Raw genomic sequence first — 60,948 nt, forward strand, 5'->3', positions numbered from 1 at the left:
GGATGAATACTTCTGCAGAGGAAGAAGCAAAAACGAGAAGGAAGATGAAGAGAGAGCAGGGCGTGTTCAGGTGGACGTGACTTCCCTCACACAAACTTTGCATCCCCATCATTTCATTTCCTTTTCTCCAGTGCATGTCAACGTTGCCACGGCGATCCGATTAGTCAGCGATCTCTAAGCCAGGAACACAGAGAGGATTTACAAAGAGTCAGGGCACCGATATAAAAGGAAATAAGCTGCTGTGATAACTCCAGGGCCTGTTGGCGTCTCTCGCTGTTTTGATGGAGTGCTAGTTTTCAGTTCTGAATATATGGTGCATACATAAATAAATAAATTCACTGCTGCTCGAGCACCATCGCAGATTCTCCATCTGATCTAAAGTTGCAGACTGTAACGTTTATTCCTCATTTTTAATATCTGCATTACATAGGAGGATTTCCATATTTGCAAGTTCCTCCTGAATATTCTGAAAAAATTATTTAATAAATGCAAAACTGTCAGCAGATCTTATCATAAATAATGTTTATGAAGTCTCAATAAAACTCTGCTGAGCCTCGGTTTCATACTTATGTCCATCAGTGTTTTTTAGATCATAAATACAACAATCTATTGAAGATATTGAAGAGGCAGCTGTGACTGAGGAGTTAGAGCGGGTTGTCCAGTAATCAGAAGGTTGCAGGTTCGATCCCGGCTTCGGACAGACAGATCTACTGTTGTGTCCTTGGACAAGACACTTAGCCCACCTGGCAGATGAATTCCTCAACAGAAGAGGATCTTAGCTTGATTCCTTTAATTAAGGATTCCTTCATTGGAGCATTTAATTAAAAATCAGATTTGGTTCTTAGTCATTTATTCCTTTGACGTTCAGGTCAATAACCTGGCAGCACACACTGAGAATCTTATTCAAAATGCACTGAACTCTACTGAGAAACACCTGTATAAAAACTTCCCTTTCACATTTACACACCACATGGGTGTTTGCTCTTGTCACCCAAAAGCTTTGATCTTCTGCCAGAAGCCTGCCGTGCTTTAGGGTTCTAGTATTTTAGCTGTTCCCGAGCTCTTCTGTTAGAACCACGCTCTGTTTGGGATTCACAGAACTCTGATAACCTTGACTTTCCACCACTTCTCCATTTCAGTTCTTGGTTTTTCTCAAGCGTCTCATGGTCCTTCTTTCTGATGTTACTTGTACATCCTTCATTCCTTCACTGCTGTCTTGTTCTGTGGTTTGTCAATCACCACAGTGTCTAGTCTAATGAGCTTTGAAAGAAACGCATCTGGACTTCTTTGAGTTGCTTGAAGACGTTTCACCTCTCATCCGAGAGGCTTCTTCAGTTCTAAGGTCAAATGGTGGAGAGTCCCATATTTAAACCCAGTGGGAGTTTCCCCCCCGAAGAGGGAACAAAAGACCCCCTGATGATCTTCTACATAAACACATGAGCCAAGGTGTGAGGGTGGGTGTGGGTCCTATTCAGCCAGAGTTTTGGGTGAGCTCATTGTGAAGCCTGGCCCCACCCTATCATGTGAATTCCTGAGGTCAGGTGGCCCAGGATATGCGTGGGCGTTGAGGCATCTGGGAAGGGATCTCAAAACTGGATTATAGATGGCAGACAGTTGGTTCTGTGGCAGTGCTCTGTTCAAAGATGGTTGCTCACAGTGGACATAAATGGCTTCCTTTACTCCTCTTTCAAACCATCTGAAAATGGAAGTCCAGACGCTTTTCTTTCAAAGCTCATTAGACTACAGTGACCTGGATGACTGAGAACCTTCACAGACACACCACAGTGTCTAATTGACCAGCCAACAGATTGTCAGTCTGTATCTGGAAGCTTCACAATATCTTTGCTCAGCTCTCTACCACTTGTGGTGAAACCTCCTACTTTGGCTCTGGAGGCTCCAGTCAGGACACAGATGTCCCTGTACGCTCTTGGTTAGGGTGGTTCTGTGTATGCTTTGTCTGTCGGCCTCTGGGGCGTCTTCACACAGTCTTCGTCTTGGGTACAACCTGGTATGTTTGTATGTACGTGCGCATGCACACATGCACGCAAGTGCAATGAAGAATGATTTTTCTTGGTGTGGACATTCATCAAAGGTTGACCTGCTACAGTTCATCAAAAAGTCAGCATCACAGCACACTTCTATAGAACATTAAACATCAAGTGCGTGTTTTCAGAAATTTAAAAATCAAGAAAATGAGTAAAAGCTGAACAGTTTTAGGAACTCCCACATCATGTGACAATCTGTTTCACTTTATAATAAAGGAACCTAAAAACTGGTCACACACACAAGTCTCCACTGGCTCTCTAAAATTCTGCTATTTCAGCTGAAAATGAGCCGAATAAAGTCCTACATTTCTAAAAAATGTAACATTGCTAAAGGCAGAGTGCAGATTGGTGCTGCATCTGCAGTGATGCAGGCGTTGTACCAGTCTGTCGGCTCAGCTCTCAATTCAATGGTCGATCTATAGTCCTTCCCTCACCTCTGGCCATGAGCTTTGGGTAGTGACCGAAAGAACAAGATCGCAGATAGAAGCAGCCAAAATGAGTTTTTTCTGCAGGGTGGCTGGGCTCTCCCTAAGAGGTAAGAAGCTCTGTCATTTGGGAGGGGCTCGGAGTAGATTGACTGCTCCCCCACATCGAGAGGAGCCGTTTGAGGTGGCTCAGGCAACTGGTTAGGATGTCTCCTGGACACCTCATTGGTGAGGTTTTCTGGACACATCCAAACTGGAGGAGACCTAAAGAAAGACCCCGGATGCGCTGGAAGGACTATGCCTTTAGCTGACCGGGAAACAACTTGGGATTCCACCAGAAGAGCTGAGGGAGAGAGGGAAGTCTGGACCTCTCTGCTTGGGCTGTTGCCCCGCGACCCCAGCCCCAGATAAGTGGATGAAAATGGATGAACGAATGAACATGAACATTGCTATTAAAACATTCATGAATACTTCTTCTGATTTTAATCCACCAACAAAATGCAATTCTACCACACCATACAACAGAAAGGGTGAAGGACCTTTGCAGAGGATCACGTAAAAGAGCTTTTATTTCACTGGCAGCGTAATCGGGGATAACACACAGTCTATTTAATCTGCTCCACTCCATTCGAGGCCCGCTGAAAGACTTATCCTCCCCATTCAGAGCAAAATCTCTCCATCAATGGCTGCTGCACAAACGAGAGAGGGATGACTTTTCACCTCACTGTACCAATAATGCAGGTAATGCGTTCTATACAAAACAGATGTGTGGAGAAAAAAAGTCAAGCATGTGTTAGCAAAAACATAAGCTCAAGCTAAGCCATGATTTTAACTCACAAAAACTAAAAATAGCTGCTTCTGAGCAGCACTTTTCTTTGATCAAAGGGATTGTCCAGGCATGTGTAAAGGTTAGAAAAACTATCTGACCTGCAAGCTTCCATGAGAATCCCTCAAACTTCAGGACGGATGAGATTTACCCTTAGCTCAGCTAATACCAGGGTGAGTTTCCGTCCTAAAACAGCTTCAGTCTACAGAATGGCATCGCGTTTCATGTAAATCTTATTATATAAACCTTTAATCTGCCATATATCAGATGACACAGATAGATACACAATTTTTTATGATCATTTTCATTTATAAATAAAACCATTATTTGCAAAAGATAGCGTTTTATGAGAACCCATGGGTTAAGGTGTCACTTGACCAGTTAGTTCACCGGAAGTGCTCCATTTTGCTGCTGTTGCTGTTATTTACGCATGTAAACAACCAATGAGTTGTGTAGAAGTTTATTAGAGGTGTGGGACACTGAAAACCCATTTTTAAATGATTGTTTCTGATTAGAATTGGTTGCTCTTAGTTTTTCATGCAGGCTGACCAAAACATAGTCTCCTACACCTATCTCCTGCATTTGCTTCTGATAGAAAATGGACAGTGAAACTCTAGGATTTGAAACACCTGACAGATCTAATCACACTGTCACTGAGCATTCATGGACTCACCCATCTTGACTCATGATGAGGATGGCTGTTGTTGGTTTAGCGTCTAGGAAACAGCAGAGAACATCCTGACTAGTAGAAGCTAACCATTAGCATTAGCAATTACACCACATGGCAGAAGCTCCTTCAGACTTGTGTTGTTTGTGGAGATAAAACATCTACATTGCAGAGCAAACAGTGTCAGTGGTAGAGTCGGGTTGCTGTTAACCAATCAGCTGTGAGATATCCAAATATCAGGAAATAAGACTCCAAAATCTGCTGTCTGAAGCTCAGCTCTGATCTGGCTTTCTGCTAGTTCCTGAAACAAGCATATCTGAGTTTTTTTGCCCCGAGAACAACTTTCATTTGTGCCTACTGGAGATTACTGGAAATGTATTGATCAAATTCAATTCAATGCAAGTTTAATTATTTAGCACCATATCACGACAAGAGTCATCTCAAGGCACTTCACACAGTAACCATTCCAATACAGGTCAGTTCATTAAGCCAATCAGTAAAAAGTTTCCTATATAAGGAACCCAGCAAATTGCATTGAGTCACTGACTAGTGTCAATGACTTTACAGCAATCCTCATACTAAGCAATAAACAAGTGTCCCACACCTTTAAAATTTATATTTCAGTATGAACGGAAGTTTAGGTGGTTGGAACTGTTCTGAGACAGCATTGACACATTTTGGTCATGCAGCTCTTGGACTAGCCATTAGCTCATCAGTCCTGTTGGACGTAAGCGCTATTTCTCTGAACATAGGCCCTTCTGGAAGCTATCAGGTAAGACATAAATGATTTAGAATATTTCAAGAAAAAACACTTCTCGTTTTTGTTTCTGTTCATCTTAAACGATCATTTTGTAATGATGCTGTAAAATGAAACATGTTAAAACTTGAAATTTGTGTTTATTACATCATAAAAACACCTTTTTCCTCATTTACTGTACAAATTCAGGAATACCACAGTGACTGTGGCTTTAAATGAGTTTGAGCCAAAGAGGAACACGTGCATAAATGTGCTTCATCTCAGTGAACTTCCACTCACAAGGCCAACACAGTCTGTGTGACGTTGGTTTCCATTCGAGACATTGATCACACTGATGACCAGCAGCCATGAAAACATGAATGCATGTTTACTAACAGTGTTGGAACAGAGGTTCAAAAATACACTTGCATTGCCAAGAAAACTATTCATCATCACCAACTTCCTGTTCCATGTCGATTTAGCGATGAATGAGAAAATATTATTTACCCATAAATCACTAAACGTGATTGTGTCCTTTGATTTATTTGTGTTCAGGGCTACATTTGTTCTAGGATCACTTTAAAAGACTAAAATGTTAAGGTTTTAAATATGTAATATACATTTTTCCTCTATTTTTTAATTACCATAACATTTTCTGCAGTTGTACTAATTATGTAGCCTGACCAGCCAGCCCCATGCTTCCTTATGTAGAATCAAACAGAAGACGAGTCTGGCAGGCCAGGGGTCTCATTTATCAAACATTGTGTAGAATCCTTACTAAAACCGTACTTAAGCTCAGCAAAAAAATGTACTTACGCCAAGCAGGTTTGTGATCTATCAAACATGGAGTACACACAGCTGCACGCAATCTCCGCTTCATGAATCGGAGACTAACGAGAATGTGAGTGTGCGCGTGCATGTGTGTGTATGCACGTGTGTGTGTGTGTGTGCGTGTGGGGGTCTTGTTCTGTGTGAAAACGAAGCAGTACAAGTGATAATGCTGCAGGATTTCGTGATTTTATCCTTCTCAGCAGCAGCACTGCAGGTGCTCTCCATGTCCAAAGTGGGCATAAGCCAGGTCCTTAGTCAACTTAAAGTTGCGCATATTTTTCCGTTAAGTTTTCCTTCATAAATCCCAAAGTTTGCGTGGAAAGTTGCTTACGCAGTTCTCCGACCCCGTTTTGTGCGTAAGCAAGGTTGATAAATGAGGCTCCTGGCTACTAATTATGCTGTTTAAAAGCTTCATACTTTGCAGCATTTGCCTAGGGTACATTTTACAATTGTAAGTATAAATAATTAAAGTTTGGATGAATCTTAGGGTGCCCCTTTGCATTTTTCTTTAATGTAAAGAGATTTCTGTTTTTATAATTATCACATGCAAAAGGTAAAAATTTGTATGTGATTTAAATAAAACTGTAAGAATTCATTGGATAAAAATCACCAACTAAACTTATTTTTTTATTAGTTATTTGTATCAGACCTTTTAAATAATCACTATATGTGCATTCATGAGTAAATAAATACATGAAAACTGCATGAGGCTAGATTATTTTGAGCTCAAGTATGACAGGGGTTGGCTAATTGGTATGGCCTGGGTAAACAGAGACAAGCTCCTGAGTCATGAGAAAGCAGAGGACTAAAATAGTCAGACATGACGCCCTGTCTCTTGTTGATAATGAATCAGTAGCCAAACAAATGACCGACCCTAATATTTATGCTCATCTTGAAAATTAAAGCAAGCCACTGGTTTTAAAGCAAACTGATCTCCACTAACAACCTGGGACAGTCAGTGTCCAGCTTTAAGTAGCCTGACTGATGAGGGATAAAACACGACCCTTCGTCAGCACAGCATTAAATGACTATTTGAGGAGCCGCTGGCTTAGCTGAGTACGTTAACACCAAGGCCATGTACCATTCAGAGTTCTGACACAGCAGCTTCTTCCTCCCACAGAGACTACACACACATTTCTAAAAAAAGCAAGGTGCATACAAGTCAGACTGTAGTTGCCCGGGCAACTCATTGTTACAGCTGTGACTGATGCTCATTAGGATAACATTAGAGAGTGGAAGCAAAACTGCAAGTCATGGGGAAAATGTTCCGTGCTCACTAGTACGAGGCCCAGAAACAATATGTAAAGGCTGCATGCAAAGTAAGCTGGAAAGTTTGTGTGCCGGGAAAACTAGTCAGGACTTGTGTGTGTGTGTGTGTGTGTGTGTGTGTGTGTGTGTGTGTGTGTGTGTGTGTGTGTGTGTGTGTGTGTGTGTGTGTGTGTGTGTGTGTGTGTGTGTGTGTGTGTGTGTGTGTGTGTGTGTGTGTGTGTGTGCGTGTGAGACAGGGAGTTTTAGGGAGGAGCAGACTATAGTGAACCTGACAGCAGTCACATAGCCATCCTCTCTGCATGAGGACCAAGAATCAGCTGGCAGTGTTTGTGTGTGTGTGTGTGTGTGTGTGTGTGTGTGTGTGTGTGTGTGTGTGTGCGCGCGTGTGTGTGTGTGTGTGCGTGCGTGCGTGTGTGTGTGTGCGTGCGTGCAGGGGGGCTGCCAGAGATTTTGGGCCCCATGAAAAAATATCAAGTTGGGCCCCCTGGGGGCTCGTCCATAGCTGGAGCTGGGGTTCCACCCTCCCAGATTCGAAGGGAGAATAAAATATAATATATATACTTTATATTAGTGTTTCAGTTTTGCTTAATTATGTAGGTCTACATGCATTCTTACTTATTTACATATAATTTTCATCAGCTGTTAGCCTGGCAAGCCAGACTAAATAAATGTATTATTTAGTCTGGCCACGCTCCATTGACGGCTCTCGGTTGTGGGGCGGGTTCTACCGTTGTCTTTCAAATGATCTCCGCATGCTATTGGACAATGAATGTGACATACTCTTGTTTCACTCTGTTGCATCATCCCACCCACCAGGCATATAGAGTGCCCTGATTGGCCCACAAAGCGGATAAAGCTCTGTGATTTGTTCACTAAGCAGATAGAGCACTATGATTGGCCTACCATTATGGACCAATCACAGCTCTTTATGTGTTTGAAACCTCTCTAGAGAGCTGTGATTGGCTAGCCAGAGTCCTGGTAGGAGCTGCTGAGGTTCCAATGGAGCATGCCTAGACCATTCTTTGCAAAGCAAGAATTTGGTCTAGTTCACTAGGCTAATCAGCTGTCTCATTAAACAGTGAATTTCATTCAACAGAATTAGCAATATCACTGCTGGAAAAAAGCAGGAAATGCACATGCTGAAAGATGTTAATCTCTTTTTCCCTATTACTCCCTTAAAATGTGTTTATTTATTCTAAAATTTCATTTGATAAATTTCAAATTTGGATATCTAATTAAATTTCCATGTTGTGTCAAAGCTTTGCATAACTACATTTTCAGCTGTCTTTCCTCTTGAAATCAAGTATTTCTGTATGACTGACAAAAATTAAAGATTCACTGCTCACAAGGTGACATACCGGTATTTATTAAGTCTCCATGGCTTCATCACAGACACAAAATAAATAAGCACACAGTTCAAACCGGAGTCAGTTAGGGTTACATAAAATTTTAAAGTTGGATAACTTTGAATTAATACGTATATAGGTCTCTAGAAACCCATTTTTCTCAACAACAAAAAAACAGCTAAAAATATATTCAGCCTTGATTGTACACAGCAAGATTTATTATTTACAGTGATATAATTAATAATGCTCAATAACGATCAATACTAGATTTCATATTTTATTGTGTTCAAAGTTATATTAAGTTTATTTATTACAATTATTAACAGCTTTTGTTTCAGTTTTGCTCTCTGATGAATTATTTGGAAATTACTGATTTTTGGTTTGTGTTCTAAAAGCTACATAAACAAATTACATCTTGTAAAACCTCCCATAATTCAGTCAGATTTGAAACATTTCATTTCAAGGTATTTAGTAGATGAAGAGGTTTTTTTTTCTTGTATGGTGCCTTCAAAAAGGTGCTTCACAGTAATAATCTCACAGTAATTTATGTTACATTAACAGACTAAATAACAATGCTTCAACCTGTCCAGCATCCAAAACAATCTATTCATTTTTACTGATTGATATTTATAATTATCATTATGTGGAAAAACAATGTGTTTATCACCAAAAATAGCCTTTTTATATTCCTTTGTAATAGTACTGATAGAGAAGAGAGCCTTAAGTGATTCCCACAGACCCCCTTAAATGAGGCAGCTAGCTAACATGCTACATTGCTCACCTTCTTGAGGTTCATTGGGTTGTGAGGGGACACCTGCTGACATATCATCAGCTGCTGATTCTGGTAGGGACAAGGACAACAACCCATTTACCATAATTAGATGAAACATAGTTCCTCTCACTGTGGATATCAGAGCTAGCAAACAGGTTGAATTTAACCACTCACTAACTAAACCCACCTTTCTTTGAGAAAAACTGTGTGACAAATTGATGATGCCCTCTCTTCTGCCTGTCCTCTTTCTCCTTTCTTTCTTTCCTTTCCTGTGGCCCAGACTTTGTTTTTGCAGACATATTTTTACTGCAGCCTTGACACAATGACTGTCTGAGTGTCTGCTGCAACTGCAAGAGCTAGCCTCTCTTGCTACGCGCCCCCTGGCCAGGTGGACTGTACCATTTTGTGCCGTTGGGGGTGGGGGGTGTTCAAATTAATTAGTCAAAATAAAGTAGGAACCTCTGAATAAATATACATTTCATAAAGACTAAAAGATTGTTTGTTTAATGTCTTAAATGAGAAAAATACTGCAAAGTAAAGTACTTGTGATTTTTAAACTTAACTTTTTTTTAATTCAACATTGAAACATTTTTGGGCCCCTGACAGCTGTGGGCCCTTAGAATCTTCCTAATCTTTCACCGTTTTACGGCACCCCTGCGTGCGTGCGTGCGTGCGTGTGTGTGTGTGTGTGTGTGTGTGTGTGTGCAGCTATCAAAATGAGGACATTTGCCAAGTCCTCATTATTTTTATCACAGAAATGGTTGAGAAATCAGATTTTTTTAAAGATTAAAATTAGGATTAGAATATATCTCTTTTTTTATAGCCTAAATTGAAATCTTGGTCCAAAAATGTTAAAATGTTCAAAATTAGCTACATAAAAATAGCTATTCCAACCTTTCATTGGTTTTAGAAATGTATATATTTTCCTTTGAAATATTAAACAAATTAGTCAGAAAATCAAAGGTTTTTCACTTTTTTATAACAGAATGTTTTAATAATACACCCTAACTTTAGGATTTTTCAAATGTTTCCAAATCACTTTCAGTGAGAGAATTTCGAGCTGGCAGTCCTCAGCAACACAACCAAGATTACCCACCCTTGGAAACCAGGAAGTAATAAAACCATAAAGGTGTTTGTCCAAGCAAAGTGGTAAAAGCATCACCTAGACATGCTTAAAACCAAATGCTTAAAGACAACAATCTGGGAAGTTTTAACATTTAATTACAGATACATTAAATTAATTAACATTATTAAATTAAATCATTTAAAATTTAGGGTTTGCTGACTGACACTGAAACTTATTCATGTGGCACTGACAACTACAAGTTGTCCAAAAAGCATTTAATAAATAAGTTAAAAAGGAGATGCATTATATCTTTTTTTTCTTGTTACAATAGTTATTTGATCGAAACCAGGGGTGGGCGAGGGCCGCTATCCTACATGTTTTAGTGTTTTTCCTGTTTCAACACACCTGATTCCAATCAGCGGGTGATTAACCAGCTTCTGAAGAGCTTGAGCTGCTGAACAGGTGAATCAACTGTTGGAATCAGGAAACTACAAAAAAAATGCAGGCTACCGGCCCTCAAGGACTGAAGTTGCCCACCCCTAGTCTAAACAAAAGATGTTTACGATAGCCTGGCAAGCCAGACTAAATAAATGTATTATTCTTTGCAAAGCAAGAATTTGGTCTAGTTCACTAGGCTGTGTTTACGAAGTTCTTTGCAGTAAATCCCACTCACATAAAGCAATTTCAGCAGTTTTATTCTAAAAATAATCCATACTTTTGTGAATACATCATTTCAGGTCCCAGTCTCTTACGAAAACAAGCTGGCCACGCCCACTCATCCCCCACTCAGGCCACTAGAAGCTGAGAAGCTCCAAAAACCTTGGAGGGGCTCAGAGTAAAGCCCAGTATTTTTTATAAAGTAGCTTTCTCCAACACCTTTTTTTAGGAGCTTCATACCTTCATACATCATTCACTATTTCCATTTTCAATTTAAAAAAATTACAAAAGCCAAATAAAAAGTGAAAAAGTTTTCATCAGACAGAATAAAAATGGAAACCGTCTGCAGGACTAAACTTGATTTTAGTCTTTCTGTGTTTACATGGACAGCTGTCAATATTTTGATTTTCTTTTTTTTCCTTTGTCAGAAAGCAGAAATTAATAGTTACTACAATAAGGTAATGTAATACTGCTTTTGTTTAGTGAGACAGATTAACCACTGGTACTCTACCAAGACTGGATCTGCCAGTCAAAGGGTTAACAGTAATATCCCAGTTTACAAATCTGTTCAATTATCCAGCTATATCCAGCCAGCCAGCCATTTCTTGTATCAAGTTCAAACTCATCTTACTGATAGAAATTAGCAGACATTGTAAATTATATTTAAGTGGATTTATTGGTCCAGCAGATGCAGAAAAAAAAAACTACACACTCAGTTCTGGCATTATAAAGGTGTGTCCCTCCCTCCAGCCAGTCATTCAAAACTACATAAATAACTAAAAAGTAAAAAACAAGAAAGTTTTACAAAAAATAACTTCAAGTATACTGAGCAGACATGTTATTTTTCTGAGGCAAGCATCAGCTTTTTCCCCTCCCAGTTAGTACAAACATACTCCCCCTGAGTAATACTAACCCATAACCCCCCCAGTCCAGTTCACTGTATGTACACTAACATTTACAAAGATATTATTAACAGCACGCAGGGTACCAAAATATAGTTGCTTCATTCTGTGCATAGCAGTCAATGACCGCAAACAACAAACTCTAATTTTACCGGGTAACAAGAAACAGTTTGCACTGTGGCACTGATCCTAAAGAAAATCAAACAACAAAAAGATAAATATTAAAATGATATGAGTTATTAGAAATGTTGCGTTTCTCTTCTAGAAATTAAGTTCAGAGAAACCACAAGAGAAGCTGCGTCAGGCTTGCAAAACAAGCGCTACAGGCACTCTACGGCAAAGATCACTGCCATGGCAAAGATAACACAGAACAAAAACAACAATATCCATCACTGCTGTGCAAAATGTTGCCTGGTTTGTAGCTCGTCAACATCATTTATCAAATGACTAAGGTGAAATTATTTATAAGACTGAGAAAACAAATCTGGTATTGGGATCCAAATCTTTGGTCTTCAACATAAACCAAATGGAACACTGTCCAGGGGGCCGCTCGGTAAAGTAAAGAGCAAGAAAAATACCGTAAGTTACATCTAGAGAGAAAAGAGGGATTTTAAAAGTACAGTAAAAGTGTGTCCTTGACTGACAAAGAGAACATGTCTGATTCTTCATGTGAGGGATCTCCTCTTGAGCGGTTGGTCCGGTTCATTAGCAGGGCTGTAGGATGTCACAGCAGCTTCTCAGGTTCTGAAAATACAGATAGATTTCTTATTGATATTCCTCTAGAACTTCCCCATAGTCGTCTAAACACAAAACGCGTGTGTGTGTGTGCGTGCATGCGTGCGTGCGTGTGTGTGTGTGTGTGCGTGTGTGTGTGTGTGTGTTAACAGGCCTTAGAAAAGTAAGTAAGAAAGTACCATGAAACTGAAAGTAAACACACCCTGCAGGGCTCACTTTACTTAGGCGCCTACAAAAACTAGATCAAACCGGCCGTTTCCGTTCAAGCATTGATGCTCGATAGAGAATGGAAACTGGTTTGAAGCCTCCAGCTCACTTTCCAAAACAAAACCATTGAAACTTGCATTACAATTGAATTGCTAATGTGTTTGATTAGCTTAAAATGGAAGCTGAAGCATGTTCCATTCATCTGCAGACCTGTTTCTGCTCAACTTCTGGTTTTAAACCAAGGACTGCATAAAGTACTTGGGAAACTATTTTCATCTGGTTAGAAAATGCAGCTGCATGTAGAGCTATGGAGCTAATGCCAGGCTTCCAGAGTGTGTTTACCTTCGAGAAACTAGGAATGAGACCATCTTTAGATAGTGGAGGATGTTGCATTTTAAAGCAGCTCAACAGACCCAAAACAAAGGAGACAAACAGGACGGTCAGCAGCACAAGTATTGGGTCAAAAGGTAGTTTTAGTGATGGAAGAGGAGAAGAATTCCAGGAATGTGATCGTAAACAGGAGTCCCCTTATGAGCAAATAAGAAAACATCTTTTCCTGTCACTTCCAGGAAGCCAGTGCCACTTCCCATGAGTCAACCTGGAAAGTATGTTTTCTTTTTAACAGTGACACTGAAAGAGCAAAAGCAGCCAAACAGCAGCAAATACTTACAGGCAAACTTTGCCCAGCCAGTGCTGCAAGGAGGAGGGAGGTGCAGCAGACAAAAGACCAGAAACAAGGGAGTGAATAAATGTGCAGACCAATACGGAAACAGATGCAGGAAATGCTGCTCCGAGATTAAACTCTCCAGTCTTCATCAAACTCACCGGTCCAGACAGAGCAAGGGGAATGCGCTGCGAGCTGCAGAGGGCAAGCGAGGCAACAGAGTTGGGAAGCTCCTGGATCGGCACCTCGTCCAGCTCCTCGATGCGAGGCTTCTTGATTTGCGACTCTGGGCTGGTCAGAGGAGTCACGCTGTTCCTCCGGATTAGAATGCCAGGACCCCTCTTAACCTCCTACAGGGGTTCAAAACAACGATCAGGACTCCAGACTCTAACGGCTTGGGAGTCTACATTAGTGAGTGATGTCTCACGAACCTCTGGTCGGTCTCTGTGGGTGTTCACAGCCTCCACGTTGAGGGAGATGGACTCCACTTTGCAGCCGTAGGCGACTGGGGTGAGCTTCAGCACTGTGTGGAGGGGACACTTCAGGTAGGGCATCTCATCTGGATCAACAAACACCAGAGAAGAGATGAAATCAGAGATAAAAACATGGCCTGGACACTTTAAAACCCAGGTGTGTGGCAGTTGTAGAACATACCTGCACTCTTATCTAAGAAGTAAGCAAGCAGGCAGCGCATGACAGCCTGGTGACAGACGACCAGAACGTTCTCCTGCCTCTCCAGCTCCATGATGACCGGCTCCACCCGCTGGACCAGGTCCTGGTAGGACTGTGATCCCAAGAACAGAGTTATCAACATGACAGCTGGACGTCATTTGTTCAGTATCGATGGCTGAAGCTGCTCCTGTACCTCTCCAGCTGGGTAGCGGTAATAATATTTATCTTCGTCTCTCAGTGCAAACTCCTCAGGAAACTTCTCCTTCATTTCATCGTACGTCATCTCCTCACAAATCCCCTGGAAGGAGAACCAACTTAAGACAGGAAGCGACGTCACAGAGTGATGAGATATTGAAGTGGGTTTGTGCTCACGGCGTCAATCTCGTTAAGTGCCTTCCACTGCTCGTACGGGACTCCCAGGTGCTCGGCCGTCTGGATGCTGCGGCGCAGCTGGCTGGACCAGACCTTCAGGTCCTTCAGCTGCTGCTCCTCCACAAATCGAGTCAAGGCAGCAGAGAACTACAGCGAGAGGCAACAAACTATCATTTATGCTCCTTAAACAACAACCTTTGGTCCATTTGCAGTTTTGGCTGTGGCGTTACCTGGCGACCTCTCAGCGAGAGGCCCGAGTCACCACCCAGCCGACCCTCCAGGTTGTCCGTGCTCTCTCCATGTCGACACAGGTAAATCGTACGCGGCTGGATGTGAATGTTCATCAGGTAGTAAACTATTTTACTCTGGATGTGATCCTGGATCCGGTTGACAAGGAAACGGCGGCCCACGTCTATGACTTTGATGAAGGAGAGCTCTCGATCGTGCTCGTCCGGGTCCAGAGGCTGGTAGCTGGTTCTGTAACATTCAATCCTCTTCTGAAAATCCGTCATGGCGTCAGTCGTGTTGCAGTCCCGGTAATCTGGACAGGACACCTTCACTTCCTGCACAGGAGGAATAAAGGTTAGGCGGCAAATAAAGCGCCTGCTGCCAGACGCATTCACAACTCGGATGTTTGAAAACAAAGATGAGTTTGACTCACCATGATGTTCGACGCGATGACGCTGGGGTCGTCGCACACAGACTCGATGAAGAAGATCTGATCAAAACAAGAAGCTTGATTAGACGTCATGAAGGCGCCATGTTGTGACTTTCCTGTTGTTGGAACACCGACCTTGAAATCATTCTCTTTGCCAAAGGTGAGGATCAACTCCCGCCTGTCTCTTGTTGTGTTAGTGGCATCAAACACCTGGAAAGCACAACATCAGGATGGCTTAGTTTCATGACCGAGTTCTAGAACATCCAAGAAGGAGAAGAAAATATCATTTCTATAGCGCCTCTCAAGATTAAAATCACGAGGCGCTTCAAAGTCATAGGACTTCAAGTGATCACTAGTGTGATTCAAGTCATAAATGAGGAAACTCACAGCTGCTTGGCCTCCTTCGTCTTTCAGGTAAGACTTGACATCTCTCAGAGCTGCTAAGGCACACTGCCTAGAAACAAAAAAAATGTACAAATCTAAATTTAGTTAAGTCAAACACACTCCCAGCATCTGTTATTTGCATGCAAGGGCAGGACTTACTGCCTAATTTTAAAGGCAGACTCGTTGTTGGGCTTGAAGAAGTCGTAGGAGCTGTAATTCTTCACGGCCTCTCGGCGATACTCCCCAACATTGAAAACTGGATGGCAGAAACGAGAGCGACAAGTATGAACGCTATGTCCTGGAGTCAGAAACACGAGTTGTCGCTGCTCTGCTCGGGTCCTTCGTGTAACTGAGATGCAGCTGAGCTATCATATGACGGTCGCACCTTTGGTGGGTATGCCGATCCAGTTGAGGTAGCGGGTGAGTTTCTTCGACATGTAGGTCTTGCCCCGAGCCGGAAGACCCACCATCACAATGACAGTGGGGGGGTTGACAAAGTGGGGGGCACCAGTACCTGCAGAGATACGGTGTTCAACATCAGCATGACTTTCCACTAAAACCTTAAAGTCTCTGCAGGATGACACACTGACAGCCCACGCGTGGCTGCCTGCTGACACCTATCCCAACCCGTTACTTCCACCTCACCGCACACCTGACCCACTTTTGTGAAGTCCTGCACAAGCCCGGGTGTATAAATAGTTTTCCTCTGGATGCACACATAGGATAATCCTCCCAGAGGCCTGTGGAAACTTTTATTGTCATGAGCTTTTACACTTTGTTTCATTTATGACAACATTTTACAACAGAGCTGTGAAAAATATTTGCCAGATTTCTTCTGGAGGGGAGTGGGGTCATGGAATGAGATACCAATTTTAGTACCAGATAAAGAATCAGAGGAAACTTTAAAAATACTGTTTTCACATGGTGGTTTCATTTATTGAGAAAAAGCATCCATCTAAAAACAACTTGTTTCTGTAAAAAAAAAAAGGAAATAAAAGTAGTGAAGAGCAGCAAAGCAGCCCAAGACCATCACACTACCACCCCTGTACTTGACAGCTGATGCAATGTTTTATATTTTCCTGTAACGTAGAGTTAGTTTAGCTAGTTTTAGCTCCTCAGTCCATATATCCATGTCCTGGAAATCATGTGAGACAGGGCTTTGTAGCCTTGAACCCATACAATCCCCTCTTCATTCATGTTCTTGCTGAGATTTAATTTACTCTCCTCCTCTCAAGTCCAATCAGATTTCCACAACACAAAGTGCCACGATACTTAAGTGGATCACACCCCTTAAGTCTGTCTGTGATGGTTCTCAGTCCTTCAGGTGAACTTATCTCAACTTATCTTAACGGAGTCATGCCAACACTCGTTCCAAGTTGCTCCTTCAGTCTGAAAGGATTTGGTTTGGGCCAGACTTATCCTGGTTTGCTTCAGCCAGAACAAAGGAGGACCCCAGGTTTGTGCCCCCCCCCCCCCCCCCCCCCCCCGAGCTCCAGTCTCATCTACATTTGAGATTTTTTTGGTATTTCTACGCCTACCGCCTCCATCACACGTCTCATCATCAACCTTTTTTGTTTCCTAATTTATGAAACTACATCGGAATGACGTCGTTGCGTCAGCGCGTAAAACCAAATTGACCAATGGGATTTTTTTTACAGGCGTCACGTCCAAGAAACGAGAGAAAGAGATGGGGGGTTAGCGGTGGCCATGGAAACGGAGATTCGTCATGATCTAGTTGTGAGCAGGCGGAGACGTTGGTGTGAGCGTGACGCACCGCATGTGCTGATGCAAATCACCAATAAATTAATTGGAATTTAAAATACCGCAGCAGGTGCGCCGGAGTCTTTATTACAGTACGATGCGCTTTCGCTGTTTGCGATGCTAGCAGCATTACGGTAAAAGTAAAACGTTATTATCTTACCTCTCCTTTGCTTATCATCTTTGGTCGCAACCCAGATCTTTTGGATCCTGTTTTGGGTGAGCTCTCTTGGCATTCCTTGGTAGCTGAAAAAGCGCACAGAATAGCGGAACCGGTTATTTTAAGTTCTAGAACTTAAACCGTTCTTAAAAACCGAGCCGGTACGTCTGGTGGTCTGAGCTGGAGCTTCTGAGAGTCCTACGACCTCGTTGAGCTGAGCTAATCTGCCGGTCTGCAGCCAGAACACATCCGCTATTTAAACCACGCCTGGCTGGCCGGTGGCCCACGTGGGCTCGGTGACGAAACAGCACACGCGTGCCTACGCAAACCCATTCACACAAGCGGGAAACGCACGAGTACACGCACAAACGCGCGCGCATAAGAGAGTGTACTACAGAGCCTCCTTGTGGTAAAGTTTAATTTTCCAGCTCACTATTTTAAACGGAACTTATTATAATAGCTGAGTTTAATCATGATGATAATCCACATTTAAATGAACCACTACGTTCTTTTTGTTGTCTTTGTAAAGAAAACATAATTTTATTAACATCTCCTTTATCTGTTTAATTTTTCCTTTGCTTTATTAGTTTATTTAACATTTTTTAAATTATCTTACCAACCATAACCTTTTATTTCCTGTTATCGCATGGTATTAAGATTTAAAAATAATCGTGTCATTTCCGATTGTGTTGCATTTGATCCATTGAAGCAACACAGTTTTTGTGAAATCTGTGTTTATTATTTTATTATTAAATAAAACGTTAATTGTTTGGTTAATGCGTTTTTTTATTTGCTTTCCTACTTTAACCATTGTCGTTCTGGTCAATCGTCAAAGTTTGCAGGCTATAACGCTTGAAAAACACATATAATAAAATGTTGGAATATTTACGTTAATGCTGTTGCATTTTTACATTTAATGACTTACTGCCCTAAATGAAAATAAACAATACAAAATAAATATATGTGCATATATTTTCATTATTAATCTAGTTTTTGCTGCTGTGAACAATAAAGCGTTAACAAGGTTTCAGCGCATCCTTCTTTTTTTTAAGTCGCACTAATTGAGATAAAAATGCACTTTTTCACTTTGCAGCTTTTGGGTTTTAGGGACTTTTTATCCCACAAAGGAAATTCCTCTGCTTTTATTGTCGTTCTAAAAAGCGATCTCTGATGCAGACGTGCGGAGCCGCACGTCGGCGAAACCATCTCCCTCAGACTGGGCTGAACCACTGACTCACTCGGGGGTATAATTACACTTATAACGTTTTACTGTGACTTTTATGATGCTCCTCAATAAAACAGACTGACATATTAGTGACTATAACTACTTATTATAATAGAGAAAGGTGCATGGGCATTTAAAAAAAGCAAATGTCTGATAACCTGCTGTAGACATTTTAAGACCTCCGGCTTAATATAAAATCTTCACAAGTTCATAATATCTTAAAATAGTTTGTTACTTTAGTGTTGCATGCACCCCCTCTGAGCATCAGGGATGCAAAGTGACCTCCGTGTGTGGTCCGTCCGTGCATCTGCCCACATCACATTCCAGTCTCCAACCCTTAAAGCAATCATTTAGTTCCGTAATTACCACATTTGCACTAAAAACGTGACTCTGTGTGAGACCCAATGAGCTCATGCATCAGCCTGACAAACTTTCCCTCATCAACCGTCTGGATAAAAGGAAACTGTCTGACTCAGAGAACAGCACCAAGCTTCACCCAGGGCTGCAAGAAAAAACCTGCAGACTCACATTCCAGTTCTGTCATCTTGTTTATTTAATATAAGCAGCAACGAAAAAAGTTTGATAAGAGAATATCAAGACACTGACTCGTTACTGTGCACTGTTATATAAATTCTGGCTTAAGCACTGAGGTAACAAAAAACTTAAACATTTATTTGGTCATGTACATCGTATTTAATTTTGAAAAACTCTTGGAAGAGTGTGCTCTTGTCCAATGAAGAAAATTATACCTCAATATGATACTCAAAATGTATTTAATTTGTTCAACAGAATGAAAACTGCATTACAAAATGTCTTCACCTTCCTGACTGGAAGATGTAGACCTAGAATAAATAAAGTTGATGTTTACCCTAAAACAGTCTGATAATTCAGGTGTTTGGGTACTTATCCAAGGACTGGGTGCTCAGGCCTACAAGAACTGCATGGGTTCTGATACTTAGAAGAAGAAGAAGAAGAAAATGTCATTTCTATAGCGCCTCTCAAGATAAAAATAAAAATCGTGAGGCGCTTCACAAAAACAAAAAATGTAAAAAAGAATTTAGAAAATGGTTAAAATATATTTAAAATGAGCAAAAAATAGACAATTGTGATTTAAAAAATGTAAAGAATGAGAGAGAGAGTGAATAGGAAAGAGGGAAATCAGTGGATCCTGAGGAAGGTGGAATAGGTGGGGAGAGCAGAATAAAAAGAGAGTGGTGAAGAAGGTCATACAAAAGCCACTTTGAACAGTTCAGCTGCTTTTTAAAGGAGACCACTGAGTCCACTGATCTCAGGTTCAGGGGGAGAGAGTTCCAGAGTCTGGGGGCCACAGCAGCAAATGATCTGTCACCTTTGGTCTTTAGCCTGGTGTTCTGCACAACCAGTAGGCTTTGGTCACTGAACCTCAGGGACCTGCTGGGGGTGTAGGGACTGAGAAGATCACCAATGTAAGATGGTGCTTGTCCATGTAAGGCCCTATAGACCAGAACCAGGATCTGAGATGAACCCTGAAGTTGACTGGCAGCCAGTGAAGCTGGAGGAGAAGCGGGGTGATGCGAGAGTATTTGGAGGACTTGGTCAGAAGCTGAGCACAGGCATTCTAAACCACCTGTAGACGGTTCAGGGAGGTTCTGCTCAGATACGTGAAAAGAGAGTTACAGTAGTCTAAGCGTGAGGAGATGAAGGTGTGGATAACTGTCTCAAGTTCAGAGCGGGACAGAATGGGACTCAGCTTAGCAATGTTCCTGAGATGGAAGAAGGAAGAGCGAACAAGAGAACTGACATGAGAATCCAGGGTGAGAGCTGGGTCAAAGGTCACACCAAGATTCCCGACGGAAGGTTTGGTGTGAGAAGCAAGCTGACCAAGAGAGTCTCTGACTTTGGGAACCAGCTTGTCTGGGGCACAGATGAGGATCTCAGTCTTATCTTCATTCTGCTGTAGAAAGCTCCCAGCCATCCAGGTTTTGATAGAGTCTAAGCAGGTGTGTAACAGCTGCAGCTTAGACATCTCATGGGGCTTAAAGGAGATGTACAGTTGGATGTCATCTGCATAAAGATGGTAAGAGATTCCTTTGAAGGAGCTCAGGATGTGCTGAAGAGGAAGCCGATAGAGGAGGAAGAGCAGATGCCCCAGCACAGAACCTTGTGGGACGCCATGGGTAAGGGAGGTGGTGGAGGACCTAAACTTGGAGATGGCCACAGAAAAGGAGCACTCAGAAAGATAAGAGGAGAACCACTCCAGAGCAGATCCTGATAGGCCTACCCAGTCTCTGAGACTCTCCAGTAGCAGGTGATGGTCAACAGTGTCAAAGGCTGCAGTCTGGTCCAGCAGGACCAGAACAGAACAGTCCCCTGCATCACTGTGAGTCAGAAGGTCATTAGAGACCCTAACAAGAGCTGTTTCAGTAGAATGAGCTCTACGAAAACCTGAATGGAAGCAATCATAGATGTTATGTTCATCAAGAGCAGCTGTGAGTTGTTTAGCCACAACCTTTTCCAAGGTCTTGGAGATGAACGGAAGTTTAGAGATGGGTCTGAAGCTGCTATGGAGAGAGGGGTCGAGACTCGGTTTTTTAAGAAGCAGGTGGATTACAGCGTTTTTAGAGTAAGCAGGGGCCTGACCAGAAACCAGAGAAGCATTAATCATAGAGAGCACGCTGGGACCGATGGACTGAAAAGCACTTTTAAACAAAGATGAGGGTAAGATGTCGAGGGGACATGCAGAGGTCTTCATAGAGTTAACGAACGAACGAACGAACGAACGAACGAACGAACGAACTAACGAACTAACTAACTAACTAACTAACTAACACCCACCAGGCTGTACATTTCACCTTTCATATGTTCTAGAGTTAAACCTAGATCATTTTTGTGTTTAGTGATTCAGACGTGTTTTGAGTCAAGTTGCAAATTGGTTGCAAAACCAAACAATAAAGTAGCTTGAGAAAGATTTTAAAACATATTGAAGAGATAAAATTCATCTCCTTCCCCTATGCAGCGTTCATTTACTCAAACATGGATTTAGCAGCTTCAGCTTCATTTGCAGTTTTATTGAAACCAAAGCAGGCACGTATCACTGTTACTTCACAGAAGGTCACAGGTTTATATTGCGCGTTTTGTTTGTGTGTTCTCCCCGCCATGCAGCTTTTCACATTTCCTTAGGAGTGAGTATTTAAAGGGTATTATTCCCTGTTTGTCTCATTGACTGATGACCTGTCCAAGCCCAGGGTGTCCTCCACCTCTCACGTGATGACTGAGGAAAAAGCTGCTAGAAGATGAGAGCGAGAGTGAAACTAACACAAACATGCAGGAGGGTTTGCAAGGATGAGTTTCCACCAAATTAAATGTTAATTCATGAGGGACTGGAGGAAAATGACAGTAATTAAAGTGTTTTGTTCAAAAAATCCTTAATTAAGATCCCTTATAACAGATTTTGCTGTTGTCTCCTTCCTGGACATACAGTATTATACTATAAACATACCATTCTGTAGTAAAACAGTTGTTCAAACAGTGATTATAAATTGTAAGAACACATGTTTATCACGTGATCCTTTAATGTTTAGGGCTTTAATCCATATTATCATTTATAACAGTAAAACTATCAACAAACTACATGTGTTCCTTTATAGCAGGGGCGGGGAATCCTGGTCGTCCAGGGTTGCTTTCCTGCATGTTTTAGTGCTTTTCCTGCTCCAACACTCTTGATTCAGAGGTTGAATCACCTGTTCAGTAGTTCATTAAGCTCTGCAGAAGCTGCTCAATCAGGTTGATTTATAGTGTGCTTGGTTGTTTGTCCTGTGTGTCTGTGTTGCCTTGAGATGGATTGGCAACCTATCCAGGGTGTACCCTGCCTACCTGCCCAGAGATTGCTGGAGGTAGGCACCAGCACCCCATGACCCTGCATGGACAAGCGGGTATGGACAATGGATGGATGGATGGATTCCACAGTACCTATATGAGAACCTATATGAGCTAAAAGTGGAAGTAATTATCAGACATCACATTCAGGAATTTATATTCCATTCTTTCTGACAACATTTCCTCATTTAACTGAGGTTTTCAGCCACAGGTCTGGACTTTGAACTGTTGTAAATCTGCTGCTGCGTTTGGGATCATTGTCCTGTTTTCTGACCCACTTTGACCCAGTTTAGCTGTCAGACAGATGGACTCACGTCAGACTCTAGAATACTTTGGTCTACCAAAGAGTTCATGGTCAAGTTACCATAGGTGCCCAAATTGTCATACCTATCATCACTATCATGTGTTTGAGTTTCAGCTTCTGTCTGGTTCACCCAAAGGACATTGCCTCACAAGCCCTTTGGTTCATGCAAATGCAGCCAAGTTATTTTTAGACACAAGAGGTCATTTCCGGACCACCCAAACAAACAAGCCAGACTTGTTTATTGTCTTGCTGCTGAACTTTTTACCATCTCTTCTGCTCATCAAGGCTTGTTGTAAGAACTAATTCCTGGTTTCATCAGACAGGAAACTTACTTCTACAAAGAAAACAATGTTGACAACCAGTTTAGTGCATTTTAGTCTATTTTTGGTTGAACACATTCAGCTGAATTTATATTTATTCTAATTTCAATGATAAAGAAAAAGTAAAGATACTTTTTTTTGTCTTTTTTTTAAGTTACAGCGATGAAAGGGTTTGGTTGTTTGTTTGTTTGTTTGTTTACAAATGTCAATTTTTTAAACACTTTCTGGGCATCTCATACCCTTCACCTTGGCTCAAGTTTCCAACAGATGTCAAGAAATGTATACATCTCAGGAAAAGGTGTTTCAAATTAAGATCATTTTGAAGCTACTTTGGTCAAATCTTGATCTCACTGAATATTTTGTGTGATCTGTTAGCCTTTGAATTATGTGTTGTACTGTACTGTGGGTAAACATCAGATCTTCATGAAGAACAGACTCAACTTTGTTACAGTTATCAAACTAATCTGTTTAAATGAGTGTTAAGTCTAACTGCTAAGCATGGAGGTAGAAATGTAATGGTTTGGGGCTATACCTGATGATCCAGTAATCTTTAGTAGTTTCAAAGATAAAACAGAATTGTTCTCTTTTGTTTGTTTTAGAAGAACAATGGTGGTGGACAGGATGGGAATTGAATCCTATGATAAAGATGTTAGGGAATGAAGCAGTAGTACGAGACAATACCATGAAGCAGATTTCAGAGACAGATGAGCAAACTGATTCAACCTGAAGTAACGTATTGTTATCCTTCAAACTCATGTGAAGTCATGCTGGTATGCAGGTAGGTGTTTAAAAGGCTGTCAGTAAACTACTGACGTCACACTGTCCAGGTCAAGTTGCTGTTGAAAGACACTTCACCTTCCTTGCCTGCTGGTGCTGGTCGGCGGGACCGGTGGCAGTCTGTCAGTGTGCTCCAGGGCAGTTGTGGCTAACTGCCAGAGGTGTGACCAAGTCACAAGAAAGTCAATTCTCGAGTCAAGCCAAAGTCAAAGACAACCAAGTCCAAGTCGAGTCCAGAGTCAATGATCTGTAAGTCCAAGTCAAGTCCTAAACTTTTAATTTTCAAGTCATAATCAAGTCATCTGTCCAAATTCAATTTAATGACGATGATAATAAATAAATTCCAGAACTAAAGCTTCTTAAAGCTTTATTTATTTGCTCTAATTTCCCTCTGGGACAAATAAAGCTTTTCTGAAACAAGCAGAAAGTGCAACTGAAACACAAAGAGCTGCAGCATTCTAGCCTAATGAACTAGACCAAATTCTTGCTTTGCAAAGTTTGGTCTAGGCATGCTCCATTGGAACCTCAGCAGCTCCTACCAGGACTTTGGCTAGCCAATCACAGCTCTCTAGAGGGGTTTCAAACACATAAAGATCTGTGATTGGTCCATAATGGTGGGCCAATCATACTGCTCTATTTGCTTAGTGAACAAATCACAGAGCTTTATCCGCTTAGTGGGCCAATCAGGGCACTCTATATGCCTGGTGGGTGGGATGATGCAACAGAGTGAAACAAGAGTATGTCACATTCTTTGTCCAGTGGAATGCGGAGATCATTTGAAAGACAACGGTAGAACCCGCCCCACAACCGAGAGCAGCCAATGGAGCGTGGCCAGACTAAATAATACATTTATTTAGTCTGGCTTGCCAGGCTAGCAGCATTCAGCAGTACAAGATCAAACCCAGAACCAAGAATGATTCATGATTTTTGTCCATGTTGTACCACTTTTATGCTAAAATATCAAATATGCTCAAGTCATCATCAAGTCAACAGATGCAAGTCGATTCAAGTTGCAAATCATTAGCGTTCAAGTCCGAATCAAGTCATAAGTCTTTATGGATTGTATCAAGTCAAGCAAGAAGTCATTAAAATAATGACTCGAGTCTGACTCAAGTCCAAGTCATATGACTCAAGTCCACACCTCTGCTAACTGCCTGTGGTATCAGACACTTTGGAGTCCTCTGACTTAATTTTCTTTGATGTTTTTGTTTTTAAGTCTCTGCAGGGTTGTGCTCCTAGCTACCTCTCTGAGTTACTCACTTGATACATCCCATCATGTGCTCTAAGGTCATTACAGCAAGACTTACTAGTTGTTCCACGTGTGAAATGTTCAACAGCAGGAAGCAGGGATTTCTCAGTTCAAAGCTGTAGACTGACCTTCCACTGGAGGTCAGACAAGCATTCTCATTGACCGTTTCTAAGAGTCAGATAAAGACTCACTTCTGTACTGTAGTGTTCCCTCAGCATGTGAGTTAGCCACATTTTTTAGATATTATAGTTAAATTAGATCCTGTTTTAGTGTTATTTTATCAATTGTTTGCTTTTATCCTGTTTTTATTTGTCTTAATGTATATTTTGTGGGTCCTTGCTTGGGTCAGTGATGTTTTAAATTATTTTATGCTTTTATGTTCAGCGTTTTGGTTCACCTTCTTGCAGATGAAAAGCGCACTACAAATAGAGTTGATGATCAGCAAGCATTACTACCCTGAGCTGGTTGGTCCTCTGTTGTGTCTACACAATTTTTCAATTCAAAGTCACTTGCATTAGCAGACTTTTGGGTAGAGCTTCAATACAGCCTTGGGAAAATTTTTAGATTTACTTTCCCTTCAAATACAGACAAGTCACCCGATGATTTACCTTAATGTTTAGGATCATTAGTGCATCCAAGACCTCACAAAGGTATGCCGAGGTGCTATGTTCAACCATAGATTGAGCTTAAGTCCAAATTGTACCCTGCTTAGTAAATAAAGACTTATCTTTGATTGTGTGATACCAACGTTTATGAATGAGGATTGAAACCCTAAACACAAAATATGTGGTTAAGGTCTTGATTCCTCCAAAAAATGGTTAAAAAACTACATCCATTTGAAAGATAACCAGAATATTAGCAGTTTGTCCATTTTCCACGTTCAGGTTGTGGAGACTCTCAGCCACTGGGAACTCAGTGGCATTGCCAGGACTACAGAAACCTTCCTGTAAGTTTTAGGTGTGCCCCCTAAAAAAACTCCAATGCCCAGAAAAGATCTAATAGAGACCAGGAGGTATCCCATTGAACCACATCTGACAGAAATACTTATCTCTAAGGCTGCCACCCTACAGCGGACTCAGTTCGTTTCTCAGTCACAAATCTCATCACCATAGGTGAGTAATGGGATGTGAACCAATCACAAGGTCTTTTATATGGTTGAGAAAAAGCATCAACACATCTAACAAAACAAAGGATCCTCTTTAGGAGGTAGGCCATCTTATTGTTGAAAGACAACATAAAATACCTTCTTCGAGAGAACATGTTTGGTTTAGATATTCGCTGATTAAAGGGTCATTCAGCTCCGGAAAAAACAGAAATTTTAAAAGCTTATTATTTAATGAATCCTTCGAAAAACAAGAGACGTGTTCTATGTTAAGATCTGACATAACAATTCAATGCAAGTTTATTTATAAAGCGCCAAATCCCGACAAGAGTCGTCTCAAGGCACTTCACATAGTAAACATTCCAAAACAGGTCAGGTGATTAAGCCAATCAGTAAAACGTTTCTTTCGTAGGGAACCCAGCAGATTGGATCGAGTCACTGACAACAGCCTGGAGAGATAAACTGACTAGTCTGATTTAGCCAAACTTTTACGTTTTGGTTTTTCTGTCATGACTTTGATCTATTTCTTCACATTCCAGCTTCAACAATCAACCTGTTTCGATGATCTGAATTAAAGTGTTCCGGTGGGACGGCGCTGTTGAGGAGAACCCCCAGGGTCCCTTACATAAGGTTTGAATGAGGCTGAGGCTCACTGTCCTAGTCCCCTTCCTATATTCCAGCAGAGCTAAGTTGGGACTCACACCCTGGAGACATATTGAAACAATCACAGAAAGAGCATTATGTAACAAAATTCAAACAGGGAAACTGAGTTTCTTGGAAAGTGGGAGCTTCTGTCTTAGAGGATGTTTACATGACAAGTCTGGTTTTTGTTTCAGAATAAAACACTGATGAATAACACAGGCACAACACAAGGTACAACTTACACCTTTTATTTTCTCTCAACATGGAGGTATTTAACAAAAAAGACTCAACAGACACTAATGTTTGGAAAATATAGAAACAGACAATTTTGTACACATGAGAAGCTGAGGACAGCACAAGCCGATGTTCTTAGGGAAACATCAGACCTGCTCACCAAGATCCAAAACCCGAAACTTGTCTAGATTGTAGAAGCAGGCCTTGACGACTCGTCCTCCAAAATAACGTCCATTTAGATCCACAACAGCTGCAGAGGACACAGATGTAACATCAGACTACATGAGAGAAGCCACAATAATTTCAGATTTAAAAAAGAATAAAACATAGAGGAGTTTAAGTATCTCGGGTCTTGTTCACGAGTGAGGGTAGGAGGGATCGGGAGATCGACAGGCGGATTGGTTCGGCGTCTGCAGTCATGCGGACGCTGAGCCGATCTGTCGTGGGGAAGAGGGAGCTGAGCCAGAAAGCCAGGCTCTCGATTTACCGGTCGATCTACGTCCCAATCCTCACCTATGGTCATGAGCTTTGGGTAATGACCGAAAGAACGAGATCGCGGATACAAGCGGCCAAAATGAGTTTCCTCCGTAGGGTGGCCGGGCTCAGCCTTAGAGATAGGGTGAGGAGCTCGGACATTCGGGAGGGACTCGGAGTAGAACCGCTGCTCCTCCGGATCGAAAGGAGCCAGTTGAGGTGGTTTGGGCATCTGGTCAGGATGCCTCCTGGACGCCTCCCCGGGGAGGTGTTTCGGGCATGTCCTGCCGGCAGAAGGCCCCCGGGTCGACCCAGGACACGTTGGAGAGGTTACATCTCCAATCTGGTCCGGGAACGCCTTGGGGTCCTGCCGGAGGAGCTGGTGGACAAGGCCGGGGAGAGGACGGCCTGGAGCTCCCTAATTGGGATGCTGCCCCCGCGACCCGGACCCGGATAAGCGGAGGAAGATGAAGACGAAGACGATAAAACATAGCCATAAAGATCCAGGACCCAATTATTACTGGATTAAATCTACAAACACATGAAAAGTAGTTTAACAAAAGACTTGTCAACAATTACACTTCTCTGTTCTACTGACTAACATTAAGGCTAAATACGCCATCGGCAGTGATTTTAGGGTCATTCGATGTCAGATCATCTCGGTACCCATCCCCAATCCTGTGTTTCATGACCCCTAGTGGGGACCTGACCTCAGCTTTGATAACCGATGACAATAATACAAACTGAACTGTAAGCGTGGGTTAGACTAGACAGAAGGAATAAACCTGAGACTTAAGTGGGGAATGAAAACAAAAGAACCAAGTGGTAAAATAAGTTGAAGATTCTATTACCGCCATGATCCTAGCATGCATTAAGAGATTTCTCCACTTAGTAACCCTTTTTGTTGACAAAACCAATCTTGTAGCATGACAGGTTCTTTAACGGTGCGCCCTGCTTTCAGTAAGCTGTGATGTAAGACCGGTTCTGTTGGTGCCGTGGGGAGACGACTGGGTTGCTAGGCCACATATGACATAACACCACAGGGAACCGAGTCTCCCCTTGTTTCAGATCTGGGCCAACTCATTTAGAGAGGGACACACTTTCACCCACATTATTAGAGCAGCTACACAATCATGGGAAGAAAGTGAAGCAATTATGTAAAGTTGATCTCTTATATGTGACGGTGAACACTGACCTTTGATGGCCGACTCGACCCGCTCAAACTCCAGAAATATCCTGACGGCTTCATCATCTAGCACTTCTGCGATCTGAGGAGAAAAAACATCTTTCTCTGTCTCATCTGATCACTTTACCTCCATCTACTTGATCTTCATTCTTCTTACCTCAAAAATGACACATTTAACAACTTTGCCATATTTTTCACACTCTTCTTTTGTCTCTCCCTCCAAGTCTTCGTCCACTTCTCCCCGACCCACCATGTTCTACATAATAAACGGGGGAAAATAACTTTATTATCTAACTTCAAACTGCTTTGACTCTGGTTTTCTTTCAGCAGAGGTTAATTCCAACCATGCTTGAGAAATTAATGATGGTGTAACAAAGACATACCCTCAACAGAACCACTTTAGTTGGGTTTTTCAGGATCTCAGTGAGTGGATTGGCATCTGACTTCTTGGAAGGATCCACTGATCGGTAAAAACAAACATTAGTCACATTTTTTCATTCGCAAAACAATATTTACAGGCTGCAGGTATGCTGGAGAATGTGTGGAACAAAAGGTTAACCTAGAACATGCGATAAATGAAACCATTCAGTGTCTTGTGTACTTTTCCCATTTATTTTAGCCGTTAACGTCAGGATAAAGCGGTGGTTTTATTGTGTTAAGCACGACTGGCTCTAAATGGGTCATTCAGGAACAAAAATGCTGTTAATCTTCCAGGAAATCTGTTGGAAAATGGTACAAATGTCTTGTTCAAATATACAAATAAAAACCAAGAGTATGAAAGAATAATGTCAATAGTTTAGTAACAGCAACCATTCATGTGTTATCTCCATTTCCACTTTCTGTTAAAGGAGCCTTCTCTGTATTATATATATATATATATATATATATATATATATATATATATATATATATATATCCATCCATCCATCCATCCATCCATACGCTTATCCGGAGTTGGGTCACGAAGGCGAGAGGCCCAGACTTCCCTCTCCCCAGCCAATTGGGCCAGCACTTCCGGGAGAATCCCAAGGCGTTCCCTGGCCAGGTGAGAGACATAGTCCCTCCACCGTGTCCTGGGTCTACATTTAGGTCTCTTCCCGGTTGGACGTGCCCAGAAAACCTCACCAGGGAGGCGTCCAGGAGGCATCCTGACCAGATGCCCGAGCCACCCTTAACTGGCTCCTCTCGATGTGGAGGAACAGCGGGTCTACTCCGAGCCCCTCCCAGATGACCGAGCTTCTCACCCTATCTCTAAGGGAGAGCCCAGCCACTCTTCAGAGAAAACTCATTTCGGCCGCTTGTATCCGCGTTCTCGTTCTTTCGGTCACTACCCAAAACTCATGACCATAGGTGAGGGTAGGAATGTTGATCGACCGGTAAATCGAGAGCTTCGCCTTCCGACTCAGCTCTCTCTTCACCACGACAGACCGGTACAACGCCCGCATCACTGCAGATGCAGCACCAATCCGTCTATCGATCTCACGCTCCAGTTTTCCCTCACTCGTGAACAAGACCCTGAAATACTTAAACTCCTCCACTTGGGGCAGGACCTCATCCCTGACCCAGAGAAGGCATTCTACCCTTTTCGGAATCAAGACTATGGTCTCAGATTTAGAGGAGCTGATTCTCATCCCAGCTGCTTCACACTCGGCTGTGAACCGCTCCAGCGAAAGCTGAAGATCACGTTCTGATGAAGCCAACAGGACCACATCATCTGCAAAAAGCAGAGACCTGATCCTCAGGCCACCAAAATGGATGCCCCCCACACCTTGGCTGGGCATCAGCCTCCACTGTTGAGGCGGCCGACCGGAGCTGTGGTCGAAGGATCATCGGTGCCTGTCGTGGTGGCAACTCCCGAACCCGCTGGTGGACACCGGCAGTTAGGGATGCTGTCAAGCTGAAGAAAGAGTCCTATCAGGTATTTCTGGCCTGTGGGACTCCAGAGGCAGCTGACAGATACCGGCTAGGGCTGCAACAAACGATTATTTGGATAATCGATTAATCGGATGGGGTCTCGACACGATTAATCGGATTACATGGGGAAATTTTTAAAAACTGCTAGGGAAACGTTATTTCTCTCCTTCCTTCACTTTATTTAACACAACATTATTAGAAAACAGTTCAATAGCAGAAAAACAACATGCCATCACCTAAATTGTCTTATAAGGTGTATAGACAGAGACCCTAAGCTACATCTATCTGTGACCTAAAATGCTTGGTCCAAGTTAAACAGCTTAAGGGCAATTCTCATCTGTTTTGTTTGATCTCATCTGTTGACATTTATTTTAAATGTAATTAAACATAGGCTGTGAATTAATCAAAATTGATCACTATTTCCAAAAATGACTGAAAAAATACCAAATAAAACAAAAGTAAATGAATGCCATCCTCCTTGTGATGATGCCCTGGGCAACTGCCATAAAGTCACACCAAGAAATGCTGCTGATCATTCCAATGATCCCAAATAGACTCACATTAGGCCACATGAAAGCAACTGAACCCAAAAATATATTAACCAGTATATAACTGCACTCTCACACAACACGCCTGCAGCAACAGTTAGGACTCCTCCCTCCCTTTTAAAAGCGTTTTTGCTTCTGAGGACATTGTGGTTGTAAAACCACATGCTAGTAGTCTGGCCCCGGTGTGATCAACCAGTTTCTGCGGGAATGTGACGGCGGAACCAGGGCCAGATTAACACTTTGTTGTACCCTGGGCAACAATATTCAAGGGCTCCATCATCACGACCCAAGGAACACCATAATGTGGTCACATACAGAATATTTTACTGTAATATGCAGTAAATATACTCAATACTTGAATGCCTGACAACACGTAACCCGCCCAGAGTAACCTTTGACCCACCTCGTGTGGACTGACCAATGAGGAGAGGGTCTTAACTTGAGGCCCTCTCTTCATCGGTCAGTCTGCATGAGACTGACTCTCAACTGACGTTCAGTCGTAGGCAGCGAAGCGTCTCTGTGCAGTGCAAAAGCCCGGGTGGACAGTTTGTTTAATTAGGGTGACCATATTTCCATTTCCAAACAAGAGGACAGGGGATCTGTGCCTATAACGTCACACTATGGCAACGCCACACAAACCATGTTGGGACCCATTTTTTGTAAGAACTAAATTAATATCAGATTCTGCCAATTAAAGGGCTCTAAAACAATTCATATGTAAATATTTTGCGTATTTAATGCAAAATCTAATTTTTCTGCTTTAGTGCTGCAACAAGGTTTTATTAATAATAAATTATTATACCTTTTGTTTTACTACAGCATCGGTAAGCTTCCTGTGCACAGATTATTAAGGATGCTTGTTTCAGCTGTGAGATTAGACGATATGATCAATGAAAAAATAAGTTGTCACACACTCCATGGACACTTTCAGAGAATCCACAAATAGTGGCTTTCAAATGGTTTTGTTACTTTTTACAAGTTTATAAAAGAAGCAGAGGAGACAGCATGTCTGATAATTTAGTTTTTCATCTGATAATATTAGAACATGTCAGTAATGTCTGAGGGGCTTTTATAAACACCGTATAACTAACACTACTGGAGAGGGCATGAATTACACAGAGGCTTCTGGGGAGCCCAGTTATTGGGGGGGGGGGGGGGGGGGATTTTGCCTTGGCCCCCAAAATGTCTTGAAACGGCCCTGGGTGTGTGACTGAGTTTTGAAGGTGATCTGAATTGTATCAGATGTATAAATATGACATGTGTAGAACTTATTGCTTTTTACTGGTAAAAACGTGTAGTGGAGATAAATCTACCTACATTTTACTTTTCAACACTTTGTTTGTTTTCTTGTTTTTATTGAACTATTTTCCTGTCCTGTCTGTCTCTCATCTTCCTGCATCTCCTCTTAATTCTCCAGAAAATCTGTTGCCTGGATTCTTACCTTTTCACCTCATCAGTTACTTTTGAGCAGATCAAAGGGATCTCCTGACCGAAAAGCGCAGAGCGCGTTTTCGATGCTGCGTCAGTGAGGTGACATCACCACAGCACAGGTGATGAGCTCCGCAGTAGCGAGCTTCAGGCACAAATAAGACAGAAAATAGAGAACATGTGCGGACATGAACGATCGTGTGCTAATTATAGTTTTGTGGTTGCGCCACTTTGAGAATGGACCGTGCGCTGGAAGCAGCTGCCTGGATCGCTGTGCAACAATGCGGAACCGGTTCGCAGCAGCGCAAGTCTGCCGGCTCTCCCTCGCGCTGATCTGCCGGCTCTCCCTTGCGCTGATCTGCGGCTCTCCCTCGCGCTGATCTGCGGCTCTCCCTCGCGCTGATCTGCGGCTCTCCCTCGCGCTGATCTGCGGCTCTCCCTCGCGCTGATCTGACTTGCTCTGCTCTGCGCGCAACGGCGGGCGGGAAGGGGGGGCGCTTTTGGAAGAGTTGTGCGACACAACAAATCGATGACGCAATTCGTTGCCAACGCTTTTAGTAATCGATTTTCATCGAATTTATCGATTCTTTGTTGCAGCCCTAATACCGGCAGTCCAAGCGGAACTCGGCTCGGATGGTCGCCAAGGCAAAAATCCAGGCATGGGAAGAGCTCGGTGAGACCATGGAGCAAGACTTCCATACAGCTTTGAGGATATTCTGGTCCACTATCCGGCGCCTAAGGGGGGAAAGCAGTGTGCTACCAACACTATCTATAGGGGGGACGTGTGCTGCTGACCTCTACTCGGGACGTTGTGGATCAGTGGGCAGAATACTTCGAAGACCTCCTCAATCCCACCAACACGTCTTCCAGTGAGGAAGCAGAGTCTGGGGACTTTGGGTTGGCATCTCTAATCTCTGGTGCTGAGGTCATTGAGGTGGTTAAAAAGCTCCTCTGTGGCAAGGCTCCAGGGGTGGATGAGATCCACCCGGAGTTCCTTAAGGCTCTGGATGTTGTGGGGCTGTGTTGGCTGATGTGGCTTTGCAATATCGCGTGGACATTGGGGGCAGTCCCACTGGACTGGCAGACCGGGGTGGTGGTGCCCTTATTTAAAAAGGGGGACCGCAGGGTGTGTTCCAACTACAGGGGGTTCACACTCCTAAGCCTTCCTGGTAAGGTCTATTCAGGAGTTCTGGAGAGGAGGGTCCGTCGGATTGTTGAACCTCAGATTCAGGAGGAGCAATTTGCTGTGGTTTTATTTAATGTAACTGGTGTAAATACATCTGTAGCAAAAAGCATTAAGTGTTTGTTACGGGTTGTCTAAGCATTTTTTTAAATGCATTTGTTACTTTTAATTTATATTACCCCAGTTTATTTGTCAGATTGAAGGATGAGACACGGGTCCAAGCAGAGATGGTACATTTCCATGGTAACAAGAATTTAACGATAGATTTTTTTGATAGGTGTTGATGTTGACACTCTCTAGTGCAAACTTCAGTCATTTCAAATGATTAAACTATTTTTAGGTCACTGATGGACTTATTTTGATGAAAAAGGATTAAAATAAGAAGTAGCTCAAATGATTTTGTTTGGTCAAACATCACCTACTTCAGTAACTTCATGAGAACTGATTTGCTGAATAAATAAAAACATTAATGCAGTTTAAAGAGAAAAAATATATCATTTTCTTCAGAAATTGGTTGTAATAATTAAAATAATAAACCTAAAGGTTTTGATTCCCACTGCAACCTTAAAGGTTTATAAATGATTGGAGCTATTTTGACTCAGATACAATTCTTTATTTGGCATTTTCTCTTTAGACAGCCGTTGATTTGATGATCAAGTCCATAAACTTTTGATTTAACAAAACAAGACAGTGACTTTCACTGCTTTTCTACAGCAAGAATTTGTCATAATCTAATACAATAATTTTAAAATTCAAATCAGTCGACACCTAGTGGTATAAAGTTAAAACTACATCTGACAAAAGCTTTCCATTTTTCTGACCTTCAGACCAGAATGGATGCATGTTTAAGTTGCTGCATCAGATTATTGTTTCCTTACTGATGATAAAACATTAAAACTAAACCAGTACAGTAGTTTGAGAAAAAGACCCGTCACTTTCTGTGTTCAAACTAATTTTGATACGCTGAGTGTATCACTTACTAGTGATACACGCAGCTCTTTGGGTCCAGCCTGGACCATAAACCAGCTTAGATCCAGCCTGGTCATTCCACTCAGGCTAAAATCAATGTTTCGTGTTTAGTTTATTTCTTTGTTAGTGCTAATATTTACCTGATTATTATTGCACTCCGATTTCTAAAACAGCTGATCACAGTTATTAGAGTAATGCACAAAACACCAGCGTATCACTACACAGTGGTAAGTACTCGTTCTTGAATCCATTATTGATGTGTCTGAACTGTGATGCTGGTGTCCAGGAGAGGTCTTTGTTTCTGTCGCTGTAGTTTTTTTTATCACTATTTTTACTTGACTTTTATTTTGAAACAGTTTGTTATTAAACTACTTTTATAAGCTTTACGTGTGCTGAGGCATGTGTGTATGCTGGAGGTTGTTGGAGCTGAAAGACTGAAGGAAGTTCTTTAAGATCCGCTGTGGAAGCAGCCAAAAGACCGAACCTCATATTAAATAAAATACCTCACTTTTATAGCTTACTCCTGGGAGCTCTTTTCCTAATATAAAATTCCAGACCTTTCCAAAGCTTTTATTTGTATGTACTTTTATACGTGGTGCCTACTGCCTAATTGGTTGAAATTGAACCAGCTGTGTGTTGCCCGCTTATGCTAACAAGGTAAATCCTTTTGACAGCTGCAGATCTAAGATTTCCATTGATATTTAGTTCATCTCAGTAATGCTACATCATTTTCCCTCTGAGAGGGTGGACATTTGCACATAGTTAGAGAACAATAGTCGACAGCAAGAATGCACAAAAAATTCTACACTTTTGAATTTCTGGAAAGTGTTTTAAAATTCCACTTTTTAAGACTTTCCAAAGTTGCACAAGCATCTTGTTACTCAGTCAAACACACAATGGAACCCTTGTAATTAACAACAACAGGTATAGTTGGGTTCCAAAGCACAATTTTGCCTTTTTTCTTTGCATTTGTAATTTAAAGTGACGATGTGTAGTTTTTACCATTAATCTCTAGAAATATCCATTGAAATTTTGCTGTAAATGAATTGAAAGATGCCCAGTTGTTGAAACACATCGGTGGTTTCATAACATATAACCATAAAAATTGAGTCTAAAATACATGGGAGCGGGTCTAAGTCTCTGGGAGACGCCATATTGGATGCCATGTTTCCTTCTACGGGAGCCCGTGAGGACAAAATGCATTTACTTATTTGTAACAAATGGTTACTAAACTTTCAGCATTAATAAATGTTATTTTACACATTTACCTCTTCACTCATTGCAAGTGATGAAAGGGAATCTGATTTTCTTGTTATTTTGCTGGAGGTTGTACTCCCAAGGATTTTTGACCCTAAGGGCCATCTGTTGGTAAGGCCTTACTTGAACACAAAAATAATGCTTGCTTTTAATGATTTAGGTGTCTACTGCCCCCTGTTAACTGGGAAACTACACACTGTCACTTTAATATCAACATGGCCTTCTTGTTAGTTTCCATTTCTTCCCAGTGTCACTAACAGACCATCATAATTATCTCACGCTCTCTGCGATGCTATAGAACAGGGATTCCCTAAGTGTGGTGCTCACACCCCCTGCCGCTAGGGGGTGCGCGAAGTGAAAAGTGTAATGGCTGCGGAGCTCAGAGAAGTCTGTCATATATCACCATTAGCGTAGTCAGAAACTCATTTGTGGGTGGGCCAAAGAAAAAGTAAGTGGGCCCAATAAATGTAATTGAAAACAAGTATATTTTGCGAGCACGCGCGTGTGTCCTCCGCATGTGCCCTAGCTTCATAATAACAATGTGCCGAGCTTCAGCACTCTGGCCTGCGCACGCCGATATGTTCCTTATTTGATCATTTTTAACAATGATGGAGGAATCTGAAGGTGGTGAGTCATTCTGGCAGATTGTAATTAACACCTGTCTCATGCAGGTGTTCTGACATTGTAAACCTCACACACAGAACATTGTGGATGTAACTAAATAAATCAAGAAATGATTCCCATCTGAGCATTTTAGCATTATTATATTATTATATTAGCACACTGACTGTGGGACAGTATTCTAAATGTGTCAGGCTATTAACAGCTTGCTGAAGATCTGAAGCTCAGAGTGCGTCTGTCAGAGGTCAGACGCGTTCCAGCGGAACCACGGCTCACGGGTGCACAAGTGAGCACATCTGGGCTGGGCAGAAGTTATTTTACAACATTGGTTTAAATAGCGCCAATAACGAGACGCGGTGACTGGTGCAGCTCATGGAGCTGTGCCACACACACACGTCACACACACACGCACGCACGCACGCACACACGCACGCACACACACACACACACACACACACACACACACACACACACACACAGAGTCAATAAGCGCGGACGCTGTGCAAACTCCGGCGCACCGTCAGACTGAAGGCAGAAATGAGCGCTGCCTCCTCCGTGATAAAAAAAAACAGAAACTTTTAAGAGGTTTTATAACATTTTTCATTCCAGGTCAAATTAAGATATTAGCTTCTATTTTGGGATGACGTATGAAAGTCGGGTCCGCTCCAGCCAGTGACTCCTCATGAACCTGACCACATCTCATGTTACTGCAGCATTTGTTGTTCCAGTCCGCGTGGCAGCGGATCGCAGATTCAGCCACCATAAAACAGCAATAAGTCGGTCTGAGGCAAAAGTGAACCTCATGGCTTTTCCATCTTTTCCCCTATAGACATTTGATTACGCACAAGTAGGTGACCAGTTCAGGTTTACGCAGAGCAGAAGGAAGGAGAGAGCTCTGGCCGCACAGGTTAAACGTTCCTACTTTAAGAAAGCGTTAAATTGCATTGTTGATGTGCTACCTGGGCACTCTAAATATTTATTTAAAATTAAATCAAAGGAAATTGTAATGGTATTGAATGTTTATTACCGTAAATTAGTGATGTGTCAGTTGTGAACGAACCGGCTCTAAGAGCCGGCTCTTTGAAGTGAACGACGGGAGCCGGCTCATCATTGAGAGCCGTCCCCTCCCCTCCCCTCCCCTCTTGCTTTGGTGAAAGCTACAGGCGATTGGTCAACATGTGTAACTGTGTGTCCAGACTGTCCACACACAGAGCAGCAGGGGCGGGAAGAGGGAGGATCAGACTCAGACACACAGCAGAGCACATGCGGGTGGAGGGAGACGAGAGGGAACGAGGAGGAGGAAAAAGGTGAGCGAGAGGGAGGAGAGTGCGACGAAGCCGGTGAGAAAATGAGCGCCAGCAGTCGGAAAGTGGAGATTTCTTAAAGTGTTCAGTTATTAAATCCATAGAAATGATAAATATGTGATATATTGCATTTTTTTACATTAGTAAATCATTTTACATACAGTTTTGCATTATTTTGGTTATAAATGTACTCTACGCAAGAGAAAATCTGAGGAGCCACTTGGGAGCCGAAAAAGCCGGCTCTTTTTGGTGAGCTGAGCCAAAAGAACCGGCTCTCTAAAAAGAGCCGGAATTCCCACCACTACCGTAAATCCTCCAATACAGGCCGGTATTCAATTAAAGGCAGGGTCTCCAAGTTTGGCCGGTGTCGGAGTCAGCGGAGGTAAATAATGGCCGGTCTCTTATTGTGGCCGGGTGGAATGTGGTAACAAGCAAGTATGAGCGTCCCAGGGTTATAGTCCCCAAATCAACCAGCAGGAGGCAGTAGAGGTTCACGCAGACCTTTATTAGGCTTTTTCTTCAATGCTTTGTAACGCTACAGACACGATCCTCTATCATGCTCCTACCACACAGAGTCACGGTGTCAGTTAACCATGCTAATTCAACCCGCTCCACAGAACACACATCACCTTCCCTGTGGCTTACATAACACTCACACAACACGCAAATCAGCACATAGGAACTAGCAGAACGATAGGAAACACATATAACACAATACCCAGAATGCACCTGGCTTACAACCCCAGCCAGGTCATTACACTATCAAGTTCAAAGAGAACGTGCTGATTATGCTGCAGAACACTCTGGAGAGCAGCAGTAGGGGGTGTATGAACTAGTCAACTTCACTATAGTGACTTTTTATGCCTGTCGTCGACTAGTTGCTGTCACGTGATAATGACCGGCAAGATGCAGCCCTTGGAAAAGACAGCAGCCTGCTGTCAGCAGGTGACAAGCTTCTGCGCTCAGGGGGTGGGGGGCAACGCGCTGTGCCAGACCGTAGGTACTGACACGCAATTGTTCATGTCGGTTCATTTTAGGGCTGGGGGTAAACGATTATTTTTAAAACGATTATTCTGACGATTATTTTATCGAATAGTCGACTACTCTAATGACTATTTAGACAATTAATCTAATGATTATTTTTCTATTGCCCAGTTAATAAAAACCAAAAAAATCTCTAATAAATTCCTCAAAAAAATTGATAAATTGTTACTGTAAGAGAATAAACACTACAGGCCTTCTATTTTGTAAAACACTGCTTTTATTGTGTTGGTTGGTTATGTTCTGGTGACATGTTGAACTTGGGAGTGCAGGCTGCTGCCTGAGAGGTGGTCGGAGAGATGGAGCGTCTCCATACTGCTTTGTTTTGGTCACTTATGTGCGTGAGGCGAGTGGTGTTACGACTCTTCCTGGGGAGTTTGGCTCGTGTGCAAAAAGTAAGGGACAATAACGGGATTTAAAAGTTAAAATGATGATCAGGTTTATTTACAACTACAAAAAAACATAAACCTTTCCATCCACAGGTTGGGAATAATAAAACTAATTCTGCCTGTGGGGAATTAAAACAAAAGTACAAATAAGTAGGGATGTCCAACTGGGCAAAGATTACAGGGTTCTGGAGCAAAATAAGAATCTCCAAAGGTCCAACTCTAAACTGGGTGGTTAAACCAAACTCAAGGTGATATCTTAAACGAAACCAAAAACCCACAACACTCTAAATGTAATAAAAGGGAGATCTACGCCACAAAAAAAGATGAACTCTAAACCAAAACGTAACAGCTTATCCCAACGCAAGAAGCTGTTAGCGAAAATGCTAACAGTAGCTTTACCAACGTTAATTTGAAGTTACCAAATTTAAATAAACCAAAAACACCCAGCAGCAAACAGACCAGCACGGAGGAGAGACTGCTACCACCAAAACAGCTCTCCTAATGTCTGAAAGAAGCTCCTTAATGAAGGGAGAAACGCTCCAGGTGATGTTCTACATCTGCGATAGACACGAAGCAGCGCATCTGACCCCGGAAGTTGTTGTCCGTTGCCGGGAGATGAAGGCGGGCAAAACAGGAAAGGAATCTAATAGTGGACGGACATTGTTCCGGGTCTTCGGTATTTGGCGGAGATGTTAGTGAAGGCGGAGAAGAGGGCGAACTAGAGGGAAAACAGGCCGATTCCTCCTCTATTTACAAACTCCTGGGGATGCAACAAGTGGGCGTGGTGCGTCGACTACCGGATCTGACGTTGACAAATTTTTAGAATCGAGCCGTCGCCGTCATCGAGGCGTCGCTACAGCCCTAGTTCATTTCCTTTAATGTTTTCTGTCTTTTATTTGCGCCTGATGTGTATCGCTGCTGTGGAGCGGGGCGCATCAACTTGTCCTCTGACGCACAGATCACTGATGCGGCCGGCAAGCAGGGAGCGCTCCGCTGTTTTCGCGGTCGGTAGATCTGCCTCCTGAGCACGGCCACAGTAACAATCAGGTGTCGCCACCTCAAAAACTAATTTAACACGCGATCGTTCGTGTCAGTTCATTTCCTTTAATGTTTTCTGTCTTTTATTTGCACCTGATGCGTTTCACTGCATGCTGTGGAGCGGGGCGCATCACCTTGTCCTCCGACGCACTGATCACTGATACGGCCGCCAAACAGCGAGCGCTCCGCTGTTTTTGCTGTCGGTAGATCTTTTAGAACTGCAGTTCAAAGGTAACTCATGAGGTGAATATATATGAACCCAGGTAGCAGTTTCTCTTTAGGATTGAGAGGAGATGCAGGAAGATAATAAACAGGCAGGACAGAAAAATTGTCAAATAAAAACAAGTTAGTTTTTGTACCTGGTGGTTGCAACAAACAGACACCATTGAAGGTCATCAGAAGTGAGGAACAGAAAATGAAATAATTATTTTAATGTTTAGAGCAGCAGGAACTCCGAGAGGCTGCAGGCGCATCAGTGAGTTTGCGGCCGCTGCGCAGGGGGAGGGCTGAAGCAGAAACTACCGTTGTTAAAAGAAATGTGTTTAACTTTGAAAATGTGGGCGCAATATTAATTGTCAAAAACTCCAACGAACCATTAGTTCATTTTGCTCAATTAGAAATAGAGGCCTGCCTCTAATACTGGCCCTTCTTCCAATAAAGGCCTGGAGCTTGATGAGCTTGAGTCAAATACAGGCCCGGGTCTGTATTAGAGGATTTACGGTAATTACTATTTAAAAAATGAAAGTGATGGGGAGAAAGGTCAATCATATTTTTTTAACCCTGTCTGTTTAGCTTGATGTCTGATATATATATATATATAGCCATGCCCTGATGTGGGGGCTGGGGGGTGCGCAGCTAAATAAGTTTGGGAACCGCTGCTATAGAACGTTTAGCTCTGCATTAACTGGTGTAACAGAATGTGAGGGTAAAACACACAAACAAACAGTGAGTAAGGTAAAAGGAAACCAACCTGCAAAGCCTCCTCCTGGAATCTCAGCACCAGCTGACTGGCTGGACCCCGCTGCTTAATCACACAAAAACAACCAAACACACACAATGAAACACACATACACTAAGTCACTGGAAAATAACGGCTCGATATCAAAATAAGACACAAATGAACACAGTTCATGACAACAAGCTGGTATCAGCTGACAGAACAAGCTGAAGTAGGTTTTCAAGTAGCTGACCCATGAAGATTATTTAAAGCAGACGGTGTTGAAAAAGCAAAAAAAGGTAGGATCAAGAGCAGAAATACGCTAACGCGACTTACGTTTTTCTGCAGCGTCGCCCACAATGATCTTCCCGCCCCTTTTGCTGGTCTTCTCCACAGACAGGGCCGTGCTCAGGCCTTGCTCGTGCTTCCCCAGACCCTGACCTTCTTTGAAGCCGTACTTCTGCATGATCTTATGGGCCACCGTACCTCTGTTTGAAGTACACCATTAAGGCAATTTTAGTTTTTTTTTTTCCTTCTACTAGAAGTGTTTTAAAAGTTTAAACTCAAATGGCTGACCCACCCCATGTTTGCCAGGAAGGAGCTACTTGGTAAAGGAGGCGAACGGGGCCGATCGGAGTCTTCATACATGGGTGGAGGAATGGCTGCCTTGGAGCCTCTGGCAGGACGACCTTCATCTTCATAAGTATACGAAGAACCTAAACAGTTTATAAAGACACAATTATTCCCTTTGATAAGGAGAATTCTAACATGTTTGTTTAATGAAAATGATGATGTAAAATCATTAAAAAAAATACATCTGTTTTACAGGTCTTTATTTCTAGGCCAATGCTGCCCTCTGCTGGACGACTGCTGCATTAACTGAGGCAGCGTTTGGTCTGGATTCATCTCTCATTTGGATCAATTTGACCCTGGTTTCAGATTAGAAAACTAGATATGAAATCTAGTTTGTACTTTTGCACTTTACATTCAAACATTCAGCCTTTTTAGTCCATACAAATTCTGCTGATTTCAGAAGATAAATGTTGACAAAACCATCAATATCAGTAAATAACAGTTTTCGGCCATACAGCAATATTGTTAACGGATATCGACTTCTTTGTTTGCTCTCCAAGAAACCAAAGAAGTCCAGTTGCCTTCATTTGAAACCTTTGGATTACCATGATCTGGATGACTGAGAACCTTCACCAGCACATATTTAAAAACTGGAGCTCATTAATTAGGCCATCATTTATTTAAGTCAGGTAGTCCAAATGACAGCAGGGAGGCTCGCTAGATGTTGCACACATAGGCAGTGGGTATTATTTTACTCCAACAATCTGAATAGCTGTGTACATGCACGTCAACGGGAATGATGATAGAACAAAGCTACCTCCTCATCTGTGCCCCAGGCAAGCTGGTTCCCAAAGTCAGAGACTCTCTTGGTCAGCTTGCTTCCCACACCAAACCTTCTGTCAGGAATCTTGGCGTGACCTTTGACCCAGCTCTCACCCTGGATTCTCATGTCAGTTCTCTTGTTCACTCTTCCTTCTTCCATCTCAGGAACATTGCTAAGCTGAGTCCCATTCTGTCCTGCTCAGAACTTGAGACTGTCATTTACACCTTCCTCTCCTCACGCTTAGACTACTGTAACTCTCTTTTCACGTGTCTGAGCAGAACCTCCCTGAACCGTCTACAGGTGGTTCAGAATGCCTGTGCTCGGCTTCTGACCAAGTCCTCCAAACACACCCACATCACCCCACTTCTCCTCCAGCTTCACTGGCTGCCAGTCAACTTCAGGGTTCATTTCAAGATCCTGGTTCTGGTCTATAGGGCCTTACATGGACAAGCACCATCTTACATTGGTGATCTTCTTAGTCCCTACACCCCCAGCAGGTCCCTGAGGTCCAGTGACCAAAGCCTACTGGTTGTGCAGCACCAGGCTAAAGACCAAAGGTGACAGATCATTTGCTGCTGTGGCCCCCAGACTCTGGAACTCTCTCCCCCTGAGCCTGAGATCAGTGGACTCAGTGGTCTCCTTTAAAAAGCAGCTGAATACTCACTTGTTCAAGCTGGCTTTTGTATGACCTTCTTCACCACTCTCTCTTTATTCTGCTCTCCCCACCTACCGTATTCCACCTTCCTCGAGATTCACTGATTTCCCTCTTTCCTATTCACTCTCTCTTTCTTTACATAGTTTCTTTTAAATCCCAATTGTCTATTTTTGCTTATTTTAAACATATTTTGAATCAGTTTCTAAATTATTTTTTTATATTTTAAATTTTTTGTTTTTGTGAATCGCCTCGTGATTTTTGAGAGGCGCTATAGAAAAGATCGTTTCTTCTTCTTCAGGGCAGATCCCTGATGCTGGTAATGGTCCAACCCTATTCATTATACTTACCGTCTTTGTCTACAAGTGATGAAGGAGGGGCGATGGCTGCTCCACCCATACCTGACATGAAAAGAAAAAGTATGAAAATAACATACAACTAAGGATAATTTAGCACAACACCAGGGCACTCAGTGATCCTGTCATATCAGTGTAATACTTTGATTAACTGCAGTAAGAATACCACCAGACAAGCCGAAAAACTGTTTAAAACGGATGAAGCAACAAATGTTTGTTAACAAATCAATTGTTGTTGTTACAGCTGTGATAAGTGTGTGTGTGTGTGTGTGTGTGTGTGTGTGTGTGTGTGTGTGTGTGTGTGTGTGTGTGTGTGTGTAGTGTGTGCGTGCGTGCGTGCGTGCGTGTGCGTGTGTGTGTGTGTGTGTCTCCAACATATTGTTTTCTTACATTAGCCTCATTCCAGATGCAAGTCACTTTGGACAAAAGCATCTGCTAAAATTATAAACATAAAGAAACAGGAGAGGTTTTTTGGTGGTTTTCTTATGATAAAAGCTCTGATAACAAAGTCTGATTTGATTTGATTTGGAAGAAACATTTTTAATAATTTTGTTCAGGAGAAATGATTAAAAATGTACAAACTTCAGTTCTGTCTTTAGGCAAATAGAAAGAACTAATTATATTGCTGTAAAAATGACCCTGGTTCTGGTTTAGAAATATACCAGAATGTCCGTTCTTTATTTTTCTGTTAATTTGCAAAAAGTAGTTCATATGAGAAAAATGAAGCATAAGGTTGCATTCATAGGTTTTTAAAAGGATCAAAAACAAAACTCCATCAGATTATTTGGGACCGAAATGTGGTCCAATAACAACAACTTGCTTTTCCTTCAAATCCTGAACCATTCTTTATTTTGAGAATAACTTCTGTTACTAAAACAATCATATGTTGCTGCCTTAAAATCAAGTGAATCCCCAAACAAGTGAAAAAACACCTGCTTTTACAGTAGTTTGTCTCAAATATGTAGAAAAATATTAATGTACTGACAGTTTTAGCAGGAACCAGCTGCGTAAATCAAGTAGAAGAAAACAAAGCTCCTGGGTAAAAAGTGGAATATTCAAGTAAAATCCAAAATAATTAACCAATTCTGGTGCTGGAATAATTACTGATTAACACCAGGTTGTTAGACTTGGGCGGTATTACCGTATACAGCCGGTGTTAAAAAAATAGCAACAGTGTCAGTTCCAATACTGTCATGAAAAAAACAGTGATTAAAAATAAAAAAGATAAAGGCCATATAAGTATAAAACGGATGCATAGTTGAACTTAGTTTTACTGAAATAGTTAAAAACGTTTTGTCCAAATTTTAGAGCTGTTCCATAAAGTTTATGAACGTGATGTCATCAAGTAACAGTGCAGAGATGGCGCACTGAGAGAAAATGGCAGCTTGTGAATCAGCTGGCTTGGTGTCTAAAAAGTGCACAACTGCTGCAGCTTGGGATTATTTCGGGTTTGAAGCAAACATGAATTATGAAATATTCAACCATGATTTTTTTAAACAATTTTTTTCATTCATCTTTAGGTGTGAATGAAACAAATTTCAACAAATATTTTTGCAACATTTAATAATTTACTAATAATGTATCACATGTCCACCTCAGTGGACAGCGTGCGCTCTGAACATGAAATATACTGGCTTGACTTAGTGAAGTCCAAATGGAGGGGCTCAAATGCAATAAAGTCTTTAACAGCTGTTCATAATAGCAAAAATAAATAAAAAAATAAATAACAATTTTGAGTACATGACCACTGTAGTGACCATTATGCATTAAAGGGTTAAAAGGAGAGCCGGTAAACACTGATGAGGTAATTTGTGCAAACAAAAGACGTCAGAGAAAGATGCACGCCCAGTCAGCAGCGCAGAGGAGCGAGCCGTAGCTGAAATAGCAGACTTCTGTTTGGAGCCTGTAACTAAAAGAGACGACAATGCCCTTAGCCTTCCCTAGATGTTGCGACTAGCACCAAAGTACCCTTATGTTCGTGCCACAAGCTCGTCGAAGTGGATGTTTAGCAGTCAGAGGTTAAAGCTGGAAAAAGTAAACATGCTGGTTTTTCAGGCAAAAAACCCTTTTTATAAGTTTCTTTTTTAAAAGTTGCTAATTTTATGTGTGTTATGTTGTTATTGCTTTAATTATAGTGTTTGTTATTCAGTTTCTGAACAGTGAAGATCCAAACCGACTGTTTGGGAATTCCACTTAAGGCTTATGTCATCATTATTAAATTAGTCCAGGTAATACAGTACACCGTGGTACAACCTGGATGCCGCCCATGCCTACAGGTTGATATAATTCACAAGTCACGTGTGAATAAGGTTGCAAACAGACATTCTGGTCAATCTACATATTGTACATAGCAAGATAAAAAGAAGAGCAGCAATTAAAAAATGACAAGGATGTTTCTGATGCACTAATAAAAGACCTAGTTATGATTGTTATATTACCATATTGTTAACACGTCCATGTGTACTCACTTCGTTTCCTCCACTCTTTCTCATATTCTTCCTCCTCCTCTGAGTCTTCCTCTGTAGCTGGGAAACGAGAGAAGCCACTCGGAGCTCCTCCACCACCTTCGTGTCTTTCTTTCCTCCTCCTAAAAGAACATCACGTTCAACATTTCTCTCTTAAATGATTCTGAAAGTGGGACTACAGGCGCATCAAGACCCCACAAATAACTATTTTTTATTTGAACAATCGATTAGGGTGTCAGAAAAAAAGATAATACTTCTCTCTCTCTTCGATCTCCTTCTGACGCTCTTGCTCCCTCTTGCGCTGCTGTTCCTCTCTGTGACGTTTCATCACCTTCTCGTAGTCGTTGGGGAACATGGGGTCGTACTCGTCGGCCAACGGGATGAGCACATCGCTGGAGGAGAAACCACTGGGTGCTGCATCCTAAAGGAAGCATAAGGCAGGACAAGTTATATATAATATATAAATGTATGGATGCAAGACATATTGCAAACCAGTCAAATAACAAAACACAAAAATTAAACAAAAACTAATTATCACAGTACCATGAGAAATTATCAAGTGAGTGGGACAGACCTTGAGTCCAGCTGCTATATGAGGAGGGGTATCAATGTTCTGTCGCTCATCACTGGTTCCTCCTCGCTTTAGATCAATGACCGGAGCTAAAACGGTGCTTTGTTTCATTCGCTGGGTCTACACACAAACACGACCACAGATTAGACTGTTACTGTTTGACTTTCAGAATATATTTAAAGACGTTTTTTAATAGTATTTGTCAGTGTTTTTCTTAATAGTTAAATCAAACCACCGGCTTCATTAAACCTGATCAGAATGATGCGTTTGATTTTATTGGGATGAAAAACAAACAAATTCCCATTGTTTTTGTACATTATTTACTTTACAAAAACTATATAATACAGCTGATCACTCTGGGAATCACCTTGATGTTGTAATTACTCATTTTACGTGTCAAAATGCAGTTTGAGAAATGTAGATTTTGTTCTTGGAGACAGCCTGTTAGTCACAAAGTGGTAATACAGGGTTCTTAAACATTTGCTAAAATCATTCCCAAAAACTCATATACCAAATCGTGTCCTAAAACTGCCATGACAAATTATTGTTGGGCCGTTTTAATAACATTCTGATCTTCGTTCTATTCACGTGTTCTTTGTGCTCTCTTTAAAGAGTGTGGGATCTGGATTTTACCTTAGCCTGAGTCAGAGCAGCCTTCTTCACCTTCAGCTGAGACTGCAGCATCGTTAAGTTCTTGGACCAGCCTTCGGTCTTGGGGTCACTGGCACCAACGCCGAGATCATCGTACAGCGACATGACTGCCTGTTAGCAAGCCTGTCGCCGCGCAAACACATAATCAGAGTCCAGTTCCGACCTCAACAACAGGAGCAATACTCTGTTAATCAGCACACTGCTATAAAGATAGGTAAACGTGTGTAATCTAGCAGTTTAAATTATAAAAGACACCTCAGGAGATTTATTGAACTTTCACAATCGAGGTTAGCATGAAAGCTAATGCTAACATGAATGCCCTGATTGTCACAAATACCAGTTATTAATCATTTTAGTTCGTTTTTAAGCTTTTAAGTTTCATGCATGAATGAATATGAATTAGATGTTGTGTGGTATCAATTTATTTTAAAACGTGGAGCGGAACATTTACCTCCTCTCCTCCTCACCGTAGCTACGGAGCAGCGGAACAACAACAAACGGCAAGAATGTTCACTTCCGCTTTGCGTCAAATGCGCCTCCTGGTGCCCGGAGGACCAGAAAAACACATGTCCTACCTAACCTAAACTACAAACATGGCGTTCAAAAGGACTAATTAGCATAAAGGGGAGGTAGAGTGAAAGCGAAAGCGTTCGATGAAGCCCCAAACTGTGGAGAAAGAACATGTACTTTACCGGTTCGGAGTTAAACAAGGAACATGTTTTAGTTCATCACAAAGCTGCCAGATGGATCCGGCTCGTTTCTATCGGTCTGCTAGTGTTGTTATGATTTGTGTGCTTGGAACAGCGCGCTTGACCAGCCTGGGTAAGAGCGAAATATACTCTCCTTTTTCTGCTGACCGATAGTTATTTTTTATTGCGTGTGATTAATTTGCATTATATTTGTTGAAAATGTAATGCAAGGCTGACATTTTTTTTACGAAATCAGTACAAATAAAAAAAAAAACAATTCAATATGTATTTGCTTTGTCCAAATAGCTAATCAAAAAGGAGCTGGCTGTTAGAAAAAAATGGTTTGTGATATTTTTTTCACACGTTGGTGCGGGCCGCAAATGATGCTCAAAGGTCTATAGGCAGGGTGTTAATGCTGGGTCAATGAAGTATGTGACAATCCCCACATGTAAATATGGATTCAACAAAATATCCACAAAAAACAATTCAAAACTTTTTGTTTCGTTAAGAAGACAAAGACAAATAAATGACATAAGTGTTCCACAAAAATAAATAAATAAATACTGAAAAAACAATTTCTGAAAAATAACTACTGTACAAGATCTGTTGTAGGGGAGTTTTTCTGATACTCTGTGTTGATTTTTCCTATAGGAAAATGTTCGTGTTCAACTATTCCTCTGCTGACCTTTACTATACCTCCATCAGTGAACTGCTTCGGGGACACCTACACATTTCGCTACACTTGTGTTCAAGGTTATGTTAGGAAAGCTGGAACATCATCTCTCATTAAGTGCGAGGACAGCGGGTCATGGCAAGAATCAAACCTTGAGTGTATAAGTAAGTGTTCTCTCTCTCTCTCTCTCTCTCTCTCTCTCTCTCTCTCTCTCTCTCTCTCTCTCTCTCTCTCTCTCTCTCTCTCTCTCTCTCTCTCTCTCTCTCTCTCTCTCTCTCTCTCTCTCTCTCTCTCTCTCTCTCTCTCTCTCTCTCTCTCTCTCTCTCTCTCTGCTGATTCAAACTTAACAAGTTGTAGACCTGATGCTCAGAACAGCAGTGATCAAGACTCACATTGCTATGAAAATTTTTTCCCTCCTTACATATTGCTCCTGTTTTTGCCACTGAAGTGTTTCAGATTTTTAGTAAACAGATTTCAGTTGAAGATAAAGATAACCTGAGTAAATGCAGTTTTCAGTTGATGATTATATTTACTGAAGGGAGAAAATGCTATCTAAACTATCCAGGACCTGTATAAAAGAGTAATTGACCCACTTGCTAAATAATGTACCGGACCAGACTGTGTCTGGTCTCCATAAAGCTTGTGATGATGATGATGATGATGATGATGATGACTATTATCTGGGACTGTTTCTATGGATTCAAGGAGCTTATATAATAAAAAAAAACGTAAAGGTTGAAATGTTCAAGCAGTCCCAGGTGAGCATGGTTGAGTCCAGACAAGCACGGAAACCATCCAGGTACCTGATTCAGGATGGAGCTGTAAAATAAAAGCCTGTATGACAATATGAAGTAGACTAAAATATCTCAAAAAGCAACACATCGTTTAGGTTATCTCTGTATGGTTTTTTACATTTGTTTGCTGATCTGAAACATTTAAAGAGCAAGTCACCCCCTACCAATGCTGTCGCCTGGCAGACTGAGAGGGCGGAGCTGGTAACAAATACTCACACAGGCTCACAACATTGTGACATCATAATGTACCAGACAACATCATAGTGTACCACTTAGCCAATAGCGAAGGCAGATTTAAATTCAAATGAAGTGCAGAGTTTTTACCTGACAATTCAATTCAAAAATACTTTATTAATCCCAGAGGGAAATTGATGATTGCTGTAGTAGCTCAGAATAATAATGATAATCAAGTCATCAAAGAGTTATTGTATATTACAATGGCTGTTGGCAGGAAGGATCTCCAGTAGCGGTCAGTGTTGCAGCGACACTGAAGAAGCCTCTTACTGAAGACACTCTTCCGTTGTCGGACAGTCTTGTGAAGAGAATGCTCAGGGTTGTCCATAACTTTCTTGATTCTCTGGAGAATGCTTCTTTGCATTATCTCCTCCAGTGGTTCCACAGTCGTCCCCAGAACAGAACCAGCCTTTTTTATTAGGCTGTTGAGCCTTTTCAGGTCCCTGCTTCTGATGCTACTACCCCAACAGACGATGGCTGAAGAGATTACACTCTCAACAACAGACTTGTAGAAGATCTGCAGCATCTTGCTACAGACATTGAAGGACCTAAGCGTCCTCAAGAAGTGCAGACGACGGCACACACACTGACAGTTTTAGGCAGAATATTTAAATTTTAAATTTTTACTAAGATGCACTAATGTGCCAAATTATTGATTACACGTCTACAGCACAATTAGACATTCATTTATATAGTTTATCAGCAAAAAAATGTTGTTTTGGGGGTGACTTGCTCTTTAAGTGACTTAAAGAGCAAGTCACCCCCTACCAGAGTGTTACTCCACTCCCACTTCCTGTTTGAAAAATGCAACAAATGCTGCTGCCTAGCAGACCAAGAGGGTGGAGCCACTAACAAATACACACACACACACACACACACACACACACACACACACACACACACACACACACACACACACACACACACACACAGAGGCTCACAACAACATTGTGACATCATATGGTACGTTCTAGACAGAAAATCAAAAGTTTAACTAAAATGCATTTAAGTGCAAAACTATTGACTGCACATGTCTGCAGCACGATTGGACACACATTTAAATAGTTTATCAGAAAAATAAGTTGATTTGGGGTGACTTGCACTTTAAAGCTGTTACTGCAAATTTGGGAAACAAGTTAGCATAAAAAAATTGTTTTTATGCCTCTCAACAATGTTCTAACATAGTATAGCTACTAAAATATTGTAGAGATAAAAATATATATTTAAAGTGGTTATCTCGCATTTGTCTAAAGCCCAGATCACACTGTGGTTTTTGCCAAATCCTGAGCAGAATCGTGACAAAAAACGGTCATCGTCTGGGTGATTTGCATATTTGTGCACCATGCTGTGAACGTACAGTGTGACCAGCTCTGCGGCAGCTTTTTGAGTCATCTCACGACCAAATGAGCCTGACGCCAAAGCGAGGGTTTTAAAAACGAAGCTTCCTCTTTGAGGAAAAAAACGTGTTGTAACTTTTTTCAGCTTTGTTTTGGTTAGCGGTCTGCATAGTGACGTATGCTTTGGGAGGTGCGCTCATGACGCAGCGTGTCCTGCTGGAGAGAGACATTGTGCAGTCTGCCTCACCAAGATCTTGCGCCATACAGTGTGACATCTTTCCGGGGTTCTCACACTGTGACATGAAAAATCCAATGCAATAGCCAAAAATTGCACAGTGTGATCCGGGCATAAAAGCAACCATTGGTTGTCGGTTTTGCCGAACCGCAGCACTTCCCTGGGTCCTCCACTCATAACTTATTTAGCAACAGAGTACCACTAGTGTGTGTGAGAGATTCTCTGCTCAATAATATCAGAGAAGGAAAAACAGCTGGCTTCTATCACCTCTGCTTTATGGCAACCTACCAGAATTCTATAAAGAAAAACACCATTTGAAGTCACAGACGTTTGGACCTAGTAAATGGTTACTGGTGTTTAGCACAATCTTGTTTCCTATGGCAATGTGGGGTTTTCGGTGGAGGCGGATGCAGGGAAGATACCTGAGGCGAGGGATGAGTGTTCCGTGAACGTGTTTACATTCAAATCCTAGCTTGTTTGCAGCTTTAAGCCAGTTTCACACTGAATGTGGAATGGATGCGGTCCAGACTCTGTACAGCTTCCGCATTAAAATAGATTTTTTTGCACAGCTCTTCACCCCTTTATGTACGCACTATGCAGGGACCCAGAAAGGTGTCAACTGCTCTTTTCTAATCACTAAAAATGATCGTCTCCTGCTGTCTTCACAAGAGATAAAACCTATTTACATCAGCACATGGAAGCAACAGTATTCCTCTCATGTTTCATCTACCCCTTCACTCATCTCAAGTTCCTGTTCCATTTTTTATTTCTGCTACAGGACCCGTCCAGGAAGAGCTGCAGATAAGATTCTAGGCAAAAACAGAAGTTTATTGCCATTTATTTTAAAGAGCAAGTCACCCCTTACCAGAGTCTTAAGCCTGATTCATGCTTCTCCGTCTGAGTCAGTGCGGAGACACGCAACGTCCTTGCGGGCCTGCCGGAGAGCTCCGCAAGGACGGACGGAGTCGAGCTCTCTTTTCTAAACATCCGTCAGTCAAGACAGACAATGCAAGCTTGTGATTGGTCAGGACGCCGCTGTCGTCTACAGCGCTGGCATTGCGCCCTCAAAAACATAAAGAGAGGCGAGAATAACTAGCGGCAGACACGGAAAAGCTTGAAGAATACCTCGTGAAAAAACTCTAAAAACATGAACGTTTAATTTCCCCGTGACTGGAGGAGTGAAAAGATGCGCAGCAAGCGTTTTATTTGTGGACGGAAATTACAGGAAATGTGGGTTTAGAGGTGGCGAGCGCATGAAGAGGTGGAGGAGGATGAGAGACAAATTTGTCTGTGTTAAAAAGTATCTTATAAACAACAAACACAATATAAACACACTATCTTGGACCAGATACATGACAGGATACCACAGAACAGCGCTACACCCTCTGTTGTCCTGCTGGGGAATTGCTTTGCAACACTCTCCAGGAGACGGAGAAGTATGAGAGCAAAACGCTTCCGTCAATCCGTGCGTGTCTGTCTCTTGCGGAGCTGACGGAGAAGCATGAATCAGGCTTAACTCCACTCCCACTTCTTGTTTGAAAAATGCACCAAATACTGTTGCCTGCTGGACTGAGAGGGCGGAGCCTCTTACACACACACACACACGCAGGCCGTTTCTTAATACACAAGGACGCTAGTACGTTCTTGTAGGGCTGGACAGTAGGGCCTAAAATCAATATCACGATATACTGAGGATTTCCCCTCAATAAACGGATAACTACAGGTATGCACAGAAACAAAAGTTGTCCACTAGATGGGTCTGTCACATGTATTACGTTGAGTCACATTTTTATATGACTCAAGGTGGTACAGGGACATGAACGTTGCCAACCTACACACATATTTTCATTTTTTTTTTTTGTCAAATTTATTGACATAGGAAAAATTATCTTGATAAGAGTCAGAAATTTCAATAACGATATATTTTTGATATCTTGCCCAGGCCTACGTTCTCAATCAATCAAAGCTTTATTTATAAAGCGCCTTCCGCAACCCTGTCAGGAAGCCCAAGGCGCAGTTCTTGTGTACTAGACAAGGATGTTCTTGGCAAGTACACCAGAAAGTTTGTTCTGCAAGTACGGGAGGACAAGGACAGCATTTGTAACAGAACCGTACTCCGCTGCATCATGGCAACAAGCGCTGCTTGTTTCTAGCCACAGTTAAACGACCTGACATAAAAATAAAAGTTTAGGTTGTTCCTTAAATAACAAAATAACAATAAAACGTACTTTTTGTATTATTTTTGGTCCACTTTTGATTAAAACTGATAATATACCAACATTTTCTGCTGGTAAATGAATAAAAACATTATTTTTTCCACAGAACAGAGCTACTCTGCTTTTATTTTGAAAGGTGGGTCATTGTGCGCAGAGCGCTTCCCTTCCGTGCTTCTGTGTGTGTGTGTGTGTGTGTGTGTGTGGGGGGGGGGGGGTGTCTCATAGGCGTGGTGCTGGAATTTCAGTCGTGGTGCAGCGCCGCGCCTGAGCCTATGTAGGGAAAACACTGGCAATGGCAGATTTAATTTCAAATGCAGTGCAGAATTTTTACTGGAAAAGGGCACAAAATTTACAGTTTTAGGCAGAATATTTAAATTTTAAAGAGCAAGTCACACCCAAATCAACTTTTTTTTGCTGATAAACTATATAAACAAGTGCCTAATTGTGCTGTAGACACATGTAATCAACAATTTGGCACTTCAGTGCATCTTAGTTAAAATATAAATATTCTGCCTAAAACTGTCAGTGTTGTGCCGTTGTCAGGTAAAAACTCTGCACTGTATTTGAATTTAAATCTGCCACCGCTATTTGCTAAGAGGAATGCTATGATGTTAACTGGTACATTATGATGTCACAATGCAGTTGTGAGCCTGTGTGTGTGTATTTGTTAGCGGCTTCGCTCTCTCGGTCTGCCAGGCAACAGCTTTCGTTGCATTTTTCAAACATGAAGTGGGAGTGAAGTAAGTTTCTTGTAGGAGGTGACTTGCATTAAAGTGCCAAATTATTGACTACTTGTGTTTACAGCACGGTTAGACTCATTTATATAGTTTATCAACAACAAAAAGCTGATTTGGGGGTGACTTGCTCTTTAAAGAAAGCCAAAACAAAACATGCAATCGTAAAATGTTTGGTAACATGAAATAGAGAGAAAGAAAAAGTGTGTCAAGCACCGAAACATGCTCTGTAGCAGCTGAAACAACAAACCAGGAAACAGGAAATGGGAGTACATTAACTAGAGATGGAGAAAATAAGAAACAAACAAAAACAGTGTGGTGTGTAACTCAAATCAAAATAAACACATGAAAAACAAAGAAAAATATTACAAATGAAAACCAAACCAAATAAGGAAAACACAAAAGCACAGCAAAACCCAGATTTCATGATGGGACCAACTGCTTTACCCATAAAGCCTGTCAGGCAAATGTATTGAGAGGTTGTATTTCATTCTTACAAATTTGTCCAATTAATAAACAAATTGTTTTATATTTTGTTTCAGAAGATCCAAATCTTTCGGTGCAGCCCTCAAACAGCCCAGGTATGTTTCTGCTCCTATGAACAACTTTTCTGTCATTTCATTTATATGTGGATGAAAAACTGATCTAGCCTTTTATTTTTATGTCTGTAACTTCAACATGCATGCATGTTTTAATAACTAGTTAGTCTTCTGAAATTGTTTTCAAGAGTAAAATAAAGAAAGTGGGCAAACAAAGTATTACTCCTAATGGAAAAATATCTACATTGGATTTGAAATAATGTCTTTAAAAATGGGGGAAAATTATGAGACATCTGAACCAGGACTTGACAAACACTACATCCTCCAATTGGATGTTAAGTCTTCAGATTCTTAGGAATATATATGTATATGTGTGTGTGTGTGTGTGTGTGTGTGTTATATTATATATATATAACAACATATATAACATACATATAAGACATCAGACGCCTCAGTCTGTTAAGTTTTCTGATTCTGATCTACAGAACATGATAATCTATCAGTTTAGATGTAAATGAAGAATGAAGAATGTTTCAATCCCTCCAGAAAACTGCATGACAGCCTTACATTTCATCACTGGTGTGTATGTTCAGCAAGAAAATGAAATTCAAGCTGCCGTGAAGTAAATGAAATTGATTCATGCCAAATGGAAAACCCCCCATTATAACTGTGGTAAAGTAGCAACCTTATGTTTAATTGTTGCAACATTGCAGCTAAATCTGGGGAAAAAACACCCAAACTCCAAAGAAAAATCTGAAGAATGACTCAAGATGACTTAAGAGAAATCTAGTTCTTTGGAAGGGAAGTATGAATGACTTAAGGTCTTTGTTCTGTAAATTTTACTTCTGTGTGGTCTGTTTATAGAAATCGGACTTCCAGATAATCAGGGACTACTTACTGCTATAATTGTTTTGGATTTTATCGTTGTGTTTCTGTGTTGCATACAGATTTACTCATCACCTCATGCTATTTTCGTGTGGAGAAAGACTTCTCCACACACACACTCACGGCCGGACTTTCCCGCGTGTCTTTTGCCCACATGCTCAGAGATTTCCCCATTCATGAGAAGTGTATGAACAAACTCTACCCGTGCAGGATGCGGACCGACACCACCCAGCCCGGTCCAGGCCCAGATGTGAAACTGCCATTAGTGACGTAGAGCCGACACATCAGTGCTGCAGTCTGCTTCCAGCACGTTTCCTGCATGTTTTAGATCATCATCAGAGCTAATTTGTTTTATTTAGTGAGGAGTCACACCTGTAGACTCTAATAAAGGCTGAGGAGACATTTTATCAGTTAGATTAAGGTGTTAAAAAGACGAATGCCCAGTGAGGAGATAGGTTTCACTTTTGCTTTTACTAACGAACACTAGGGGGTGCTAAAAGCAAGCCAAAATTGCAAAAGCATAAATAGACTACACCAGAATGTAGGAGAACACACCCAAGTTTTCAGAGACAAGTTCTATTTTTGGCTTAATTCCTTTTAAAAATTGGGAGTGATGGGTCTTTTCAACTTGTTATATCTTCTATAAAAACAGCAGGAAAATATAACCGTTCCATTTTGTTGTTTATTTTTAAAACAACTTCTAGTTTTCACACAGCAGCTGTTCATCTGAGGCTTACTGATAAGTTTGTGTTCCTGTTCCTAAGTTTGCTTTCAGGGAGTTTGAGATGCAGGTTACCATGGAGACGTTATGAGCAGCTGACAGCAGCAAAAACCTTTCCTTACATTTTTGTTCTCTTCAGAACTTTGATAGTTTATACATCTGAATGTAGCTTAGATGAAGATGATGGAACTGCAGTGGACATGTCAAAATTAAAGTTAATCCTATTCAAAAAGTAATTTTCTCCTTTTTGCACATTAATCATGATGATCTGAGTTTACACAACAGCAGAGTGTTTGTGCCAGTAACGGAGAGTTCTCAGTCTGTGACCTCAGCTGTTTCACTGATGGATGAGCTTCAGCATGCAGCTATTCCATTTAAAATAAAGTGTCACACACTCAGACTCTTCTCTTTAATTTATGGCTAAGATGGGAAGAAGTTGCTTTGTCATCAGATTTTATACAGTTTGCTTTTTCTTAGCTCATTGTTAAAAAGTTTTGGACCTGGGAAAACCTAAACACCTGAACGTTATCCTTCGTTATTGGTCATGTTTTTCTTGGTTCAGTCATCTTTTCAAATAAGAAGTCTCGGTTTCTCACACTTAACATCTCAAACTGTTTTGTTTATTATGACACCGATTCACAAACTGTCTTCATTTTTCTTTCAGCAAAACCCCAAATCCCTACAGAATCACCAAACGCCACAGGTAAGCATCTGCTTATATATTTGTGAACTAATGTATAATCAGACTGAAGTAGAAAAAAGTTAAGTCTAAATCTTAATGAGATTTGAGTTAGCTTAAATATTTAGCTAACACACAAATTCAGACTATCATTAAAAGGAAGTAGCCTACCAAAACAAAAGCATCATGTAAAGATCTCCAAAACACCCCAGAGTCCTTCTGATGTTCAGATCATGGTTTAGTTTCCCTGCATTAATAAATGATCCACGGTTGAATGGACTCACACAGTCAGAGAGATCTCTTCACCATGCTTTTTTTATTTTATTTTATTTTTTACATTTTACCTTGAAATCTTAAACTAAATGTTTAGTTGAATCTGCCATGTTTATAACTACATTTAACTGTATGTACTTTGATGCAGTTCAAAAGTTTTTGATTTAAACTTACATATTTGGATTAAATCAGAGTTTTTTCACCATAAAACTTGATCAAATATTCTCTTACTTTAAATTTGGCCTCCCAGAAAAAATAATTGTTTTAAAATTAAGATTTCAGTTGCATAAAAAAATACAAATGATGGAGGTACAAAGACTTGTAGATTGGTTGTTTTAATCTCTGATTGATGGTGTTTGACTTTGCAGAGAGTCACAGTGTTATTCGTCATGACGCCACCTTTACCACCACAGTCAGTGAGTTCTACGTCTGCATGAGTGTCAGACACTAACCTTTATAACACTCTTGCATGCCTTAATTATATTAATAACCTGAAAATACTAATATAGAAAGAACAGAGTGGGACCAGTTTGGTCCAGTCGGCTGTAGATTAACTCTAAATTATTTGGAATTGACCTTTAACTCTTCACAGATTGATGAGCAGCAATTTCCTCATTAAAGTCATTACTTGTTCTTTATGATAGTTGACACACCTGTATGCTCCAGACCAGCAAACTCCTGTCTCTGTCCAGGTATTTCCCCTGATGATGATGATGTATATTTGATAACTACGGAAACGATGGACTTTATAATAAACTTACAACATCAAAAGTTAAATGGTGCAGTTTGCTGCTCTGTATGCAAATAAGGATTGAAACATGTTGCGGTATGTTTCAGCCCCTCCAGAAATCACACATGCTGGCTGGGGTATGTTCAGCAATAAAACGTCTAAACTTCCAGCCAGAGGGAAAGAGTCAGTTAAAGAGCATTTATCACCAACTGGTAAAAAAAAAAAAAGTAACATCATCTTTAATTGCTGCAAAATTACAGCTGTTTTTGTTTGTGCTGCACAGATAAAGCTGCTAACAGAATGTGTAATGTTTGTTTGTGGGCCAAACTAGCACACGTGCTTTACCTTTCCTTCATAATGCAGCATGTTAAGTCTAGATAAAAATAATTGTTGTTTGCTTTGAAAAGCCTCTTCTCTATCAAATATTATATGATATAATTTGGGGTTCTCCAGATCCAAATACAATTTAGTTGTGCAGTAAAACAAATGAACTAGTAACAGAGGTTTTAGGAAAGCACTTACGTTGTCTCTAAATAGTAGAAATAAACAATTTTTTATTTTATTGCTATTTTCAGGAACTTCCACTAGCTTTTCATCCTACGAGGGAGAAACCTCCGAGTCGTCTCTGGGAGGCAGGAACGGCATGGCACTGACCTCACAGGGTAAGAACATGAGTTTCTGATCAGTTTATACGAAACGTTTGCATTTTACATGAGCTCTATAATTAGTTTTCAGCCGTTGTTGAGTTCAGTGAAGTCCCGAAGTCTAATAACTTTATTAGGCTTTATCAGTATTAGAAATGTATTTCATTTAAAAAGTGAATCTATCCAACCAGGAGAAGTTTTTTATTAATGTGACAAATGTTTGCACAAATGTCAAATGTTATTAGCAATGATTTAATATTTGCCACATGACCTGGCCTAATATGAAAATTGATGTAAAACTGCTGATCATTCATCTTGGAGCCTGTGACTTGGTCTATGGTCTTTACTGGAGGAAAAAAAGACTAACTTGAAATTGGTGGTGACGTCATATATGCGACGTGCCGATGTCTGATTTGTAGTCATGCTAATTACGAACATTTACAAGCTGATAAATCTCAAAGTACATGGCTGGTGTGGTCGAAACACACATCATTAGTTTTTATTTAAATTGAAGTACAACATATGTGTGATCCAGGGCGTAAGGCAGATTAGAAAATAGCGTTTTAGCCCCGCGGACTTGCATTACTTGCAGGACCATCCCCAATAAACCCTCTCCTTGGGCTCTCCATATATTTAACTTTATACAGACAACACTTTAGTCACTTTATTCACTTAGTGTTTTTTGCATATTTTACTGTTTTATCCATCTTCTTGCTGCTTTATTACTTTCTTATTGCCTATTTATTCAATGTTTGTATGTCCAACATCATGCTGCTCTGCTGTTATTTTTTTTTAATTGCCCCTCGGGGATAAATAAAGTTTTTCTGATTCTGATCAACTTTTTCGTTCTTCTGGGGACCCGTGAGCCAACCGGAAGGGGAGGAGGCTGCCTATACTGCCTGACTCAAATGATGTTGCTTTTAACAACTCTTTATATACAAATGTGGTATTTATATAATGAATACATGATAGAGATGCAGTTATTTTATCTTTGCAGGAATAGTACAAAACATCTCACAATGCTGTATATTTGAGAACTCTACGCTTTCACCAGGAAATAACCAGACCTCGCATGAAAAAGCCATCTCAGGTAATGTGTGTGTGTGTGTGTGTGTGTGTGTGTGTGTGTTTGTGTTTGTGTGTTTGTGTGTGTGTGTGTGTGTGTGCGCGCACGTGCTCTGTCTTCTCGATCCCCAGTGAGTCGTGGTGGATGGCTGCTTATACTGAGCCAGGATCCTCTGGAAGTTTCTTCCTGTTAAAAGGGAGTTTTCCTCTCCACTATCGCTAAATGCTTGCTTAGTATGAGGATTGCTGTAAAGTCAATGACACTAGTCAGTGACTTGATGCAACCTGCTGGGTTCCTTATATAGGAAACATTTTTCTGATTGGCTTAATGAACTGACCTGTATTGGAATGTTTATTATGTGAAGTGCCTTGAGACAACTCTTGTTGTGATTTGGCGCTTTATAAATAAACTTGAATTGAACTGAATATCTAAAACAAATATCATTAAAACATAAAGTCTGTCCACTTATTCATAAAGTTCTGTATCACATATTTGTTTCGGGGCAAATTATTTAAAAAATTATAAAAGACTAAATAACTGGAAGTTTACATTTTTGATTGGAGGATATTTTCTTTTTAACAACAGTGGGGCAAAAGGTGGGGATCAGCTTTGTGGTGGTCTTCATGATCTGTGGGATAGTCGTCATCGGTATCTTCCTACTATATCGAAGGTAGGGTAGTTTTCAGACACTGTGTCATCCAAGAGAAATCTGAACGTTTTAAATGATTTACAGAAAAAAATAATTCTTTCATATTTTATTTTATAGGAAAAACATGACCCCAGCATCGACTAGGCATGAATTGGAACCAATGAACAACCCAGCTTAACTTTAGTACTGGTATCCAGAGATGTGGAGCAGCAACAGTGTTACTGGAGGAATTGTCCTAATGCAGAAGAGTAGAATGCTACCAATGTGATGAGTTTATAAACTAATGCTTTGAAGCTTCAAATTTAACACTTGTCATTGCAATATTTATTTTTATTTTACTGTATAACTATGTTTCTGAGCGCGAATCAAAGTTATTTGAACGAGAACACCAGGGACCTCATTTATAAAAGTTTGTGCAGAATTCTCACTAAAACTACATAAACCCAGCCCAGAAAATTATCTTATGCAAAGAAATATGCAGACCTATAAAACACTACTCATGCACAGCTGCACATTTCCACTTTATAAATCACACAGATCCTAGACATGTGCTTGGGTGTCCTACACACCCATGTTCTGCTATAAATGGTTGTGCAGCACCAGGCTAAAG

The 60,948-nt window shown here is 41.3% G+C and overlaps 3 protein-coding genes across 7 annotated transcripts; 1 reads left to right on the forward strand and 2 right to left on the reverse strand.

Moving 5' to 3' along the window:
* Positions 1-12,016: 12,016 nt before the first annotated feature.
* On the reverse strand, positions 12,017-17,377 carry pfkfb3 (6-phosphofructo-2-kinase/fructose-2,6-biphosphatase 3). 2 transcript variants are annotated; one of them, XM_070549504.1, is made up of 14 exons: positions 17,156-17,377; positions 15,620-15,748; positions 15,394-15,490; positions 15,238-15,304; positions 14,986-15,060; positions 14,854-14,910; positions 14,423-14,755; positions 14,193-14,339; positions 14,014-14,118; positions 13,803-13,932; positions 13,580-13,707; positions 13,310-13,498; positions 13,155-13,177; positions 12,055-12,286 (listed from the first exon to the last, which is right to left on the reverse strand). In XM_070549504.1, exons 1-14 carry the CDS (start codon positions 17,226-17,228, stop codon positions 12,280-12,282), a joined length of 1,560 nt encoding a protein of 519 aa, XP_070405605.1. In that variant the 5' UTR covers positions 17,229-17,377; the 3' UTR covers positions 12,055-12,279. The 2 variants fall into 2 exon arrangements, with proteins under 2 accessions (XP_015810385.3, XP_070405605.1); XM_015954899.3 differs by lacking the exon at positions 13,155-13,177 and having other exon boundaries at positions 12,017-12,286.
* A 9,481-nt stretch (positions 17,378-26,858) lies between these two features.
* On the reverse strand, positions 26,859-47,777 carry rbm17 (RNA binding motif protein 17). Of its 2 annotated transcripts, none has more exons than XM_070549508.1 (13): positions 47,692-47,777; positions 47,223-47,363; positions 46,593-46,709; positions 46,273-46,439; positions 46,022-46,140; positions 43,548-43,598; positions 41,730-41,865; positions 41,486-41,637; positions 41,183-41,233; positions 28,904-28,980; positions 28,678-28,776; positions 28,530-28,602; positions 26,859-27,110 (listed from the first exon to the last, which is right to left on the reverse strand). In XM_070549508.1, the coding sequence occupies exons 2-13, from the start codon at positions 47,343-47,345 to the stop codon at positions 27,007-27,009; spliced, it is 1,269 nt and encodes a 422-aa protein (XP_070405609.1). In that variant the 5' UTR covers positions 47,346-47,363; positions 47,692-47,777; the 3' UTR covers positions 26,859-27,006. The 2 variants fall into 2 exon arrangements, with proteins under 2 accessions (XP_070405609.1, XP_070405617.1); XM_070549516.1 differs by having other exon boundaries at positions 47,708-47,730.
* On the forward strand, positions 47,775-60,644 carry il15ra (interleukin 15 receptor subunit alpha). 3 transcript variants are annotated; one of them, XM_070549528.1, is made up of 9 exons: positions 47,775-48,062; positions 48,581-48,766; positions 54,698-54,733; positions 56,962-57,000; positions 57,618-57,665; positions 58,555-58,641; positions 59,621-59,713; positions 60,275-60,359; positions 60,456-60,644. In XM_070549528.1, the coding sequence occupies exons 1-9, from the start codon at positions 47,894-47,896 to the stop codon at positions 60,514-60,516; spliced, it is 804 nt and encodes a 267-aa protein (XP_070405629.1). In that variant the 5' UTR covers positions 47,775-47,893; the 3' UTR covers positions 60,517-60,644. The 3 variants fall into 3 exon arrangements, with proteins under 3 accessions (XP_070405629.1, XP_070405626.1, XP_070405633.1); XM_070549525.1 differs by having other exon boundaries at positions 47,777-48,062; positions 54,695-54,733; XM_070549532.1 differs by lacking the exon at positions 57,618-57,665 and having other exon boundaries at positions 47,777-48,062; positions 54,695-54,733.
* The last annotated feature ends 304 nt before the right edge of the window (positions 60,645-60,948 follow it).

Source organism: Nothobranchius furzeri, chromosome 1 (assembly GCF_043380555.1).
Source record: "Nothobranchius furzeri strain GRZ-AD chromosome 1, NfurGRZ-RIMD1, whole genome shotgun sequence".
Lineage (NCBI taxonomy): Eukaryota > Metazoa > Chordata > Actinopteri > Cyprinodontiformes > Nothobranchiidae > Nothobranchius > Nothobranchius furzeri.

What these genes read in the sequence shown, in the direction of transcription:
- pfkfb3 (XM_015954899.3), bottom strand. Translation starts at nt 17,228, where the DNA reads ATGCCAAGAGAGCTCACCCAAAACAGGATCCAAAAGATCTGGGTTGCG. An exon ending in TCTCGCTGAGAGGTCGCCAG is followed by an intron (nt 14,340 to 14,422) that starts GTAACGCCACAG and finishes CTCTCGCTGTAG; the next exon opens with TTCTCTGCTGCCTTGACTCG. An exon ending in CTTCTTAGATAAGAGTGCAG is followed by an intron (nt 13,708 to 13,802) that starts GTATGTTCTACA and finishes TTGTTGATCCAG; the next exon opens with ATGAGATGCCCTACCTGAAG.
- rbm17 (XM_070549508.1), bottom strand. Translation starts at nt 47,345, where the DNA reads ATGTCGCTGTACGATGATCTCGGCGTTGGTGCCAGTGACCCCAAGACC. An exon ending in TCCAGGAGGAGGCTTTGCAG is followed by an intron (nt 28,981 to 41,182) that starts GTTGGTTTCCTT and finishes TTTACCGATCAG; the next exon opens with TGGATCCTTCCAAGAAGTCA. An exon ending in GGTCGAGTCGGCCATCAAAG is followed by an intron (nt 27,111 to 28,529) that starts GTCAGTGTTCAC and finishes TGTCCTCTGCAG; the next exon opens with CTGTTGTGGATCTAAATGGA.
- il15ra (XM_070549525.1), top strand. Translation starts at nt 47,894, where the DNA reads ATGAAGCCCCAAACTGTGGAGAAAGAACATGTACTTTACCGGTTCGGA. An exon ending in AGCGCGCTTGACCAGCCTGG is followed by an intron (nt 48,063 to 48,580) that starts GTAAGAGCGAAA and finishes TTTTTCCTATAG; the next exon opens with GAAAATGTTCGTGTTCAACT. An exon ending in AGAATCACCAAACGCCACAG is followed by an intron (nt 57,001 to 57,617) that starts GTAAGCATCTGC and finishes TTGACTTTGCAG; the next exon opens with AGAGTCACAGTGTTATTCGT.